The sequence below is a fragment of the Malania oleifera genome, chromosome 3 (genome assembly GCF_029873635.1).
Source record: "Malania oleifera isolate guangnan ecotype guangnan chromosome 3, ASM2987363v1, whole genome shotgun sequence".
NCBI lineage: Eukaryota > Viridiplantae > Streptophyta > Magnoliopsida > Santalales > Ximeniaceae > Malania > Malania oleifera.
This window is the reverse complement of record NC_080419.1, coordinates 38287759-38359847: the sequence shown is the minus strand read 5'-3', so window position 1 is coordinate 38359847 and position 72089 is coordinate 38287759. Positions and strand designations below refer to the sequence as shown.

At 38.1% G+C, this 72089-nt stretch overlaps 2 protein-coding genes across 11 annotated transcripts; one reads left to right on the top strand and one right to left on the bottom strand.

Annotated features, from left to right (window-relative positions):
- Positions 1–30292: 30292 nt before the first annotated feature.
- LOC131150528 (nuclear transport factor 2-like) lies at positions 30293–37041 on the top strand. 5 transcript variants are annotated; one of them, XM_058101295.1, is made up of 10 exons: positions 30293–30568; positions 30693–30833; positions 30920–31054; positions 33727–34030; positions 34813–35084; positions 35188–35395; positions 35514–35635; positions 35735–35800; positions 36075–36156; positions 36417–37041. In XM_058101295.1, exons 2-10 carry the CDS (start codon positions 30795–30797, stop codon positions 36629–36631), a joined length of 1443 nt encoding a protein of 480 aa, XP_057957278.1. In that variant the 5' UTR covers positions 30293–30568; positions 30693–30794; the 3' UTR covers positions 36632–37041. The 5 variants fall into 5 exon arrangements, with proteins under 5 accessions (XP_057957278.1, XP_057957276.1, XP_057957277.1 ...); XM_058101293.1 differs by having other exon boundaries at positions 30338–30568; positions 34810–35084; XM_058101294.1 differs by having other exon boundaries at positions 30389–30833.
- Positions 37042–37869: 828 nt separating this feature from the next.
- LOC131150527 (uncharacterized) lies at positions 37870–44571 on the bottom strand. Of its 6 annotated transcripts, none has more exons than XR_009135554.1 (7): positions 43443–44555; positions 42069–42241; positions 41742–41823; positions 41383–41646; positions 39293–39465; positions 38332–38572; positions 37870–38193 (listed from the first exon to the last, which is right to left on the bottom strand). XR_009135554.1 is itself a non-coding variant. In XM_058101288.1 (6 exons), exons 1-6 carry the CDS (start codon positions 44280–44282, stop codon positions 38464–38466), a joined length of 1641 nt encoding a protein of 546 aa, XP_057957271.1. In that variant the 5' UTR covers positions 44283–44571; the 3' UTR covers positions 38253–38463. The 6 variants fall into 6 exon arrangements, 3 of the variants coding, with proteins under 3 accessions (XP_057957271.1, XP_057957273.1, XP_057957274.1); XR_009135555.1 differs by having other exon boundaries at positions 41383–41640; XR_009135556.1 differs by lacking the exon at positions 39293–39465.
- Between the last annotated feature and the right edge of the window lie 27518 nt (positions 44572–72089).

Sequence of the window (72089 nt, the reverse complement as noted above, 5' to 3'; positions counted from 1 at the left end):
GGGTTGTACGTCCTAAAGGCGGGACTTAGCATCAAGTCGGTTGACCAGTGCTAAGTCAATATAGTCATGTCTGTCAGTACGATTAGCCTACCCTATCCTAGAAAATCCTTCAGGAGGGGTCCCCTGGAATGCCCTTCAAGAGGAGCTCTACTCAAGCCTAATCGACCATTCCATACCAACACCCTATCTGAGCAGTGTGGTTGCACTGACACATCATAGTAGCAACAGTACCGTGCTCTCAATCTAAATCATATCTGGTCCATCGGGGTTTTGATAACATATAGTATATTTCATATATTCAAGCTGTAACTTTATCACATTTTTCATAAATTTGTATAAAATTTGTCATTTCATAATTTTCATAAAACCATTATATCATAATCAACACACATCCATTTATCATCGGCACACAGTTATTTATCATCGGCACATAGCCATTTAGAATTGGCACACAATATATATATATATATATATATATATATATATATATATATATATATAAAATTTTTACCACATTTCCTGAAAATCATCGCCAAATCGTACCCATTATATATATATATATATATATATATATATATATAATTTTTACCACATTTCCTGAAAATCATCACCAAATCGTACCCATTATGTTTATTCAGAAAATAATCTAACATGCTGATTTATGTAATAAAAATGATCATACTCGTGCCACATAGTTTAAATAATAAACTATAATATACAACTTCGTAGGAAAAATATATTATATTCACCTATTAATTTAATTTCATTATATCCCAAAAATTCTAATATAATCAATTCCTTCCAGTTTGACTTAATTCCAAAATATTCCCAAAAATATAATTTAATCAAATACTGGCAGTTTAACTTAATTCCGAAATATTATCAAAAATCCAATTTAATCAAATACCTGCAATTTAACTTAATTCCAAAATATTCCCAAAAATCTAATTTAATCAAATACCTGCAGTTTAACTTAATTTCAAAATATTTCCAAAAATCTAATTTAGTCAAATACTACAATTTAATCGGTTAGTTTTTCTGAAAATAACTGACATAAACTATTCCCCTTACCTTAACCTTGGAGTGGTGCTTAGGATCTCCAAATGACAATTCCACTCCGGTTAACTTGTTAAGGATTGTCACTAGGACCACGTAGTGGTGTTCATTTTCTGATTTGGCTTACGAATGGAGGACAAATCTAGAGAGAGTGAGAGAGATGGGTGGAGGGGAGAGAGAGAGAGAGTGTGTGTGTAATTCGCCTCGCCTCTGGGGGAGGGAAAATTTTGATTTCTGAAGGTTCAAGTTACATCCTGAACCTTCAAGTAACCTATATATATAATATATATAATATTATTTTATTTTATTATATTATATTAATATATTCTTATATTATATTATTTAATTAATAATAATTGTTATTTAATTATTTTAATTAATTAATTAATCAAATTTTTTTTTATCCTTCCATACATATTATTTTTGAGGTCGTTACAGTGAATATTTTGTTTGAATAGATAATATGTGGATGAATGTGGGGTAAAGGGATTAGGATAAAATTGGAGAAATTCACACACTCTCGCATGCTCTATACCCGGACTTTCCTTGATAGGATTAGAAATGAGTGTAAGTGTACTAGTCCCCACGTGGCAAGGCTTGTGAGGGCCCGCGAACCACTCCACTTAGTTTGAACTTTGTCCGAACCCTTTTGGGGGAAGGTGGAGCTCAGATTGGGGACCTTTTTGTCGATAGGAGTTAGAGTCTAACCACACATGTTTTATCCTGAATCCTTTGCCTAGGATAGAGCCTCGAAAAATCTCGTGTATATACAAACCTCCCCTAGGGTCGGGACAGAAGCTCCATCCTTCTCCATGTGGTTTCACGCTTGTGCATATTGTCTTAAATCGTATGATATTATTACTGACATGTTGCATCCACATAGGCATCCCATTTACTTTACCAAGGTTCTGGAAAAGATCTGATTCATCCATGGAGGGCATTGTGATCCATCGAGAGACAAAATTAGAAATCTAGCTATATTTTGAGAATTAGTAGGGGAAGTGGGGTGACAATGTGAGCAAAGAGTCTGTGATCAAGGTACTAGACCGAGTTAACATAAATACTCGATCCAATTCTTTGGGGGAACTAAAAAAACATCTGGAAAAGGTGGACACCTCTGTGCTGCTTAAGGTTTTCTTAGTTGTATGGGCATATTGGCTTCTTATTGCATGTACCGATAAACCCCCATGTGATCGAAGTACTGGTGGAATTTTGGGATCTATCGTACTGTGGCTTTAACATGGATGGGGTGGATCTGGCTCCAACCATTGAGGAGTATGCCTCGCTATTGCATCTAGCCAATCTTCCAACACCCTACAAAACATATGTACACGCCAAAACATCCTTCACTAAGGAACTACACAATGTCATCGAGGTTAAAATCTAGAAGATAGAAGATACAAAAATCACCTAGCAACATTTAAAGAAACTAATGGAAAAGGAAGATAGGGAAAAGGTCCAGCTGTATATGCTAGCCCTGGCCATCTATGGCCTGGTCATATTTCCAAAGGAGCTGGGGACCATCAATCACGCAACTGTTTCTTTTGTGGCACGGGTGAAAGAGGGAACCCATCCGGTCCATGGAATTCGGCTAAAACCTTCCGACCTCTCCATAAATGTCAGATTAGGAGGCATGCTCGGTTGACGTGTTGCGTACCATTGTTGTATATCTAAATAATGAGTCACTTACCATGCATTTAGAGATCCTTTCGCTCTACCTTCTCAACTCTCAAAATTCCTCTGGCTAAATTTGGGACTATCCAGTGGGAAGAACACACTAATAAGTCTGAATGGAAGGCAAGGTTGCACCACATGGTCAGCAAAGGGCTCGTCTGGCAAGCACCATGGATGGATCGATCTAATATTGTATACAGATGCAGAAATTTACCATGGGTACCATTGCTAGGTCCTTAGGGAGGCATAGCTTACGCACCTCTCATGTTTAGAAGGCAAGTGGGAGCAATTCAGTTCACACCGATGACACACGGACTGGCAAGTGCTTAATTCACATATGAAGCAAGTGTTGACCAAAAGCAAGTTTGAGAATTTGTAGTGTCCTAGAAGCGTGTGTACTTGGTAGAATCAAATAGTCACAGCCTGGGCGTCCAAAGAAATTATAAACTACGGTCGGCCAACAGAGTGAATCCGCGGGTCAGACCAACACTGAAAGTCCTCACAGCTCAAACTAAAGCACCAATGGCAAATGTGCACCCGATGGAGGAAGCCATGGGGGTAATAACAGAGGATCAATAGACAGAGCAAAGGGAGGAGGATTTGGTTGCCTACTATCACAAAGAGGTCAAGCAACAGAGAACTCAGTACATGCAATTAGAGGAAGAGGTAGTGGCTTTTAGAAAAGAAAGACGAGCACTTCAAGCACCCCTCAACAAAAAATCCCGGATGATAGAAGACGCCAAAGCTAAAATTGAAGAAAAAACCCTCTACATATAGGAGCTATAAAACTAGTGGGATAAACAGAGAGACAAATACAACCAAGTGCTATACAAGTTGGAGCCATGTGTGACGAAGGCAAGCTATTAGGAAGCCAAGTACCAAGCCTTGCGATAGAAATATGGCTAGTATTGTGCCTCAACATCCAAAGTTAGCTCAGGAAGGCGCGAGCAACTCAATCAGAAGCAAGCCAGGGAACTTGAATTCCAGATCTGCTGAAATCATTTAGAGTTTTTTTTATCTTACGAAATATTGTATGAAGGCGCCTTTTCTGGAAAGATTTGTAGTGAAATTATGATGATCTTTCTCATGAACCTTGGTTGAAGTATAGTAGGTTGCATGAATAGTTGTGTTTTTGATTGTATACTTCCATGGACTAATTTCATCCTTATATAAGCATCCATTGCATATCATGCCCATATATCATTGTTCTGAAGAAGAGATTTTTTCTACACAGAAGGAATCAAGGAGAAAAGCCAAACTGCAACAATTGAGACCTCCATCCACCCCTATAATACTCGGAGGAAGACAAAAGTTATGGCTAAGCAAGTGGAAAACAGGATTATGGACCTTGAATAAGGACAGAAGGAGTTGAATGAAAAAATGAGTAGGATCCAGGATTTATTATTAAATAAGGGAAAAGCGGTGCAAATACCAGAGGAAGAGGAAAATTCAGATCCCACCAATCCTCAAGGGTTCACCCCAATTCATGGGCAAACGTTCAGGTAGCCGCCAGTTGTCACGGAAGGTCCACCACCAAATATGGCCACATTCATTTCAGCTGCACCATTCCCAGAGTTTCCAACGGTTGGAGTACCCCCGATGGTGGTTGCAAATATGGGAGTAGAAAAATTTGAAACCAAGCATCATTGTGATGTACTTGAAGAGTGCCTGAGAGCCATTGAGGGGACCAATGCATCCAGTTCCATTGATCTGGCATACCTATGCCTAGTGCCAAAAATAGTATTACAGCCAAAATTCAAAACCTCGGATTTCGAGAAGTTCAATGGAACCTGGTGTCGTCGAACCCATTTACGGTTATACTATCAAGCAATGGCAGCATATTCAGATGATGAAAAGCTAATGATGGATTATTTTCAAAGTAGTTTAATTTTTGTGGCCATTAGATGGTACATCCAGCAGGATAGAGCACAAATTCGCACCTGGAGAGATTTGGCCAATGCCTTTATAGACCAATACCACTATGTGATGGAAATGGCATTGGACCGGATGACTCTGCAAGTGATGGAGAAGAAATGTATAGAAACATTCAGGGAATATGCCTATAGATGGAGAGATATGGCCATCCAAGTGAACCCTTCGGTAGATGACCAGGAAGCTATCTCCTTGTTTGTAAGCACGTTAAATGACCCCTACCGTGAGCACCTTCTAGGAGAAACTCTCCATGATTTCATGGATGTTGTCGCCACCGAAGAGAGGATTGAGGCCACCATCAAGATAGGCCAGGCCAAAAGCAATAGCACCAAGACTAGTCTAAGAAAAAAGTGGACCAACAAGAAAAAGGAAGAAGAAGCCCAAACGATCCAAGGGCAGTCTAATAAGAGGAACCGATATTCAAGAGGCCGGAGCCAATGGCCTAAAAGAAATTTCATAGTTGAATTTGTAGTGAATCAAGCGATGCATAAGGGTGCAAGGCCCCAATTCATGGCCCCTGGGCCCATACTAGCCCGCTAGAACATGCAAACCCATGACAGAAGTATCCCAAGAACTTCTGCAAGATAGAGCCCATTTCCATGACTTATGTCTAATTGTTTCCCCAATTGCGGGAAAGAGGAATGGTGTTAGTAGTACCAGTGATTCTCATCTCCAACCCTCCCCACCCGTTGTGAATATCACGCAAACTCTCCTGATCATGTCATTGACCAGTGTTGGGCATTTAAGCACAAGGTGCAAGATCTAAGGGACGCAGGCTGGCTGGCATTTGATGACAAGTAGCCAGGAATACAAGGAAATCCTCTGCCAATTCACAGGGGTAACAACGTTGGGATAATTGAAGAAAGAGCTGAGGGGATCTTAGGGGAAGAATTTGATCAAATGACATTAAATTGGGTATACAATGTGCTCGTAGTAGCAGGCCAGATAAAACAACAGGTTATTTTTCCAAATGACACACTTTATGCATGCCAAAATGAAGAAAGATCGATTCAGCACTATGCGACGTTTAGAGCATTCTTGTAGGGACTTGTAGATAGCAAGTGCATAAAGCTTGGCCATGATTAGAAAGGCAATAAAGTGTCAATTGTTGGGGAGAATCGATCAAAACACCCATTCCTGCTATGAAAAGGACATTGCATGTCCCTAAAGCACCAACCCATTTGGTAATATCTGCTCCCAGATCATTTCCTTATCAAAGTAACTAGGCAATGTCATGGAGATACAATTGTGAAGCACATGTTGAAGGGGATACCAACAATGTGGCCAGAGTAAAGGGGATTACCCAGAGCGGAAGGGTATATACACCAGAACACATGGAAAAGATAAGCTCAGGAAAGGCAGTGGAACAGAACAGAAATGTAAAAAAATCAGTTCAACCTCAGGAGGTAGAAGAATTCTTAAAAATAATCAAGCATAGTGAATACAGTATTGTCGATCAACTAAAGAAAATGCCTGCGCACATATCCATCCTATCACTACTACTGAATTCAAAAACCCACCAAGAAGCTTTGCTGAAAATCCTTAACCAAGCCTATATCCCTTAGGAAATTAGCATTGATAACTTCAAACATGTGATTGGGGGCCTCACAACCACCAATTATGTCACATTTGCTAACGAGGAAATCCTGGCAAAAGGCTAAGGGCACAACCAAGAACTGCACATTTCTATTAAATGTCGATACCACATGATCGCAAGAGTACTGATAGATAATGGGTCATCTCTAAACGTCATGTCGATGACAACCCACATTGCCCATTGATCTTTCCTACATGAGACAAAACAACTTGATCGTGTGAGCTTTCGATGGAACCCGTAGGGAATCGACGGGGTCTATTGAAATTCCCCTGCAAATCAGCCCTTTTGATATAACTTTTCAAGTTATGGCCATTACGCCATCTTACAGTTTTCTATTGGGAAGGCCGTGGATACACAATACCGGGGCAATTCCATCATCCTTACATCACCAGGTAAAGTTCTTTATGGAAGGAAAAATGGTATGTGTGTATTAGGAGATAGATCTGATGGTGATCAAACCCTCTTCTACCCCCTATGTGGAGGCCGCTAAAGAAGCTCTTGAAGATTCATTTTGGGTGTTCGAGGTTATCAATGCCACTATGGTGATGGAGGGTCCTCTCATTCTTAAGCCCCAAATATCTTCTATGGTGCATAGGGTGACCTCAGAAATGATCAGATTGGGATTCTGCCTAGGCAAGGGATTAGGAAAACACCTTCAAGGAATTCCGACTCCTTTGCTGCTAGAAGGGGTGAAAGATCAGTATAGTCTCGGGTACACTCCTACCTTCGCAGACCGAAAAAAGAAGGCAACAGAAAAGAAAGAGCAAAGAATGGAAAGGCTCACGAGGAATGTAAATGCCAAGTGGGGAACTGAAATCCCACCGATCAGCCAAACTTTTAGAAAGATTAGTCAGGCCAACCTTGAAGCGGAGATGAGACAATTGAACATATTAGCAATAAACTCAAAAGGCTCTATGAATGCCTTAGGTGAATGGGTTCGCCAACTACCCTTAGGAGAGGAACTTCAGAACTGGAGCATTTTCGGCTATCCCATTTATTTCATGTAATGATTTTATTTTTCTTTGAGTTTTTCTTTCTTGTTTGTAATCTACGGGCAATATAGTCCTAAATAGTTTTTTTTTTCTTATTAATGAAATGGACTATGCATTCCTTGACATCATTTTCTTCTTTAGTTCAATTGTCAAATGGTTGTTTGCTTTGATTCATGCAAGAATAAAGAAAACCATAACACCAGCACCTATGAATCAGAAATTGATGTTAATCTTGAAAACATAATCCATGAAGTAGAAATTGAAGAAGATGAAACTAACTTATCCCCCAAATGGAAAGAATGCTAAAGTCAAACGAAAAGCCAACTGTAACCAGTAGTGACCCCACGATAATGATAAATCTAGGAACAAACGAAGAACCAAAACAAGTGAAAATTGAGGCATTGTTAAGGGGCGAGGAAAAAGACAAAATAATTAACCTTCTGAAAGAATATAAAGATGTTTTTGCTTGGTCTTATCAAGACATGCCAGGTTTGGACATAGACTTGGTGACTCATAAGATACCCACCTACCCCGATTCCAAGTCGGTAAAGCAAAAGTTGAGGAGAATGTAGCCAAAAATGTTAATCAAGATAAAGGAGGAAGTGCAAAAACAATTCGAGGTCAGGTTTTTAGAATTAGCCCAATATCCCGAATGGATGGCCAATGTGGTCCCGATAATGAAAAAGAATGGGAGAGTTCGAGTTTGTGTTGATTATCAAGACCTAAATAAAGCTAGCCCAAAAGATTGATTCCCACTCCCCCACATAGATGTGTTGGTGGACAATATAGTAGGGTACACTTCATTCTCATTTATGGACAAATTTTTGGGATATAATCAGATTAAGATGGCTCCAGAAGACAAAGAAAAGACCACCTTTATCACCTTGTGGGGAACATTTTGCTATAAGTTTATGCCATTTGGTTTAAAGAATGTGGGGGCCACTTACCAGAGGACTATGGTAACCTTGTTCCATGACTGGATGCATAAAGAGATAGAGGTATATGTGGATGACATGATTGTCAAGTCTCGAGATGGGGCTAGCCATATGGCGAACTTGGAGAAGTTGTTCAAAAGACTACGAAAGTGCCAACTAAAATTGAACCCGGAAAAATTTACTTTTGGTGCTATGTTAAGGAAGTTGTTGGGGTTCATAGTAAGTGAAAAAGGGGATCAAGGTGGACCCGGACAAGATAAAGGCTATTCTAGAAATGCTTAGCCCCAAGACTGAGAAAGAAGTCCGGAGTTTCCTAAGCAGGCTCAACTACATAGCCCGGTTCATATCCCAGTTGACCACCACTTGTGAACCCTTCTTTAAGCTGCTAAGAAAGAATAACCCAGAAAATTGGAATGAAGAATGTCAAGAAGCGTTTGAAAGGATAAAAGAGTATCTATTGAACCCTCTATTTTTTGTGCCCCCAATTCTTGGGAGGCCACTCATACTCTATTTGGCAATATTAAAAAATTCTATGGGTTGCGTGTTGGGGCAATATGATGAGTCTGGAAGAAAAGAGTGGGTCATCTATTACCTAAGCAATAAGTTCACAGAGTGCGAGTCTAAGTACTCTGATTTGGAAAAGATCTATTGTGCTTTGGTATGGGTAGTCAACAGGCTAAGACAGTATACGTTGTATTACTTAACATGGTTGATCTCTAAGATGGACCCGATTAACTATGTTGTTGAAAATTTGGTAGTGATAGGTCGGGTGGCCCAGTGGTAGATGCTATTAACCAAGTATGATATCACTTATGTGACAAGAAAGACCATCAAGGGGAGTTCCATAGCCGAATTTTTGGCATACAGAACCGTGGAAGACTATCAACCCATGGAGTTTGATTTTCCAGATAAAGACATTATTCGATAAGCCAAGAAGAATGGGATCATAATGGATGGACAATGTTGTTCGACGGGGCGGTCAATGTATGGGGGTGTGGAATTGGAGTGGTGCTTATTTCACCAAAGGAAAAGCATTACCCAGTTTCAGCCAAACTTACCTTTCCTTGTACCAACAATATAGCAGAGTATGAAGCATGTATATTGGGTCTACTAGCTAGATAGGGGCATTAAAGAACTGACCATGAAAGGGGATTCAGCCTTAGTTATTGGTCAGTTGACTGGAGAATGGGAGACCCTAGATTCTAAGTTGGTACCCTATCAGGAGTACATCCAGGAGATAATTAAAGAGTTCGACTACATCATTTTTTCCCACCTACTAAGGGAAAATAATTTGATTCCTAATGCACTCGCCACACTGGCAGCCTTGTTTAAAGTGGAACCGGGAATGAAGATTGAGCCAATCCAAATCAGAATACAGTCAGAACCAGTATACTGCTCAGTGATAGAGGAAATCGATAGGAAACCCTGGTTCCATGATATCAAAACCTACATACAAAAGAACTAGTATCCCGAGGGGGCTTCTAATAATGACCGAAAAACAATCAGAAGGTTGGCTATGGATTTCTTCCTGGACAGAGAGGTGTTGTACAAAAAGAAACCATGACATGACTCTCCTACGAGGCGTGGAGATGCAAGAAGCAAGGTAGGTCATGCAGGAAGTTCATGAGGGTATTTGTGGTACCCACACTAGAGGACACTCGTTGGCTCGAAAAATCCTTAGGAGCGGCTATTACTGGTTGACTATGGAGAAAGACTATATAGATAATGCTCTGAAATGTCACAAGTGTCAAATCTATGGGGATTGCACACAAGTCCCATTGGCTCAACTCCAAGTCTTGTCCGCACCTTGGCCTTTCTCAACCTAGGGCATGAATGTGATTGGGCCAATAACCCCAAAGGCTAGCAATGGACATCGGTTCATCTTCGTGGCCATTGATTATTTCACCAAGTGGGTAGAGGCAACATCATACTCCAGTGTCACCCGAAATGTAATCTACCATTTCATAAAGAGAGATTTGATCTGCAGATATGGGATCCCAGAAAGAATAATCTCAGATAATGCCAAGAATCTAAACAATGAGGTAATGACAAAGTTATGTAGACAGTTCAAGGTTAGACATTATAACTCAGCTCCTTACAGATCGTAGATGAATGGGGCAGTTGAAGCAGCCAACAAGAACATCAAAAGCATCCTAGAGAAGATGACAGAGACCTACAAAGGTTGGCATGACAAGCTTCCCTTTTCCTTGCTAGCCTATAGAACTACAGTGCAAACTTCCACGGGGCTACCCCTTTCTCTTTGGTGTACGGGATGGAGGCTGTGGTGCTAATAGAAGTGGAAATTCCCTCCTTGTGAGTTCTAAAAGAGGTAGAGCTGACTGAGGTAGAATGGGTGCAATCCCGGTATGACTAGCTAAACTTGATTGAAGAAAATAGAATGGTCTTCATAGCTCACGGATAGCTATACCAAAAGAAAATGATGAGGGCTTTCAACAAAAAGGTCTAGCCCCGATAATTCTGAGAAGGAGACTTGGTGTTGAAGAAGATTTTTCCAATTCATACCGACCCACGCAGAAAATGGACTCCCAATTATGAAGAGCCTTATGTGGTGAATAAAGCATTTTCAGGAGGCGCCCTGTTACTGGCAGACATGCATGGAACCGACCTCTTGCACCATATCAAAGGTCAGATGGCCCTTCTTGGCCGACCAGTTGTCCCTTTAAAAGAATCCAACATTAGTTTACCACTTGTTAAACCCGTTGAGCTAGAATAATAAACCATTTTTTTCAAGAAAGTTAGTTTTCCAAAGATTTAACTGGGTTTGGGATTGACAGGAGTCTAACAAATCATATGAGTCGATAGTCAGCTACCAAAAGGATGGCGGGCCTTTTTTTTTCTATCAAGAAAGAAAAGGAAAACCCCTCGTTAGCCCTTTTGAGCTTGGAAAGTTCATTTCTTAATCAACCAGGCAAAAGACCACACCCAACACTAGGACAGTTTCAAAAGCATTTCGTCTCAAAAGAGTTGCAAATAAAAAATATCAACAAGACAGTCACAAAAAAAAAAAAAAGCAAAAGTACTGCAAAGGAAAGAAGGAAAAAGTAAGAAAGATGAGGAAGAAAAAGGGACCTAATTCATATGTGATCTTTGACCCATTTACCCTTGACACAATTGATGATTTTGAAGCCTTGTACCTTTCTTATTTTGACCTATACCTGGCAGCCTACATTGCGGTCCAAACGAAAGTCTTGACCAGATTGGTACACATTGTTGTCCTTAATGATTTGTCAGACTCAAAAATTGAGGCTGAACTACGTGATGACCTAATCCTGAAAAGGTACGTAGGCAGCTTGTTCAAATAGACAAGTTCGGTCAATGTCTTGCAAAAGCACCAACCCCAAACTAGGGCAGAAAAATTAGTTGGGGACAATTTTTGAGCCTTAGTTTCCCTTTTCTTTTAAGAACCCGTAACATTGGGCCTACATTTCGTCCTGAGTCATAAAGACCATCTTGAGATCAAGACATGAGTTGAACATGGTTGAACCATGGACAAACAACCGAACAAGAAAATTTCTTTGGTTTAGCAGCAAAATAAAAAAGAAAAAAGAAACTAGGGGTTTGCTTCAAAGGAACTGGGGTAGTTTGTGAAAAGAGGGAAGTCAGCTCTTCAAAGGCTTCATTTGATAAATTAACATCAATATTATCAAATTCTGGGATACTGGTGTAGAATTTTCCCTTTACCAGAAATAGCATTTGAACATGGCAAAACGTCTATTTTGTACATGTTGACCTCTTGATGTAGTAAATCGATGTCATGAATGCATGGTCGTTTCCCAAAAACTCCTTTTCTTACTCTTCAAAGAATCCAAAAAGAGGATAGTCAAAGGGTTTCAGATTCATCGATACCTTCTCCCACAAGGTAGCACAAGAGGAACTAGTCATAGAGTAACCTAACTAGGGCAGATGTCTTACCAAGTTTTAGCAAAGCTAATTCAGAAACCTGTTTAGCTGGGTGGAGTTCAAAAGTTGGCCAAGACCAGTTGCAGATATAGTTAAATAGGGCAGATTATGTGGTGCCAATTCCAGAGCTTGTATTAAGTTCAGTTACAAATACGGTTGACTGGGGCAGATTTTGTGAAGCTAGTCCTAGAGCTTGGAATAGAAATGTGCCAAGATCAGTTACAAATAAAGTCAATTGAGGTAGATTTGGTGAAAACCGTTCCAGAGCTCATATGTTAGAATAGAAATGTGTTAGGATTAGTTACAAATACAGTTAAATAGGGTAGATTTTAAGGAGCTAGCCTTAAAGCTTGGAACAGAAATGTGCCAAGATCAATTACTGATACAGTCAACTAGGGCAGATTTGGTGAAGTCAGTTCTAGAGCTCATATCAGAGTAGAAGTTGGCCAAGATCAGTTGCAAATACATTTAACAAGGGCAGAATTTGTGTTGAGTTTCAGTAGGACCCACTCAGGCGCCTTTGGAGTGTGAGAAGATGGCCAAGATCGAAGATCGATTTATTGACCACACCGGGAGAGAAGCTATAGGCACTATAATGCATTACATGCATCATGTAGCATGCCTTAGTATGCACGCATACATATAGCAACATATCCCTACATTCAGGCATTATAAGTAGCAACATGCATACACATGACAGATTGAGTACCATGCATACTTGTTTTGTCAAATAAAATTTTGAATGTTCATTTGGCATACTTGACTGAGCAATCCCCGTTCTTCCAATCTCTAGAAACTAAGGCAACTGACCCTATACGCACAATGATAAACCCAAAAAACTGAGACAACTGACCCCAAGCATAGATTGACACACTAGGAGACTGGGGCAACTGACCCCAGGCACAAATTGACACACTTGGAGACTGGGGCGACTAACCCCAGGCGAGGATGGACATACTTTAAAACTGGGGCAGCTGACCCCAGTTGCAAATGGACACTCTTTGAAACCGGGGCAACTGACCCTAGGCATAGATGGACACACTTGGAAACTAAGACAACTGACCCCAGGCACACGTTGATTTACTTTGAAACTGGGGCAGCTGACCCCAGACACTAATCTAGAAATTTACTTTGAAAACTAGGGCATTAAGCACCTTATTGGACTTCCCTAGTGGAGTAACCATTTTTCAAACACAGGATATCACACCTAAGTACTCGAGAGGTTGTTAAGGCTCGGATCATTGCATCCACTATGGCTTAGATTCTTACATTCACAGCAAGTCGTCATTAAGGCTTGGATCATCGTATTCGCCGGGGCCCGAATTCTTACATTCGCAGCAAGCCATCATTAAGGCTCGGATCATCTTATCCGCCATGGCTCAAATTCTTACATTCACAGTAAGCCTTCATTCAGGCTTAGATCGTTGTATTCGCCATGGCTCGAATTCTTACATTCACAGCAAGCTGTCATTAAGGCTCAAATCATCATATTCGTCGTGACTCAAATTCTTACATTCACCACAAGTCGTCATTAAGGCTCAGATCCTCGTATCTGTCATAGCTCGGATTCTTACATTCGCAATAAGCCATTATTAAGGCTCGAATCGTTGTATACGTCGTAGCTCAAATTCTTACATTTGCAACAAACCGTCATTAAGGCTCAAATCATCATATCCGCCATGGCTCAATTTATTATATTCGCAATAAGTCATCATTAAGGCTCAGATCATCATATCCGTCGTGGCTCAAATTCTTACATTTGAAGTAAGCCGTCATTAAGGTTCGGATCGTCGTATCCGTCATGGCTTGAATTCTTATATTCGCAGCAAACCATCATTAAGGCTCGGATCATCGTATCTGTCGTGGCTCGATTTCTTACATTCAAAGCAAGCCATCATTAAGGCTCAGATCATCATATCCGCCGTGGCTCAAATTCTTACATTCGCAGCAAGTCGTCATTAAGGCTTAGATCGTCATATCCGTGGTGGCTGGAATTCTTACATTCACAAGAAGCTGTCATTAAGGCTTGGATCATTGTATCCACCATGGCTCGAATTCTTACATTCGCAACAAGCTGTGATTAAGGCTCGAATCATCGTATCCATCATGGCTTGAACGCTTACATTCACAGCAAACCGTCATTAAGGCTCGGATCATCGTATCTGCCATGGCTCGAATTTTTACATTCACAACAAGCCGTCATTAAGGCTCAGATCATCGTATCTACCGTGGCTCGGATCATCATATCCACCGTGGCTCGAATTCTTACATTCGCAGCAAGTTGTCATTAAGGCTCGGATCATCGTATCCATCGTGGCTCGAATTCTTACATTCGCAGCAAGCTATCATTAAGGCTCGGATCATCGTATCTTCCATGGCTCGAATTCTTACATTAGCAGCAAAGTCGTAATTAAGGCTAGGATCATCGTATTCACCGTGGCTTGAATTCCTACATTCATGGCAAGCTATCATGGCGCTCAGATTCTCACATCTTAAGCACATCATCTCCTCATGCACACTAGCTCAGATTCTTACATCTAATATAAGCCATCTTCAACCCTTGTGATTTCATACTAACTACCGCTAACTCTTTATAAAAAAAGCCCCTAGCTTCATAAAGGATTGTGCAACATTCCCATTTTGCCCAGTTTGAATTTTCTTATCTCTGTTTGGAAAAATAGCGCCCGATTGACCAAAGTTGTGGCCTAGTTAAAATAAGTGTCTTTTATTTTTTGTAAGCTTATTGCTACAAGTAACGTAGGAAAGTTCCTACCATTACATTGAAACAACAAAGCTTACAAAGAGGGGCAATTGTAGACACCCCATTTTAACCAAGCCTGCTCAGGATAACATAGTGTAATATGACCTGGTTTTGAGTACTAAAAGAAACCCTTTTTCAAAATTAAGACCCTAAGTCCCCAATTGAGTTCTTTTGATTTCAGAAAGTCAGGTCCCTTGAAAATGTCAAAAAATTGGTTTTGAAATTGAGTCTTGTAAAATTTTAATTCAAGTCTTGAGTTTTCAAAATAGGGTTTCACAAGTTTCAAAACGGGTTGTTAGATCGAGTCCTATTGATTTTAGCCAAGTTCTTTTACTTACAAAATTAATCTCTAGTTGAATCCCCATAATTTCAAAGCCAATTTCCCTTAGGCAATGTATTATGGTTCGAGTCTTAAAAGCCTAAAAGTTGAGTCCTTTTAAACTAAGGTTCTTTAAATTTAGTTGATTTCAAAATTAGTATGCTTTTACTAGGTTTTCAAAATTCAGTCCCCATAATTAGGGTCTTCAGTTTTCCATTTCTTTAGTTTCATTCTAGGAGTTTTTTAAATGAAATCATTCGAATGTTTGAATTGAGTTTTTAGATTTTAAAATCAAAATTTTCAAATTCCCAAATAAAGAATAAGTCTATCAAATTTTTAAATTTTTAATCAGGTCTCAAAGCCATTTTTACCGAGATATTCCTTTGAAAAAAATGGTCAATTGTGAATTTGGATTGCCGGTCAAAATACAAACATGATGTCACATCTTATTGCAAAAAGGGAGGGGGACACGTCCCCAATTGAAGCGTCGGGTACACGCATGAAGTGCAACATACAAAAGAAATGTACAAAAAAAGGTTGCAGTACAAAGAGGGATGGGGGTACATCCAAATACAGGGGTTACAAATGAAATAAATACATAAGTTTGTACAAACAGTGGTTGCAGGAGGAATAACTCAGGGGTACATACATGCAAAAATAAACAAAAAATTAAATACAAGAAATGAAAATTCCATGCCCTCCACTCCCAAATTGACACTTGAATCTTCCAAGTTCACCTGTGCACAAAGAGAGAAGAAAACACATCAGCAAAAGGAATTTATAAAAGAAATGGAAATTCACATGTGCAACAGGATAAAGTTTGTTAAAAAGTAAATATTCCCTGCCAGAACAGGGAATTTGGTTGAGAGGGGGGCATTTTGGCACCAATTAAGACCCCCAGCCTCCCTATAAATAGGGAGGCTCGCACTGTAGCTGGAGGATTAGAGACAAAAGGGGGAAACTCTACAACAATTAAAGGGCAATAGAGAAGTTCTGTGGAATTTGAGAGAGAGGGAAAATTTGGGTGCATTCCGAGCAAGCTTTGCAAAGTTGAGAGCTAAGGGAGGGAGAGGAAGAAGTAGACAGACCACTTGAGAGGCACCCCTTGGTCCCTTCCGATTCAGAACTTGTAGCAAAAGCTTAGGAACTCCCACTCAGACGCCCAGACCAACACCCAAAGCAGACACCCCAAGTAGATACAGAGAAAAGAAGATGACCAGAGGTGAAAGGACTCGAGGTAAAACCCAATAACCCCCTCTTTTCATCATTTCCAGGTGCATTCTTCACTTAATTCTGAATGCAAGTACCCCCCCCCCTTCACTATTCAGGTTCTCACTTGAACCTAAACTTAGGCATGCTAAAGTTCAGACCCGAACCCGAGTTTGGGTTCGAATCCCTAGCTTAGATCGGATCTTCTGACCCAGACGATGACTCCTTAAAACCCCCGGCTCGAATCCTATTTCAAACCCTAGGTCCATCTCATTTTAAAAAAATATCAACTCCAAGGCCCATCAAATGTTTAAAACACTCAACCCCAAGCCCATTTTAATTTTCAAACCCCCGGGCCTTGTGTCAATTGCAAAGCCTCAAACCCATTCTAAATCCTAGCTTCAAACCCCATTTTTAATTCTTAACCCGAAGCCCATTTGGAAAGTTGTACCCAAAGCCCATTTCAAAAAATAAGCCCCCAACCCAACTTTAAAATCACCCGAAGTCCATGCGTTTTAAAACTGACCAAGCCCAATTTTAAAATCACTTGAAGCCTTTGTGTTTTAAAATTAAGCCCAGCTCATTTTTCACTTTTAACCCACAACTTATTTTTAACTTTTAACCCGAAGCCCATTAAAAAAAAAAAAAAAAAAACCCCAAGCCCAGTTTTAAAAGCTCTGACTCAGGCCCAACTTCAAAAAAAAAAAAAAAAAAAAGGAAAAAAAAAGAAGAAAAAACTTCCCAAGCCCATACTTGCACAACGTTGACCCGAGTCCATTTCTAAAAGACTGGAACACCTGACTCGTGTCATTTCCACACGTGTCTGAACCCAATCGGGTCCACTTGAGTTCTCCTATCACTCAGGATTGACTCATACGAGTCAACCCTTACCCAAAATCTCCGAGTTGAAGATGAGTTAACTCGTCTTCAACCTGAGACTTGCAACTAAACCCTAACCCTAACAGATTTGAACCCTAACTTCCCAAGTCAAAACCCTAGAACATAGCCAGTGTTTGAACAACCCTCAATCAAAATCATCATATAAACAAACATTTAAGTCATTCACAAATTCACATCCACACACCATACTCAAAAAAAAAAAAAAAAAAAAAACGAAGGCATCAAATAGGAAGGGATAGAAGTACTTAGCCTTTTGTTCATCTTTTGGCAACCTGGTTAGACCTCTCGGTCTTGGACTAAACCCATCTCCCGAGTCTTGCTTCTGGCTCTACCTATATGAACATCTTCGGGAGTCTGTATCGCAAACCAACTCGAACACTAGCCTCGTATAGGGAAAGGGAAGCCATGAAAAGGATTTCGTGCGAATGGAGAGTTTAGGGTTTTTGCAATGGTTTGCGAGGGTAAAAAGGGCATCCGAGAGTGAATCACTGAGAGAGAGTAGTTTTTAGGGGAAGTCTAGGTTTTCAAGTAAGCCTCATAAGGAGATCCAAAGCTCGAAGGGAGTTTAAAGCTTGAAGGAAGAAATGAAAATTGAGAGGGATTTAGGGTTTCAGATGGGCGGCTCACAGTGAGAAAGACATGGGGCAAAAGCTTCCTAAGTTGCAGAGGAAAAACGAGGTAGGGTCGAAGATTTAGGGCTTCAGTTGTAAGTTTGGGGAGCTTGAGATAGGGGATAAAGAAGGAGGAATAGAAACCCTAGGGTTTTTGTTCGCTGAATTGCAGAAAAGGAGAAAGAAAAGATGATGAGAGAAAGAAAGGTGTTCTGGAAATGAGAGATTGAAAAATGGGAAAACAAAATTCTTTTGGTTTAAGTATTAGCTACCTCGGGACCGTAAGATTCGAGCACATAGCGCTTAGCCACCCGTCCGATTGGAAAGCCACGTGGCTCTCTCAACACTGTCAAATTTATGCTCGCTGATTCACATTCCAGATGAAGCCATGTTAGCCATTCGTGTTTATCAAATCTCCACCGTTGGATCTCGCCTCCCAACAACGGTCAAGATCATCCCTGTCAGAAGTCATCATCGACGCATGCCCCTTGGTGACTGCTCCCCGATCCGATTAGCCAACACTTGGCATCCTGTCCCCCTCACCATTAATGCGTGAAACAACTCCCTCTCATCCATCGGATCTCCACCCACCATCAACGACCACGATTGAACCGTATCATAGGTCTCTTCAAAGCATACCTCACCCCCGATCACCGACACGTGGACTGTTTGCTCTCCACACACGCAGAGGAGTATGTGTCCTCCTTTGTATCGTCTGATCCTCACCGATTAACAGACGCTCAGGATGTTGCCACCTCAGCCGTCTTATCCCGCAATCGCCTCTCTACTCATGGCACAACGCGTGGCAACACTCGGACCATGGTCTTGACTCAGACCTTAAATTGGTTTCCCTCAGACCAGTCAAAGTTTGATCTGTCTTCCCCCTTAATTGATTTCCACCAATTCTTCTTATTTTATTTATTTTATTTGCTTTAATAATTCCAAAAATCCATAAAAAATCATAAAAATGTCAGAAAATCACAAAAATTCAGAAAATCATTAGAAAAATAAAAATATTTTTTTGATCTATTTGCCTCTTTATTTCCATATTTTGTACTTGATTTTGATTTAAGAAAATGTTAAAAAATCATAAAAATCAAGAAAAATGTCCAAAAATTCATAAAAAGTATTTTGGCAACCCAAAAATTGTTTTTTGTACTTAGAAAAATCACCGAAAAATATTTTCAAACTCAAGTCTCGTTGTTTTTTCCTTAATTCCATTTTTGTTATTTAATCACTTAAAAATTCAGAAAAATATTTAAAAAATCATGAAAATATGTTCTTGTACTTAGAAAAATCACAAAAAAATTCAGGAAAATTATAGAAAAAAATAAAACATACTTTTAAGGTTGAAAATCATTTTTGACACCCTTTTCATCGCGAATGAAGTCCCAAAGCTTCCGGAATATTATTTTTCATACTTAGAAAATTCTATAAAAATTTCAAAAATCCTGAGTGTATTTTTTCAAACTATTTTCTCAATTTTCTGATCTCGATGATTTAAAAGGGAGGCATAAGCTATTTGGAGTACGATATGCCCCAGTTCTAAGGGAATACTTATATAGTATTCATCTTATGCATTTTTTTCACAATTTTCGAAAGGGGGTAATTTCAAAGGCTTATTAAATTAATCTTAGGATAATTTTTGATTAATTAGGTACTATTTGTAGAACGAGTGTGTAGGGGGTGCTAATATCTTCCCCTTGCATCACCGAACTTCTGAACCCGAATTTGGTAACGCAGACCGATTTTACCCTTGATTGAGTAGTAATCAAGTGTTCTAACCACACTCCAAAAAGGTTAGTGGCGACTCCATTACACCATATTTTCCATGAAAATATCAATTTAAAACCACCTTTTACACCTCGTCTAGTTCGCGTCGAAGAACGTCACGACGCTAATGATGAGGTCCCATATTACGTGCTAGATCTCTAACCAAAAAAATGATTTTGGAAATCAAAATATCTATTAAAAGGTAAAAATTGATTTCAAAGTTCAAACTTGAAAAAAAAAAAAAAAAGAAGCATTTTTTTAGAGTTATTTGGACAAACATAATTTTTTATAATTATATGATATTCTAATTAGTGGGGGGCGAGAGGAGATGACCAAACGTTACTTTGAAATGTAAAAGGAATTTATGATTGGGAAAGATTTATGTACAAAAATTTAAAGATTTTTTGCAGCATAAAACTTTGTTATATTTTTCTCTATTTTTGAGTAATTAGATGAATTTCTCTATTGATATATATATTTTTTAGTTGCATTTGAAAAATCTAGTAGAGGAAAAGGCTCTCAAATGAATTGGTAGTAAATAATTCATGTAACCAACCCCACCTAATGGGACTTAAGTCTATTATTATTGTTGTAGGTGTTGTGGCATTTGAAGAATATTTTCCTTCAACTATGCAGAGATATGCTCCTTTTTTTGCAAGAAATAATTTTTTCATAATTTCCTTATTTTCGTAACTATTTACAAGTTGATAAAGAAATAAGAATAAAATAATAAAAAATAAGAAAAATCAAGAAAGTAAAAATATATTTAAAAAATAAATTATTATTAGAAAGTCAAAGTCAAAGTCAAAGTCAAATTTGGATGAGGTGACATTTTCAAAAAATTAAAAAATAATAAGATTAATAAAATAAAAATTCAAAACAAGTTCAAGGCCCACTTGCATAGTTTTTTTTTTTTTTTTTACATTTTCCCTAAATTCTTCACTAAATTTTCTTAGTAACTCTTACAACTTTGAGTTATTTACACTTCTATATTGTGTAGATACATGTTCCTTTTTTTATTTTTGCTAAATAGGAGTATTTTTTTTCATACTTTTCTTTTTTTTTTTAAATAATTATACGTAGATTCATAAATGAGAATAAAAATAAGAGAAAATGAGAAAATGAAGAACAAAATAAATGTATTTTCAAAAAAAAAATTTATATTATTACAAAGTCAAAATCATGCCTTTTCTCTTATGTTTGATAAATTTTAGACAAAATCTCATTTCCAATAAAAAAAAATGAAACAAATAATAAAAAAAATTAATCTAAAAACATGGAAATATATGGTGCATTGGATGTTCAAGTCCTACTCACATTGCTAATTTTTTTTTCTTTAAAAAAATTATTTTTCATGATTTCTAATATTTTTCCTAAATTCTTCACTGAATTTACCTAATAACTTTTACTATGAGTTATTTACCCTTTTGTAGCAAAAAAAAAAAAAAAAGATTTTTTAAATAAACATTTTCCCTTTTCTCTTTCCCTCCTTTTTGATTATAGATAAACCTGCAAGGGACATAATTTGAATTCCACTCTCTTACTATTTTTTTCATGTCTATCTACTTCACTCCCAATACCCTCTTACTCTTCCTAAAAGCGATGGAAAAAATGCAAGAGAGAGAGAGAAAAAAATGGTGAAGTGTGAGATAAAGAGAATTTATTCATACTTAAAATTATCATTCTCCAATCCTTCTTGTCAACACATGCAAACTTAGAGCTGATGTCTCAACAAGGATGGCTATCCAACAATGTGTTAATTGATCTTTATCTCAGCACTTTATAGAGCTGATGTCTCAACAAGGAGGCCGTCGACTTCATCGACGAAGGCTTAAGGGAATTTCGTCGACGAGCCCGTCCTTCGTCGACGAGTCCTTCAAAAATTTAATCGACGAAATTCAGTCGACTCAAAGACCCCTCTCGGTATTTTCTCCTTGAGGAGCCCCCTGTGTTCGTCGACGAATTCTCTTAAGCCTTCGTCGATGAAGTCGACGGCCTCCTTCTGTTTCCGGTCTCTATTTTCCTCTCTTTATTATTTAAATACCATTCTAAATTTGGGTCGTTACACCATGACTACAAACCCCCCCCCCCCCAAAGCCCACTCGTGACTTGGACATGTAACATAGCCCACGTGGCTCACTCGGGGTCACCCGAGTTCACGCAACCCACCCGGGTTGACTCGTGCGAGTCAACCCTGGTTTGCCTCACACTACTCACCCCAAGTTGACTCGCACGAGTCAACCCTGCACTCACCCACCTAGTCGAGGACGATCGAACTCGTCTTCACCATGGAAACATGCAACTCCACCCAAACACTAACCCTAATCCAAGTTTCACAGTATCAATAACATTCACTGTATTCAAATCATGGACTCTCACACAAGCACAATTCAGAAAGCAACCTAAGCATTCATATGACCAAAATAGAAATGGGGGAGGATAGGAAGTAATTATCTTTTTCTTCGTAACATCTAGAGCTTCATTTGGACTGTTAGCTTTACCGTGTCCCAAGAGGGGGGTGAATTGGTATTTTTAAAATTTAATCCCTAGGCCAATCTCCTAACACCAATATATTCACAACCCTATGGTCAATCTAGTGCAAATAAAGTAAATGTAGACCAGAAAGTAAATAAAATAATTTAATCAATCACACAAGCACCAGAAAGCAGTAAAGAGAGGTTGACACACATATATGTTATCAAGGTTCGGCCAATTGCCTACGTCCTTGCCTTGGCTAACAAGCACAAGGATTACCATTATAACTTGCTCACTTAAACGGGTGGAGCGGCACCTATACAAACCGGGTCAATTCAAGGGTTGACCTCAACTGTTACAACAATCCTTACCGAACTGGATTACTGCCCCCTCAGGCCACGCTTGGAATCACTCATATTTACAATCAATAGGCACAATGAAATAGTGCTTTCACATAAAGCAGATTTGTACCTAAATAATACGCTCAATCAAATACGCATCAATAGCATGAATATAGTGTAAGCTCAGTGATGTAAGATGTATTCAACCAACACTCAACACAGTATAGTCAATATGAAGCTCAAGAGTGTTTGATGCAATACAATCAGTATGATGCTCAAGAATAATCAACACAAGCAATGACTTGGAATCTAAATAGAATATTTCAATCAACACATAAATATTCCAAGTATACTAGATAGATAATCAAACTAGTTTCAAAATGATTTTCTTCAATGAAATAAGAACAGAGTTAGTTTGAAAGGATTGTTTGCTTGTTTGAAAAATTCTTTACACACCAAAAACGAAGCTCTTGGACACTTGCAATGAAATGCAAATATCCTAAACTTTCTTGGTTTAATCCCACACAAGATTTATAATGAGCAAATATGCGGAACAAACCTAAGCTATGCTCCCAAAAATTAAATATCAAGTAAGCACAACAAAGGGAGGAATAACTCTAAGCAATAATCAAACAAACACGAATGAAACTCTCACAATCTTGAATTTTATCAAGAGGATGCAGGTTTGAGAGTATTAAGGCAAAGAAAGAATTTTTAGGAAAGAGAGAATTTTTGTTAATCACTTTTCTAATTATTTTTTAATTAAGGAAATGAAGGCCTATTTATAGGCAGATAAAAATTTATAACCGTTCGGGACACAATGGGAATAATTAAGAAAGTCTTGAATGATTAAAATCCACTTAGCCCGTATAAACCCAATTTTATCGCGATTAAATTAATTTTAACCATCCGAGGTTCGGGTGGTTGAACCTTGGTTCGGTCGCCCAAACACACACAGTCATAAAAGTTTTCAAATGAGATTTTGTCGCCCGTATAGAGGTTCGGAAGCCCGAATCAAAGTCAGTAGCAAAGCTACGTAACTTCGGGTGCTTGGTCCTGGGTTCGGGTGCCTGAACACATGTGTTTGGTCGCCTGGGGCTGATTTGAACTGAAATTCTCAATCTCCTGAGTTGGTGAGCAGTCCCTTTCAAGGCGTTCGGGCGCCTGAGGGAGATAAGCACAATTTTGGTTCGATCGCCCGAGGGCAGGTCAACTTGTTGACCTTCAAGGTTAGGGCCCCCGAGGAGTTTTGTACTCTAGAACTTCAATCGCCCGACTCCTCTTAGCTTGCTTAGATATGATCAATTTTAGCACTGTTATTTCACACTCATATTTTATGCAATGTGTGTGTGAGTATTGGAGCCTACGGTCTTGTTAAGGTCTGGTTGAGCTTACACTATATCATATGTGCATGATGTACAAGTGATAAGCATACATCCACATGCCTAAGTTACTATTACAGATCCATCTAAATTACAATTACAATTACAAGTTACAAATCTTCGCAGTCTTCTTGTTTCCACAAGCGCCCTTCCTTGGGATATTAATTTGAACCTACACAAGCACTTATCGAACATCAAATATCAGTATTTTTCATTATCAAAACCGGTCGCAACCTATAAGATCAACATGGACCTTCCCTGATGTCTCACCTTCGATTTGTTTAATTTGGAACATCCTTGAGGGTTTGACTGATTGTCCGTGAACACACGAACAAAAGAATACCCGAACCAAGATTCAAATTGTTTGGGGAAGGGCAGCCGCTAGTTAAAGACCTTAGCATTGCAAACTTAACTTTAGGGAAGGAAACCTTGGGGTTTCATTTTCGGAGGATTGAAGGTGAGTGAACGAAATAGAGGTGGGGAACATAAGAACTGGGGTTTTTAAAAGAGGGAAAGAAGAAATGAGAGAAGAGAGAATGGTTGCAGAGAAGAGTTCTGGATTAAGGTTCGTAGGGAGCTAAGGAGGAAGCAGAACAGAGAGGGTGAGAGAAGAGAGAAGAACAGAGAGGGTGAGAGAAGAGAGAGAAAGGGCATTCGAGAGAATGGGAAAATGAAAAATGGAACAAAGTAAAAAAAAAAAAAGGGTTTAAGTATCTAAAGCCCTGGAGCCCCAGGATCACGCCACGTGGCAAGTTCATAGTTGTTCGATTAGAAAGCTACGTGTCATCTTTAAAACAGCACAATCAGTGTTTCCCTTGAACGCTCCGGATAAAGCCACGTCGATCACTGGTCTATCACCGTTCAATCTGGTTTAGCTTGGACAACCACGATCAATTCAATGTTAGCGTCTCTGGAATATTTGACCACACCATTCGATCTGGATCCATCGAATGGCCATGATTCACTCTCGTTAGCAGCTCTGACATGCCCAACTACCACCGTCCGATCTCCGAAGTGGGTCAATGGTCCATAACGTTTGTCATAGGGGCCATTATGAGGGCCTGCATACTCCTTCACTCGCTCAACGACACGTGTCCACCTTGCTTCTCGGACAATCAATACTGGTGGGCGCCACTCTCCTCCACCGTTGGATCGTTGTTTTCATCAACAACTCAAATCATTACACATCAACACGTCAGCATCAAATGTCTGCGTCCCCTCCTCAACCGTTCGATCCTCACCATGCACCAAAGGTCAAGATTGCTTCATGTCAAAAGCATTATAAAGGGCGGCTCCTCCACCCGCCACGTGACACGTGGCACCTTCACTTCCACACACAGCAGCTGTGATACCCCGTGGAAGAAAGATTTAAAAAGATTGGATGTTACTACCCATATCAACAAAGGTGTACCTTTTTTTTCGGGAGCCTTCCCATAATAACTCCACGGTTAAGCCTGCTTGGCTTGGAGTAATCTTGGGATGGGTGACATTTTGGGAAGTTTTCTCAGAAAGTGTGTGAGTGAGGACAAAACACACTAAAAAAGGACATGTGTTGGTCTGTGGGGTTAGTCATTAGTTTGATAAGGCATGTCCCCCTATTGTCTGGTCCAGGTGGAGGAGGAGAGATGTAGTGCTCCCTGACAGACCCAGGTTGGGGCGTAACAAAATGGTATCAGGGCAATTACCCAATCGGAAGTGTGATGAGATTCACATCACCTGGGTTTGGAAATGTGGGTTTGCAACGAGGACGTTGTGTTCTATAAGTGGGGGAGAATGTGATACCCCATGTAAGAAAAATTTAAAAGGATTGGATGTTACTACCCATATCAACAAAGGTGCACATTTCTTTTCGGGAGCCTTCCTATAAGAACTCCATGGTTAGGCGTGCTTGGCTTGGAGTAATATTGGGATATGTGATCTTTTGGGAAGTTTTCTCAAAAAGTGTGTGAGTGTGGACAAAACATATTGAAAAAGGACATGTGTTGGTCTGTGGGGTCAGTCATTAGTCCGATAAGGCCCATCCCCTAATTGTCTGGGCCAAGTGGAGGAGAAGAGACATAGTGCTCCCTGACAGACCTAGGTTGGGGCGTGACAGCAGCTCGCAACGTGGCTCTTCCACTACCATCAGATCATCTTCCCAGATGGACAACCACGATCCGTCCACATCATCAATTTGGGCCAATCCTCTAGCTCCCACTTTCCAAATGACACATGGTGCCACTAACCCGACTTTAAACTGGTCTCCCCCACTTGTTGACTAGTTCCCAAGAATTGTTGACCTTAGATCGGTCATAATCCGAACCTTAAACTAGTCTCCCTTAGACCGGTTAAAGTTTGACCGGTCCGCCCTTTGAACCGAATCACTCCAGTTCTTCTTCCTTTTATTTTGACCGGTCCGCCCTTTGAACCAGATCACTCGGGTTCTTCTTCCCTTTTATTTTAAATAATTCCTCCTTTTTAATATATAAAATTCACAAAAATTCCAATAGAAAAACATAAAAATACCAGAAAAATCACAACAAATACAGAAAATTCTGAAAAAAAATTCTAAAAATATTTTTGACTTGATTTTCATAGTTTTTGCTCATTTACCTTTTTGTCATTTCAAGAATTTTGGGGAAAATTAGGAAAATTACTATAAGAATTCAAAAAAAATCTAAAAAATATTTTGAGTTAGAAAACTCATTTTCACACCCTTTCCATCCACAAATAAGTCCAAAACCTCTTGAAATATTATTTTTCATACTTAGAAAATTCTATAAAAATTCCAAAAATCCGAGGAGCGTATTTTCCTAACTATTTTCTCGATTTTCCAATCCTGATGATTTCAAATGGAGGCATGAGCTCTTCGAAGTACGATATGTCTTGGTTATGAGAGAATACCTATATAGTATTTTCATTTTTTTTTTTAATTTTTGGAAAGGAGTAATCTTAAAGATTTATTAAGTTTTGCTTAAGGGATAATTTTCTATTAATCTGATACCATTTGTGAAAACGGGTGTGTAGGAGGTGCTAATACCTTCCCTTCTTGTAACCGTACTTCCGATCCAGACTTTGGCAACGCAGACCGATTTTACCCTTAATTGGGTAGTAATCAAGTGTTCTAACCACACTTCAAAAGGTTAATGGTGACTCCATCACACCTTACTTTAATATTCTTTTCAAAATTCATCATTTTTCCCAATTGGCAGCCGCACCCATGCGTGTTTGGCGGGTCTAGGACGTCGCGACAAGTATGAAGACACCGGGTTCAAGAAATTCTGCTATGAGCACGATATCAGGATGGAAAGAATTGTACCAAGTATGCCCTAGCACGTAGTCGAGCAGATGAACCGAACGTTGATTGAAAGAGCCAGAAACATGCGCATACAGTTAGGCTTACCATTGCAATTCTGGGTAGAAGTAGTTGGCACAGCAACATACTTAATTAACAGGGGTCTATCAGTACCATTGGACCACCGTATACCAGAAGAGGTATGAAGCGGAAAAGAGGTGAGACTTTCACATTTGAAAGTTTTTTGTTGTGTTGCATATGTGCATATCAGTGATCATGCCAGAAACAAGCTTGATCCTAACTCCCGAAAATGTACCTTTGTCGGTTATGGTGAAGATAAATATGGGTATCACATTTGGGATGATGAAAACAAGAAGTTGATTAGAAGTAAAGACGTGATCTTGAACGAAAAGGTGATGTACAAGGACAGACACACAACAGAATCCACCGAACCAGTTCAGAGAGAATCAACCTATGTTGATATGGATGATGGCTCAGAAGGTGTCTTAACGTAACAACAGAATGACGAGAATCCTTAGGCACCACCACCTCTTACTCCAGCTCCAGAGCTTAGGAAATCTTCTTGGCCCCATGTACCAAATAGAAGGTATACAGATTATTTACTTTTTACAGATGGAGGAGAGCCTGAATGCTATGATGAAACATGTCAGGTGACAGATAGGGGCAAGTGGGAGCTTGTGATGAAGGACGAGATGAAGTCCTTAACCTCCAAAAAAATGTGGGAACTAGCTGGCTTGCCCAAAAGTAAGAAGACTCTTCACAACAAGTGAGTATACAAGATCAAAGAGGAGCAGGATGGCTCCAGAAGGTACAAGCCTTGGGTGGTAGTCAAAGGCTTCAAGAAGAAGGAAGGGATTGACTACACCGACATCTTTGCACTAGTTGTGAAGTTGACAACCATCAGATTAGTTTGTAGGAATCCAACAAACAGGAAGGTGGTGACTACTGAGAAGCACAAGCTCAACTTCAGCTGGTCTTCATACTTGAAGACATATATGAGCACATCATTTACCTATACACTGGTTGAGATGATGTCTTCATCTCCAAGTGGGAGATTGTTGAGCTATGCACAATATATGGAGACGGCAACACCACCCCCTGCAGCTTACGTTGAAATGAAGACCAGCAGCCCTCCACCAACCTTACCTACCATGGTTGACATTAAGCCACCAACCTTTGAATTTTACCCCCATCTTAAGCTATATAAATGTGATGGGTGCTATGTTGTAGTTGTGGGTGGAAGTGTGAGTAGAATAGCGTGTTTGTAAGAATTGTGTTGTGAGTGGGGCAAGATGTAGAGTTGTGTATTGAAGCTGTGCGTAGTGTGTGAGGCAAAGGGGAAGTGTAGAGCTATGTGCTATGTGCGTTGTGAGAGAGAGAGAGAGAGAGAGAGAGAGAGAGAGAGAGAGAGAGAGAGAGAGAGAGAGAGAGAGAGTTGAGTTGAAGGCATTAGCATCCTCCTCCTTTTATTATTCTCCCGGTTATAATGAATTGGTGTGTACTCCATGGATGTAGATCGATACGGCCGAACCACATAAATATGGTGTTCCATTCTTGTTTGTGTATTTTTACCCGTGTGTGATTGTTGCTCATAAATCCACCCCAACAAATTGAAAATTGAAAGAAAATAAGTTGCATTTATCTTTATCATGCAATATCATGTGTGGTTTATGTTCAATAGTTTTTAGGGCTTATGGAAGCTAGTGATTCTAATGCCATAACATAATATTTTGACACATAATATTATTGTCCAAGTAAACCTTTACCAAGTTACATGCATTGAATAGGCAAAATTTCAATTGTAGATTAATTGTCCATATAGCAATAATAATTACATTCTAGGTCCTAAACTGCAACAATTGAAATCTAATTTTTAATTGCAATTTTTAGAAGATTTTAAGGTTTTTCTTTTTTGTAATTAGACTTTTTAAAAAAAAAAAATTATGAGTAACGTTTTGTTAATGTATTCAATGAGCAGAAGTAAATATGACATAATCTAGCATGTGAAATTTTTCAATAAGCATTGTCTCCAATTTTTCCCACCAAATGACCAAATGTTGGCAAAAGAAGAACAAACTTGATTATGTTCTCCAAAAGAATTATGTTGGGCTACAATTCATGCTTCAAACTAAAGTAAGGTTTTTAGCGACTTAGCATTTTACTTACATGATCGCCTAAGTGTATGCTTTGACTAATTCCAATGAGAAAAAAAATGTCTAATTAGTAAAAAGATTGGACAAGTTATGAATAAACTTCTCGTGTAGGAGATGAGCTTGCTTGAACTACTGTTAATTGTAAGAAGGGAAATGGGTGACAAATTGATGATGAAACTAAAATGAATCAGTTCAACATGTGTTGGGAAAAAAAAAGAAAAGAATTGTTACGATAATTAATTATATCTATTTTCAGGAATCAACCTCAAACATAGACCGTCATAAGGAAAAATTAAATACAATTTTACCTTGATCTAGCAATATCTAAGGTTTGTGTGAAAAGTTTTCATAAATTATTCTTGTTAGTGCTTAAGACGCATACACCTCTACTATTAGAAAGGAGATTACCCCTTTCTTGACTTGATTTTTAAGATCTCAAAATTATCTCATAACAATTCAAAAATATTCAAATATTTATATAACTACTCATAATTACTCTAAAATAATATTTTTCTTTAAATTAATAGTTTTTTTAAAAGTATATTATTTTTGAAAAAAATATTTATTTTATTCCATTGTATTTATAAAAAAAACACTTAAAAGTTATAAAACACATGTACCGACTGAGAGCTAATTTATAAAAAAATATTGTTGTAAGCAATCACATTTATATAAAGGATGACAATCTTAAGTTTATTAAAATTGAAATAAATTGAATTATTATGTTAAGCTATCAACCCTAATCATGTCAAAAATTTAGTTCTGATTAAATTTATAATTTAAAGATTTAGAAAAAAAAATTCTAATGACATAAATAGCCGAAAATTTTGAGGCAAAAATTTCCCCAATTACTCCAATAATTCATCAGCCGCCGTCCATCCATCCATATGGACGGCCTCAATTGCATGCCACCAACGCTTACATTGCGGAACCCAATAAATGGGTTCTACTCTATCGAACCCTAGAATTCAAAAACCGCATGTTGCGGCCCAAAACCTCAAGCGCAGGTTAGTGGAAATGTGGAGATCGAGAAGGGAAAGGGCGTTTGCCACTAAAGTGCGCCCCTATTTATATACACAATAGCCGTAACGGCGCACGATTACAGCCGTAAGCATAAACGCAACTGATAAAAAAAAAAAAAAGCAGTGGCGAAAAGCGAAACGAGATCTTTGATTCGTGGCTTCGAATCTATCCTCAGTTCTTCACTTTTTCCCTCTGCATCTTCCTTCTCCCTCTCAAAGGGTTTTTTTCTTTCCTTCTTCTTCTTTCTCGTTTTATATATAAGCTTTTTCAGCTTTAACTTTTTACTTAAATTCCAGATTTTTTCTACGTTTAAAGTGCTTGATTCTCTCTTTTCTCTCTCTAGATTGTTAGATTTTTCTTTCTACAACTCGAATCCTCAGACATTTGCAGATCTAGGGTTTGATTGGAGATTTAGGGTTTAAGTTTGAGTTTTCTGTTGGCGAGAATGGCGGCTGCGTTTCACTTGCCCGTCACCGCTGCTCAGGCAATCTCTCTCTCTCTCTCTCTCTCTCTCTGGTTGTTGTTTCCTTTCTGTTTTGCTTATGTGAATCTTCGAGTGTGTTGCCACAGGTGGGAGCGTACTTCGTGGGGCAGTACTACCATGTGTTGCAGCAACAGCCGGACTTCGTGCACCAATTCTACACTGATGCGAGCACAATGTTTCGTGTAGATGGAAGCTCCAGAGAGACTGCGACGTCAATGCTGGTAATTTTTTCCCCGTCTCTAACTCATCAATTTTTGGGATTGAAGGTGGAATGTTGAACTTTAAATTATTTAAAGGAGTTTGGTGATGCGGCTGGATGTTTCTTGTCGACTGTCTTGGTTGTGAATTTGATTGGTCTTGGTCTTTTTTTTTTTTTCCCCACCCTTAAATGGAGAATTGGAGATCTAATGTGCATTTGTGAAGAAAATGTAGACAAGTAGACTATTCATTAAACATGAGAGGTTAAATTACACAGGTAGTTCCTGAAAGGTTACTAGATTGCACACTGTATAGCATGTTCTCATCGAACATTGTAAGGCACACAGGAAATATTAACGTGGTTAGGCCAATTGTCTTTGCATTAGCTAAGGTTTATCAACTGCAAGTTTTCCCCATGAAGAACAATGTTTTTTTTAATGGAGTGATTATTCTTCCTAAGTGGGCAATGATTGTGCTTTCTTAGTGTTTACACTTCCCTTGTTTGCATTGCATGTTTTTATCAACTTCAGTTTACATATTTGTTTGATTCTTGAGTTCATCAACTCTATTAATCCTAGACTCTTATATCGTTTGGTTTGCGGCTTGGAATGTGGCGCTATTAGAATGTAAATTTAAATGGAGAATATGAAAGAATCGAGTGGTAAATTCAATTGCATTCCAGGTTATTTGATTCCCTTCCGATATACCAAACATGTAGTTATAGTGTATTGAAATTTTTAGGCCGCTGCTGGAGTTGTATTGCTTTCTCCCCCCTTTTTATTTTTGAATCAGTTAATCTCTTTCATGGTTTTACTGCTATAGTTAAAATAGTTTATAGCTACTCTTCTGTCAGAAAAACTAAAGCAGTTCTAGATGTCTGGGATGGTTAGAAAAGTGCAATTATTTTTTGCTGCAGCTGCAGATATAACTGTTCATATTTTAGAAAATAAATTTTCAATATACTTTCTATACTGTTATGCTTTCTATTTCACGTAAGAATAGTTATGGTTGGTTATATGCAATGTTTTAAAAGGAGAAGGTATAAGGCGAGGTGTTTTAACTCTTAAGAAGCGAGGGGTAAGCAGTAAGCCTTAAGGCATTGGGGCATAAGCCTTTTGAGAATTTTATTTATAGATAAGAATTTGTAGATAAATTATATATTTTTAAAAGAAAGAAATAATTAAGAAATTCACAAATGTAGTGTAAAAAAAAATAGATATACTTTGCAAACTACTTGTTGGCTGTTCAAAAATTTCTAACTTGAATTCATAACATAAATCATAACAAGAGATAGCTATACTATAGTTCAAACTATTTTCATGATCTAAGATGCAACTAAGTTATTTTGGAAAGGTTGAAGTACAAGAGTTTTAGAAGTAAACTCATATTATGACATTCCTTTCGTAGAAACTACAAACATGCAGTTAAAATTTTTCTAGCCAATTCTTGCTTGAGAATCACACACCTAAAATATGTAAGCCTCAACAAAAAATGTGCCAAAGGTGTGCCTTATATACAAAAGCGTAAGCCTCATCATGTACTGTGTTAGCCTTTTTGGAATTTGGTATTTTAGATTGAGCCTCAAGGAATTTTAGGCATGCTTTGCCTTGAGGCAAGCCTTGGTTGAGCCTTTTAAAACACTGGTTACACATGAATTTTTCATAGTTATGATATATTTTAACTTGAAATATAATGGTTGTTTTAACCCTTTAGCCAATTTCGTAAACAAACTAAAACCAAGGAAGTTATGGAAGAGACAGTTATATTCTTACTGCAGCTACAAATATAGCTCTCCAAATTTTAGAAAACAAAATTTAAACATCACTTTTTCTCTTATAAATAAACAGAAGTTTGAGTTTTTTGACCTTTCTGCTTTCTATGTTGTTATGTTATTTCTTTCACTTTAGTAAAATCAATTGCCCTTTCACTAATAGAATTGGTGGTTCCATGTGAAAATTTCATGTTTATGTCAAATTTTTAACTTGAAAGTTTGTGCTTGATTTATCCCTTTGCCCTCCATTGTGAGCAAGATGGAAATGGAGGAAGTTATGGATTTAGACATCAACAAACAAGGAGAATGAGGGAATATTAATTAGAGAAGCTACATGCTAAATTGAGCTGTGTTTAACATGCATCCGTGTTTGAATTTAGTCAATCACTTTATATAATCAATAAGAGCACAAGCACTTGTCTTAGTCATATGATGTTGTATAATTATTTGAGCCATGGATAGCCAATTATTAGAAGAAATATAAAATGGAACTGTAATTATGTATCTACCACATTAAAAAGAATTTAATCGTTAATGAATGCTGTGAATCTCAGGTTTTCTTTGAATATTTCTGACTGGTACTCTTCCAAAGCATGCGTGCACATATTAATGGGTTTATAGTGATCATTTCAATGTCAGGTTAATCATTCACAAGGATCAGATTGTATACTATCACTTGATGCCTTATTTGAAGTCAGAAACTCATGATACCAAAAAAAATTAATTTGACTTTAACCTGTGAGCAGGATTAATACTTCATGATGGAATCAGTGGTTCTAACTTCTAAATGGTTTCCATCTTAAGTGGCTATTGTTCTGGTTCTATTTTTTGTAATTCTAGCAGTTATATTGTTTGTGTATGTGCTTGTTAATCTTTTCTGTGCTCATTTTGTCTATCATTTATCATCTTTTTTTCTTCTGGCAGCAAATCCACACACTTATCATGTCTCTTAATTTTACTGGAATCGAACTCAAAACAGTACAATCCTTGGAGTCTTGGAGTGGGGGTGTTCTTGTGATGGTCACTGGATCTGTGCAAATGGACACTGGGAACAGGAGGAAGTTTGTGCAAACATTTTTCCTTGCACCTCAAGAGAAAGGATACTTTGTTCTCAATGATATTTTTCACTTTATAGATGAGGACTCAATTCCCCAGCATCCAGAAGCTTTGATGGCACAGAATAATTTTGATTCAGAACTAAATTCTTCTACAGCTATTCCAGAGCTAGGTATAGTGATTGAGCTTGAATCCTCTACAATTAGAAATTTTTTGTCACTAGGCTTGGGAGAAACAATTTTGTGGTTCTGCAAAAGGGAAAGAAAGAAGCTTAATTGGAATAAAGAAATTTAAATTAAAAAATATTTTAATTAAGCTTGCCCACTGTAAATCTAGTGTATATTCTTGCATCCAATGGCATGGTCCTTGTTGAATTAAAAAAAATAATTTGTCTTTGATAAACAGTCCAACAAAATATATCCATTCCATATGAATAATCAGAACTCTAAAATAAGCAAGGATTGTTCTATAGTGCTTGAACATATTACTTGTAATTTTTTTGATAAGAGTTACAGGTCATGACTTGTCACTGGTATTGGGCCTATTTGGTATTGGCATTGTGGTTGATGGTTGTTGCTATTTGAACCTGCTGTTTTTGCAGTTGACAGTTGTTTAGAGTGCATTTGCAGTTGCTGTTGAGAGTTTTGGGGGGAAAAGCTACAGCTTGAAGCTTTTTCCAACAACTGATTTTTGAGATTTTATTTGCTTTTGCCACCATCAACTGCAAAAAAAATTAGACCATTAAAAGGCACAAGTTAGCTTTGCTTGCCATTAAGGATTACCAAACACTCCAATTGTGAAAATGTTGACTGCAACCTTCAAAAACTTTTTAAATCCCTAAATCAAACAAACATGAAAAACAAAATTTTGATAGTCTAAAATCTAGTTTCTTTGGAAATTGGAAGTTATATAAAATATATGTATTTCTTTAAAAGTAATTGATGGTTTTAGCAGTGCCAAAGTACATGGTGGCTGAAGAAATCCAGGCGAAAGAGTTTGTATCTCCCAACGATGTTGAAGAAAATGGTCAAGTTGATAAGTACAGTTTCCCAGTACCAGAGCAGCAGTTGCACCAAATGCCTGAGACCGAAGACATTCTGGAGGACAATTCTGCAGAAGAAGCAAATGGTTCACTTCAAAATACAATGAATAATGCACATGAGCCGCTTCCAGCTCCTGTTGAGGAACCTGTTGGGGAGCCTCAGAAGCACACTTATGCATCTATTGTATGCTTAACACCTTTTTAAGTTAATTATAACATTCCCAACATGTAATTAACAGAATTATATGTCTATCTGGGATTTATTTTTCTGCTTTCTTGTTTGGAAGTTGCGGGTGGCTAAAGGACAATCAGCACCTTTGGTAGCTCCTCCTCATTCCCTTAATAAGAATGCACTGCCTGCCTCCGAGTGGCATCAAATACAAGAACCCAATACTCAACAGCACCCCACCTGTCAGCAGCCCACTGTGTCTTCAGTTGCACATGAAGGGTCTGGTGCAGAGGCAACAGAGGAGGTTTTAACAACAGAAGATGTAGGTAAGATTCATAAATTTTTCATTTATTTTCTGTTCACTTCAGAACTGTCATATTTCTAAGTTTAATCGGTGATGTATTGTTGTCAATCCTTGGTTTCCCTTTATATGAATGCACACAGGGGAAATCAAATCCGTTTATGTCAGGAACTTGCCATCATCAGTATCTGCTTCCGAAATTGAGGAGGAATTTAAGAAGTTTGGTAAACTCAAGCCTGATGGTGTAGTCATTAGGAATCGGAAGGTTCATCCTCATTGCCTCCTTTCTGAATTATTTCCCTGCATTTTTTGAATTTCTCAAAACTGAACTCATCTTAGACAATGCCTTCACATTGATGTGCAGGATGTTGGTGTCTACTATGCATTTGTTGAATTTGAACATATCACTGCTGTTCAGAATGCAATCAAGGTGTGAATATCTTGATGAATTTACAACATTAAATTATGTGTTTTATGTTCTGTTTTGGGTACAATTCAAAGTTAGAGCTTTTGGATTGCGGACCCAATAGATTTATCCTGATCTTCCGTCAATTCTTCTTCCATTTCTCGACTTTGATGTTCATATATTCATTTTCAAGTTCGTATTATTTCATTTTTTTCCTGGTTGCATTTAATGACAGCTATTTTTTGCATTCCTGTTTTTTATACAAAGCTATCCTTATCTTCTTTATCTTTCATTGTAGGCATCCACGGTACAGATTGCTGGTCGACAAGTATTTATTGAGGAACGGAGAGCAAATAGCAACATTCCATCTCGAGGAGGAAGTATGTCAATAAAATCTTGAATTTAGTTGACTATGATATGGTTTAAATTTTATTTTATCTGATGTACCAGCTCTCATCTACACCTCATGATTAGTTGTATTCTGTTGATTTTCACCTGGCAAAGTGTGCCACTAGAATTGTTTGGCATTGGTTCTTCCCATTAATGCTTGTTTTAGGTGCTTTCATATTGAATCTATTTGTCATTTGAGAAGCACCTTCTGTCTATTATAAATTTGACATGCTTGAATTTCATTGAACAGGAAGGGGTAGAGGTAGGGGCAGCTACCAATCTGAGGCATCAAGGTCACGTTATGGTTCTAGGAGTTTTGGCAGGGTAAACATACAAGATGGAGGTGACCGGGACTACAACGGACCCAGAGGAAATGGTTTCTATCGTCAGAGTTCTCGGCATGGGGGCTTTTCAGGAAACCAAGCATCAAGAAATGGACACAGCCCATCAGATTCGTCAAGCTAGTTTTAAACGGAGGATGATGGCTTTTGAATTTTTTCAGCTGAGAATGTTCTCCTTTCTGTTGGTCTCAAAGACAAGGAATTTACATATATCAGTAGACTTTGAATTAGATAGATGCACTGTAAAGATGCATCACCTTTTTTTTTTTTTTGGGAGGGGGCGGTGGTTCATCTGCATTTATTTATTTTTTTTATTTTCCCTTGAGTTTTCTAATTGGAGAGGTATCATTTTTTCTTCTTTTTGCCAATTTTGTGTTCATTCTCGTAAGAGATTTCGTGTTGCCCATTTATCCATTGAATTTGGTTTAGTTGCGTCGTTGTCATTTATAATTTTAAGTTTTTCCCCCTTGGAGCAGCAATGTATTTGCGGCGATACAATGGCGAACAATAATATAATTCAAAGTTGGCATTTAATTTGCAGTGTTCAGATTCTGTTTATGTCAAGAATTTCCATTATAGTAATGTTTACATATATATATATATATATATATATATATATATAATCTTTTAGTCCTTTTGGATAAAAATATTTATATTTTAGGAATTTTCATTTCATTTGTTTGGTAAGCACTTTAGAAAATAGGCAATATTTTTTCCATTATGGAACTTATTTTATATTATGTTATCAATGTAAAATTAAAAATTATAAGGTACTCAACAACGCCTCACTCATGTTGTTCCATTAATACTATTGATTTTTTTTTTAATAAAAGCCTACTAATTTAATATATTTAACTTGAATGACACTATTTTACTTGGTATTTTCAATGTAACATATTTTATTATATTTGATAAAAGTTATATTGTGTCCTTTGTATGCATGTGTGTTTTATTATTATTATTATTATTATTATTATTATTATTATTTACTTTGCCTTAAAACAAGTTAAACCATCAAGCTAAACCAAACCATCCAATATTCAAGCCAACCCAAACCGATCAATGCCGCATCCTCAACGGCTCGACTTAAGATTGGCTTCTTCCAAAACCAACAAAATTAGATTGACTAGAATTTTAAGCTCAACCCACTCGCCTAACCTATGAATACTCCAACTTAATACCATGACCACTGCACTCACAAAGTTATAGCATAATACCAACTGCATCAGATGAAATTTCAAACAAAATGGTCAATTGTCTCGCCAGTGATCTTCAAGAGGTTTAAGGGATACTTAGTCTTATCATAGACATAGCATGGATTTTTGACCTGCAGATTTTTAGTTTGAGAAACTAGACATCTTCTGGAACATAATCTACTTCATGCATACAATCAAGGCCTCATGCTTGCTTTGAACAAGCTTTCAATAATCCAACATGGCTTATAGATTCAAAGTTCACATGCAATTTTAGATTGTGAATGTGATTGTTTTGGCAGCTGTTCAAAATAAGTACCTCTTGCCTTTCTATGAACTATGATCCCCTTGCCTTGCTTCCCATTAAGTTCTTGCCAATCAATAGGAAAAATTATCTCATCTAAATCGGTACCATATCATTGAACTGGAAACAATGCATCATTGCATTTCAGAAGAGCTGGAGCCAGAGTCCCTTGACCCAAAAGACTGCGAGCTGGCGGTGCAAAGCAATGCAAAGTATCATTAAATGAGCATTTAAAAATTCTGTTGATGTGGGAAATTCAAATATTTATTTAGAAACTTATGACCCTTATTGCTATTTAAGGTTTCTCCTTTAAAGAAAATATTCAACCTTTGATCCGTGCATTTGCTTAAACTGCTTATCCAAATTTGGTGGTGATGCATAAATATTTGGCACCTATGATGACACAGCAATACTGAATGAAACTCTGCATTGCAGGTTATGTTTAAGAGTTTGCAGAAGCTATGGATCCTCCATGGAAAAGAGGCATCTGGAAGTCATTTTCTGGGCATCATCTTCTTCCTCGTCCTGTGTCTCCCAGAGAAAACTGGCATATGCTGCAAGAACATGGCTGCAAAGGGAAAATTTGGTTCAAGAATTGGGCATGTCAGGCATAAAAGCATATAAGATCTATTGCTAAAAAATTATCCACCCCCTCATAGCCTCCTTTGTTTGGCAGTTTTCATTATGGTAATATAACATTCCACTACGTGGCATATCATATGTATGTTCGCCAGCAGCACTAGTTTGAACACTTATTTGCATCATTACTTATTTAAGTCAAAATGAGTGCAGGCAAATAAGTGTTGCCAAATAGGTCCTCAAACATGTCAAATAGGAGGTGCAGGAAACCTATCCTCTCAGATTCTACGAGCAGCTTGTGTTGCAAACCTCATAAAAGAGAAAGCCACCTAAGTTTGGACTTTGGACCACGGTAGTTGCTTTATGGAAGGCAGTTCCTGCTACTTTCTCGGATCATCCAATATTATTTCTTCTTCCCTCCCCACTTTTTAAAAATATTTTCAAGGCCCAAGATATTACTTCTTCCCTCCCCATTTTGTTTCAATACTTACCGGGCCCAAGCTATTCAAATCATAACATTGTTTGGCACTAGTGACTGAATTCTTGGGGCTTATCTAGTAACTGAATCATTTATCCTCACTATTTTAATGTCCCAGTGCCACACTTAAAATGCTAAATCAAGAACTATCTTAGGGGGCCTAAAGATAAACCTTCCTAGTTACATGTACATTTGGATATGGAGATGACGGGATTCAGCGAAAATTCACACCTATTTTGTGGAGCTGCTTGAACTGCACGCTCAAAGTAACACAAGGCTTTGTCTCGATCATGATGAAGATCCCAAACCAATCTTGCATATTGGGACATAATTTCACCATCTTCAGGAATGGTTAGCATGGCACGTAAGTAGCATTCCTCAGCCTGTTGAAAGTCTCCCTTGGACTGTCAGTAAAACGGGTGGGTTAAGCAACAAGAGAAACAAAAATTCATATTCAAGCAGACCAACCTGATTTAAGCTCAAATCCTGCAAATTGAATTACGACAGAAACCAAAGATACTGTAAGGAGTCCTCAATCTTCTCTATGCTTGTTCCCATTACTTTATCCTTTAGTGTTCCAAGGTCTAATGTTTTTAGTTTGTACCTGTTCATGGTCCTCTGTTTTATTCTCAATTCAGGGAGAGATAATATATGGAAATGTCAGAAATATAGCTTGTAGGGCTATGAAATGTCATATTGAGAGAAATTTTTAACCATATATTGAGTTGGCTTAGCAAATTTGGGAAATAAACCTGATTGACTCCAGTATCAGTTTTATTGGTTTGAGTTGGGTGACTGATTGGTTTGGGTGGGGGGTGGATTTACCAGGTTTGTATAATTTTATCTTGCCAGAACAGATAGTACCTAGATGGAAAAATGTAGGTAGTCTCTGCTGGCATGAGCAGCGGCTGACTTTTATCACTGCACCCAGGTCAGTGTGTGCTTCCTTTCTGAAAAAACATGTGCTGACTCCCCCTCCTAGTGCTGTAAAACGTGTTGTTATTCCCACAAAAGTATATAGAATAGTTTTTTCTTGGTTAAGTAATATTATAGGTCATATTATATCAGTATTCAGTAGATGTATGCCTAAAAAGGAAATGACAACGTACAGAAGAAGAACAAGAAGCAGCCATAGTTGAGTAGATCAGTGCTAGATGCTTGTAGAAAAAACGTGTGTACAGCGTACATATTTGCAGAGAAAATGAAGTGAAAAGAAGAAGATTAGAAGAATAGGAAGAGAAAGGAGAGAGGGTGGCTCTCTGTTATGTTTGGGTCCTCTCATGTTGCTGGGAAGGAGAATAACACAGTGGGGTCAGGTCAGTTTAACAATTTTTTTTTTAATAAGTCCAGGTCAGTTTAACATTAAGTTTTAGGTGTTCAACTAGTCACCTGAAACAACGCGATTAATATTTATGCAAACCACAACTGATGAAATTGAAGCAAAAAAAGACTCAAAATATGGACAGGTCAGCTTGGGTTGGTCGGGAGGTGGTGGAGGGGTTGGATTGCCATGATTTTTGCAGTTTCCTAATAGCATGGTTTCATGCTTTACCAAAGGATAGCATGGTTTCATGCTTTACCAAAGGATCATGAATTGAATTATTATTTCATGGCCATACCCAAACCTCTCCAAGTTGAACACATCCCTAAAAGTCAAAAGGTTTTTGCAGTGAGCTCACATACTTGACCTTGGATTGGAGTACTACAACACTTAAAGCTACTGTAATGCAAGACAAATGACATCTTTTAAATATAATAACAGACTTCCCATTTTCTTCAGATGTGAAATGATTCGCCATCTTATCTTTTGCACAGGCTAACAAACTTTGTTCCAACTCACCATCCTACTACTTATCGCAATATCAGTTGCAACAGATGTAGACACATAATGAGTAAGTTTATCACAGAACAAACTTGCTCAGATCTGTTTACTGGATTAACCCTCTTGCAGGAACTGCTAGTAGAGTGCACAATAGCTAGTCTTTCCATTACTCTTTAACATAATATTACCTTTCAATTTGCTCCTTCAGTCCTTGTACACATTTCTTTCATCCTAATATTGATGTTTTAAGATTGATGTTTGTTAGCTAACTTGTTTCGTTGCACATTGCTCACCACAAACACCTAACTGGAATATGAATCCTCAGAAATCTTAATCAATCCCCAGAGCAAGAAATACACAGTAGAGATATGCCTAGTGATTATGATATGGTTCTGTCTATATAAAAAATGGCATCATATTTTTTCTAAAACATTGAGAAGGACATGTGTGCATGTGTATGTGCGAGAAAGAGCGAGAGAGAGAGAGAGAGAGAGGTAACCTGACTCAAGAACTGAGCATAATTTCTCAGAAATAAAGGGTTGCAAGGACTTTCCTCAACCATTCTCTTATAATACTCTTCGACATTGCCACCCTCACCAGGTACAGCTGCAGAAAAGTCAACACCGCCAATGGCGTTATGAAATTCAATTTTGTCAATCCCTAGCCCTCCTGCCAGTTGTGAGGATGGGAAAACTGGTTCCTCTTCCTCCTCTCTTGAATTCAGATGTGGAACTTCTTTTAGACCATCCTCTTCAGCCTGTGACTGATTGGGAAAGGGTTACTTTAGTATCTTACAAACAATGAGTCTAATACATATATATTAAGCATCGACAAAGCCATGACTCCCTAGAATAGCACCTGAATTTGATCTTGTTGTGCACTATCTTCTTCGTTGTCCTCTGTCTCCCATAGGAATCTGGCATATGCAGCAAGAACATGGCTGCAAAATGGAAGTTCAACATTAGGATGCATTTTACACAATCCAAAGCCACTCTAGTTTAGATTACACTGCTAAAGGGGGCTGTAGTGGTTTTTCTTCTTTTCCCCTTTTTTCTATGCCATCAAAGGGATACATTGAACAAGCATACTTTTCTATGCCATCAAAGGATACATTGAACAAGCATACATATATCCTCTTCCAAATAGCCTATATGAATACAAGAATTTTAACAAGATAGCATGCACCTATCCTGTGGAGCAGCTTCAGCTGCACGTTTGAAGTAACTTGAGGCTCTGTCCTGATCATGATGGAGCTCCCACACCAAATTAGCATATTGCATCAAGATTTCACCATCTCCTGGTTCTGCCAGTGTAGCACGGAAGTAGTACTCCTCAGCTCCACTAAGATCGCCCTTGGACTGTCAGTTGAAAATCACGAAGAAGTACGTAAAAAAAAAAAAAAAACAAAATTTTTACAGTTAATAATCAATCCAATATATCTAACAAAATAACAAGAACAAAAACAAAAGCAGAACCATCCAAACGTTTTCCCTCCATTAAACCCAACAAGAGTATTGTTAACAACAAATTGTTTAGTTTGTGATTTTTCCTCCCATTTTCACTGCACTGACAGTCTGACATATTGTAGATTCAGTTTTTCTACTTTTTGTGAGATTAATATGAATTTTTATTAACAGCGAAGTTGTGAGGAATCCCCTAATCACTTTTTAGTTCTTACTCAAAGTCTACATAGGTTTCTACTAGATTATGTTTGGTAGGAGGGAAAGAGGGAATAAAAAAGGATATAAGTAAAAGTGAGAAGAAAATCCTTCTTCCCCATTTGGTAGGATAGAAAACACAAGAAAGAGAGAAACAGAAAAAGGATTAGAAATATGCATTCCTGCTCCTATCAAGATCAACCCCTTCAAAAGCAGGAGGAATATAATTGAATAAAGGCTTGCTCACTAATTTGAGCAGTGATCATTTTCTTTCGTTCTTGCAAGATAGTAAAACCTGTTGGTGTAAAAATCTAGAGTTTGAATATCAGGTGTTCTCATACTTGTAATTTATTAAAAACAAAAAAATAGCACAAGATAAATGGTGGGTCTATCTTTTGTGGGTTTTCAAGCCTAGTAAGTTTGAGCTTGAGGGAACAAACAATAGCATGTTAGATAGTAAACCTATTCTTTGTATTGGGTTTCACTTAACAGCTTAACCTTTGTAGGTTAAGTGATTTTCAAGAATTCCGTTTCCCATTACTTCACAACCAGAGGGAAAGAAAAGCACAATTTTCCCTTCTCATTTTTTCTCCCAGCATTTTTTTCTTCCTTCCATTTTCCTTCCTGCCGAACACAATGTTAATTCCAGATCAATGCTGTCACGCGGAATTTAATCAGTTAAATCAAAAGCTTAAAAAACCCACAAATTCCAAAATCGAGAGTAGAAAATGGGTGCCATTCCAGCTGGATATATATAAGAAGAGCAGTGGAAGGATCAAAACGTCATGGATTGATGGGCGTACAAGTAGGGTTTAGGGAATTCGGTAAAGGACAAAACAATTTCAACATCAACAGAAGCAGCAGAAGACAAATAAATAAGAATGGGATAAACAAAACTCACTTGCAAAACCTGAGCATAATTTCTTAGAAACAACGGGTGGCATGGAAACTGATCAACCATTTTCTTGTAATACTCCTCAACATTGCCGCCATTATCGAAATTTGCCCCAGTAAAATCAACGCCACTACCAAAACCAGTGACATCAATCCCAAGCCCTGTAGCCAGATACAGGGGAGGGCTAGCTGGTTTCCCTCCTTCTCTAGTACCCAACTTCTGAAACTCATTCAAACCTTCATCCTTCTCTTCTTCCTCTTCTTCCTTGATTAAACCCATACTGTTCTTCAAAAAACTGAAATCCCCACTACCTACAGCCTCTATACTTTCTCCAATAGTAACAGTCCTAGGCAGAGACCCATCGCCTTTCCTCAATCCCTCTCCGCCTAGATCTTCCAGCTCTTCTTCCTCTTTTCCATCAACAAACCCATCTGTTAAATTATTAAATATCGAAAAAGATGGAACCGAATTCAACATCGATTTATGTCTCTGCGAAGACCTCGTCCAAGCATTCGAATCACGAAAATCGTCTATATCGCAAGAACTAGAGATCAATTGCTCCAAATTGCCGTCAGATTGCGCTCTCCGAAGGCGAAAACTACTGGGTTTGCGATCAGATTCGGGTAACCCAGATGCCGGAGAAGAGTTGCCGGAAAAAGAGCTCAGTCGGCGGTGGTGCCTGCCCTGAGAGGATGAGAGTTTGGAGGCATTGTGGTCATGGAGTGCTGGCTGTTTGGAGCAGTTGCTGCTGTTGCTGTTGATATTGTCATGGTCTCTGTTAGGATTCTCTGAGAAGGGGTAGAGAAAAGTGGCAATAATAGGAGTCGAAGAGCTTCTCAGAAGCATTTTGTAGAAGATGGATCCAGGCACGACGGTTGCTTCAAGTTGAGAAAGAAGACGACGAGCTGTGAGCAGTGCTTCACGAGAAGGGGCAATAAAATAAAAGAAAAATATAACCACTATGGAAAAGAATCATTTTTAAATTCATGCCGCGAATTGGGGGCTCCGGCTCCGGTTGAAACTGCGTCGGATCACTCGTCGTCTACTTGCTCCAAGCCTAAATAAAAATAAAATGCGCAAAGAACACATAATTCCATATTTAGTATCATTGTTATTTCTGTCTTCTATTTCTGTTGCTCCGCGGCAAAGAAATAGATTATAAAAATATATTGTCAATTTCAATTTTTATTGTCGGTTTTCAGCTGTGTACAAAATTAGATTTTATGATTTTAAATTTTTTTGACAACTTGTTGTCGAAAATTTTAATGTCTATAATTTTTTTGGATTATTTTTTTTTATACACTTTTAAATTAATATCAAAATTAAATGATCATATCAATTTAAACATAAATTTTAAAAAATATAGTAATAAAGTCAATCACAAAATACTTTTACTATTTTCGATTGTCATGTCCAATAAAATTTTTATTATAAAGTAAAATTTGAAAATAAAACAATTAAATTAAAATAATTATTATAAATTTAATTTTTATTATAGTAATTTTTTTAATGTGTATTATTTGTAATTTTACTATGTTAATCATATTTTTAAAATATTATTTGATTTAAAGATGAAAATAAGATTTCTTTAATTATGTTTTTAATTTGTATTAATTTTATAAATGTTAACCAAATAGGTTGTTAGTTTATAGTTTTTTGTTTTTGTTTCTGGTTTTTTATTTTCATTTATGATATTCGTTTCTCTAATTTCTAAAAATAATACCAAACAATCCCTAAGTTTCTCTTTAATAATTTTAAAACTTCTCTTAATATTTAATTTAGAGACATTTATATTCCTTCTATCAATTTAACATAAATAGTAGAGTAAAGTTCAAAAAAAGTTAACTATTTTGTTCATCTTTTATTTCCCTCAACACACATAAAATGATATAAGTATTATTCAAATATCCAAAAAAGTTGTGTAATTTTCACCTTTTCCATTCCAAAAAGTGCAAAAGCTAAATCATTAGTGATGAATATTTTAAAAATTAAAAAATATATAATTTCTTGAGGTGGTGGTTAAGTCAACCACATAATTCATGCAATCACGAGCACCTCGTCAAAGGAGTTGGCCATATTAGTCACTTGCTAATTGTCGTGACGTCCTCTCGTGCGGGGTGGAAACACAACCAAGTGTGGTATTGCCCCGAGGTACGCGAACTGAAAGAGGTGTGAGGTGTGTGATTTTTGAAAATGATATTTTCGTGGAAAAATAAGGTGTGATGGATTCGCCACTAACCTTTTGAAGTGTGGTTAGAACACTTGATTACTACCAAATTAAGGGTAGAATCAGCTCGCGTCACCAGAGTTGGGTTCGAAAGTACGATTACATGAGGGGAATGTATTAGCACCCCCTACATGCCAGTTCTTAAGAATGGTACCAGATTAATTGAAAATTATCCCTTAAACCAAATTTAATAAGTCTTTAAGATCACTTCTTTCCAAAAATCAAAAAAATGAAAATACTATATAGGTATTCCCTTAGAATTGGGGCATATCGTAGTCCGAAGAGTTCATGCCTCCCTTTGAAATCATCCGGATTGGAAAATCAAGAAAGTAGGATACGAAATACACTTCCAGGGTTTTGAAATCTTTATAGAATTTTCTAAGTGAAAAGTAATATTTCGAGAGGCTTTTGGAATCTGTTCGGGATGGAAGTGATTTCCGGGGCCTAAAAATATTTTTGTGATTTTTTTTCTGAGTGTGAAAATATTTTGTGATTTTTGTGATCTTTTCAATATTTTTCCCGAACTTTAAAATAGCACAAATAAAATTAAGATGAAAACCGTGGAAATCAAAACTTGAAAATATTTTTTGGATTTTTTTGAAATTTTTGTGACTATGGTTTTTGTGGATTTTGGTGAATTTTGGAATTATTCAAGTAGTAATGACACAAACTGAACCGGCTTAGTCGCGGTTCGGAAGACTCGACTGATTCAGAGAGAAAGCCAGTCAATGGGGAAGTGTCAACCTGTTTAAGGTCTGGTCAAAACCAAGGGTGTCACGCCCCGAACCTGCAGGTGGGTCCTAGGTGTGAATTTGAGTAACCTAACCTATCTCTGTATCAATTTAAACGTACATGATACAATACAAATAGAGGGTTCGACCCCATGGGGTGAACAGATGCCCACATACATATATACAAACATCCATACTTATCCATAATACACAGTGGAATACGGTCTTTTATACATAAACAGTATCATACAAGAGCCTATACAAGTTAGGATATACATCCCCATAATACAAAACATACCCCAGGTGTCTACAAAACTATCCCGACAACCTGGATACCTAAACTCGTACCTAATAGGTACTAGCAGTAGCTACGACACCCTTGCTCCCAGACACTAAGATACTACTTATGGCTACCTAAAGGACCTGAAAAACATTGTACGTACATTCGGGGTGAGACACCTCTCAGTAAGGAAGAAAGCAGGTTATATCAGTGTGTGACATACCAGTGTTATTTTACATACTTCATAACACTATAAAATATGATACAATTCGAAACATTTCCATACAGTTTCATACAATTCCATACAGTTCCAGTATTTTCACAAAAACCATTCTAGTACAAATGATACCCAAAACATACGGTTAGTGTCATCACACTAGCTCACAACTACACAAGGTCACCTCGTCTCACAGCGATTAAATTGCTACATACGCAATTACGCTGCAACAACCGAGGCCCATAGTGATTACATTGCTCCATACGCAACTACACAAGGTCACCTAGTCTCATAATGATTACATTGCTACACACGCAACTACGCCACGACGACTCAGGCCCATAGTGATTACATTGCTACATATGGTGTAGAACACACCCTTCGTTGACCAGCTGGAACATACTGGTGATATTTCACACCTCGGATATAGAGCCGGCCACTCTCACCCATGGTAGTTAACCGATACATGGCTGTTTTACAAATCTCTGGAATCATTTTGGAACTCACGTTTCTATACATTTCAGCGTACGGTAATAAGCCGCCATATAGCTGTTTTACAAATACCTGGAACAAATACATACAATCATACATACCACACTTATTTGGTTTACGGAAAATCATATCGTTTACAAATTCAAGTATACAGTTTATGCAAATATGGATTATGGTCACCTCGATAATACAGTTTCAACGTAACTAATAGTTTTCCAAACCAAGTAGAGATGATACCCGAAATCCCCAATTATCCTGAAAATTGTAACTCGAAAATCTTGCATTTTTACTCGATAGATTTCCCCAAATAAGTTGCCAAAACATACATACGATTGTAGCCTACAAGCTTACCGATGATTTCGAAAATAAACTGATATAAATAGAATCCCTTTACCTTAACCCGAATTCCAACTACGAACTCTACGGTCCTCGAAACTACGAACTGAGACTCAAAAACCTACAAACCACAACATAGTACATGCTTACAATCCGTACTACTACACATATACTGAATCAGAAACGAAAACCGAGCCTTACCTCGATTTTAGTCTGAAACCCGAAAACCTCCAAAACGAGATTCCGATCCGCTAGAAACGTAGAGAATCCTTTCCTGATCCTCGCAGCATCGTTGGATTTACGAACCAGGCAACGATCGGCAAAGAAAACTAAAGAGAGAGAGTGTAGGGAGAGTTCTAGGGAGAGAGAGAGAGAGAGAGAGAGAGAGAGTTTAGGGAAACTTAGTCCCAAAGCAACCCAAAATCTCATTTATAGCTCCTTTGACTCGAGTGGATTCGTTGACGAATTAGTGTCCTCGTTGACTAATTCTCCACTAGCCTCGTCGACGAGTCGGTGGCCTCATCGACGAGCTAGATATTTCAATTTTCCTAAACCTCTCGACATTCACTCGTCGACGAGTTTCTGAATTTTGTCGACGAGAAGCCTTCAACCTTCGTCGACGAATTATGGTCTCGTCGATGAATTCTGTACAAATTCCATTTTCACCCCTCTTTGCATAATAAGTCCATATATCACGGTTCGGGTTCTTACAAAGGGGTTCAGGATATGTGTGTGAACATATGCATGGATACTGGGTGCATAGGCGTGTGTGCATGTGCATGTGTTGTTTACGCGCATGAATGTGCATGTGTGTAGACTGCACAAACGTGTGCATGCATGAACATGCATGTGTGTGGGTGTGTGCATGCATATGCATGGATGAAGAGGGTGCACATATGTGGGTGTGTGCATGCACATGCATGGATGAAGGTGATGGTGTAAGTGTTGGAATGCATGTGTGTGGACATGCATGCATGAAAGTGTACGTGTGTGGGTGTGTGTGAATGAACATGCATGTGTGACGAAATTATTTTCAAAATAACTTAAAATATTTTTGGGATTTTTCCCTTATTTTTCTAGATTTTTTTTTGGCATTTTTCCTGAATTTTATGAGTTTTTTATAAATTATTTGAAGTTTAAAAGAAATTATTTAAACTAAAATAAAATAAAAACTAGTAAGAACTGGTTTGGGGAGGGGGCAAGACCAGTCCAAAGTCAACCGGTCCAAAAGAGACGGTTTAAGGCCGGTCAAGGCCATATGGACGTGGCAACATCCGAGCAGGGGATAAGATGCCGATGGGATCCACAACATAGCACCATCGCAAACGTTCATGAGGGGTGTAGATCCAACTGCCGAGAGAGTTGATGCTGCCACGTTATAGTGTAACGATCTGGGCCATGGATGACAACAACGATCCAACGGCTGAGGAGTGGCTTGCAACAAGCATTGATGGTGAGGGAGCGATGGTGGCCACATGTTGCGCGAAGAGTGGTTGATCTTGCATAGGTCTAGATTGCTAGCAAGAACGGATCATAGCCATTCACAGGGAGGAGGCTTAATGGCTAGGATGTGGTCACGTGGCGACAGGTGCGTGAAGGGACAAGCGCAATAATTGCCCTTGAACACAAATGATCGGGACCGTTGATTCTGCAAAGATTGGACGGTCTTGATAAGGGGCATTAAATGCCAAGAATTGTGTGGGCTCCAGGTGTTGAGAGCAGAAGTCGTGGCCAATGTTGGCCGTTAATGAAGGTTGAAGATCTACGACTGGGAGAAGAAGCGCCTCCCAGCATTAATGACGGTGGTGACAGGCTCGCCACGTGTTGCTCGAAAGGGCGGGTCGTGATTAATGCTTCTGATGAATGATTAGGACCGCTGAAGCTTTGCAGGGATCAAACGACAGTGATTGAACAGGTCAGAGATGCTGACATTGATGACATCATGGCCAGATAGAACGGTGGTGGAGCCATCATCAATACGACTTCATCCTGAGTGTTTATGAGGAAATGCTGATCATGCGGTTCCGAGGGTGACATATAGCTTCCTGATCGAACAGGCATGAACTTGCCACGTGGAGTGATCTTGGGGCTCAAGGCTTTAGATACTTAAGCCCCCCCCCCCTATTTTTTTTTACTTTGTATAATTTTCAAACCTACATTCTCGAATGCCCTCCCTCTCTCTTCTCTCTTCTCTCGTCTTCCTTTATTATCTCACCCTCTCTTCTCCTCTATGAAGCCCTAAAGTCCCAAACCTGACCACGCTGCAACCCACGCAGGCCCTTCACTCGACTCTCTCGAATACTCGGTTGTGAATGGACACCTTAAACCCTAGCCTTCTACAAAAACCTGCTTAGGTCTTTGTGGGCACATTCAAACGAATACAGGGCCTTTCGGTGAGACCATGGCATACTGCGAGCACCACGAAAGGCATTCCAAGTAAGATGATAGGCACGAATCCCTAAAAAACCCTTTTAGACGTCTCGTGAAGAAAGCTAAGTCTCTTGTTACTTTAATTTCTGATTTGAGATTGTAGTTTCGGATTATGTTCAGATCTGTATGAGTTTTGGTTAGAAAGATGATCAATGTGCTTCCTAATGTCCCGGTGTTTGTGTGTGCACTTTGGGGTCCTAGTTCTGCCAGGGTTTTTTAGGGCTGGTTCCAGGATCAGAAATGAAGACAAGTCAACTCGTCTTCGACTTAGTGAATAAGTGTCAAGGTTGACTCGTGCGAGTCAACCCGATGAGGGTGTCTGTGTTGACTCGGATGAACTCGGGTGAACTCGGTGAGCTAAACCAGGCAAGGTGGTTGGCACATGTCTAGGTCACATGTGGATCTTGGGACTTATAAGAATGGACTTAAGTGAATTGGGCCTAAATTTGATTTCGAAAAATGGGCTTGAATTTTTAAATGGGTCGGGTTTCCCTTTTTTAAAAATAGGGCCGACCCATCTCAGATACTAAAAACAAGGCCTGGGTTTCTTTAAAATGGGGCTAACCCACTTTAGATTTTGAAAACAAGGCCTGAGTTTCTTTAAAATAGGGCCAGCCCACTTCATATTTTAAAAACAAGGCCTGGGTTTCTTTAAAATGGGGCCGACCCACTTTAGGTTTTAAAAGCAAGGTTTGGGTTTCTTTAAAATGGGGCCAGCCCACTTCAGATTTTAAAAACAATGCCCGGGTTTCTTTAAAATGGGACCGGCCCTGGTTAGTGGGTTTAAAGGCAAGTGGGCTTGGGTTTAGAAGACTGGTGTTGGGCTTGCTTTGGTAAATAGGGACTAGGCTGGCTCTTTTAAAACAGGAATCGTGCAGGCCTAGGATAGACTACAGGTTCGGATCTGAAGGGGTGAGCTGGTACAGGTCTCGGGTTCCAAATGGAACTCGGGTCCAGGGGGTTTGGATTAGGTTCGGGTCTGAACCCGAATTTAGGTCATGGTTTGGGGGTCTGAGCTCATATTCAAAATCTGAGAGGGAGGGGTACATGTGTTCACACCGCACACACAATTCATAGCATGATTTAAACTAAACAGAAAAAAAAAAAAAAAAAGAACATTGAAATTTTACCTCAACCTCTCCTCTCCTTCTTCTTCACTTCCTCTTCTCTAGCTATCTATTCCGGAATCTAGTTCTGAATCAGCTCCAGAATTCGACCTTTCTACCTCCTACTTTCTGCAACTTGGATAGAGCTTCTCCTCTGTATCTTTCTCTTCTCAAACTTCTTTCTGCTTGTTGAATTTTGGCAGAGTGCCCTTACTCCCCTCAACTGTCTTTCTCTTCCAATTCTCGTAGGGTTTCTGTATGCTTTTTCTCTCTCTCAATTTTCATAGAGTAATTCTGTGCTCCCTGGGTCTACTGCTATAGTGCTGGGACTCCCTATTTATAAGGAGCCTGGGGTGGCCTTTGGCTCCAATTTCCCCATAACGGATTTTCAGAGAGGGAATATTGCTTTCCAAGTGTCCTCTCCTCCTTGCACACGTGAATTTCCATTTCCATTTTTGAAATTCCTTCTGACTAACTAATTCCTTTTTCTGCACATGTGGTTCAGGAGATCTAGGTGGCATTACAGGAGTGGCGGGCTTTCAGGGCTCTTCCATGTCGCCTTCAAGGATAGGAGGGCTTGGTATCTTTAATTTTGTTTTTGTATTTTCTTTTCTATTGCGAACTGATTTTATTCTTTCTTTTCTACGTAGGCGAATTGGATAATCCAGTTGGCAGTTGGAGATTGGAGAATTGGAGATTCCCCTTGTGTTTTATTGTATTTGTTTTTTTTATTTATTTTCTTTATGCACGTATTGTGATGTACCCTCAGGTTTTCTTTCATGCAACCTTTATTTGTACCAAACTTCCATTTCCTTGTATCTCTTTAAGTATGCAATGTCATTTAGTTTTGCACCCCTCTGTTGTATACTCCCATGTGTAAACTTGCACTTCACTTGCACATGCTCCCTTTGTTATAATAAAATGTGACCTTACATATTCTTTAGGGACCAATTTTGACCCAAAAACCAAAGTCCCACTTTGCCCCACGAAAACCAAGGTTAATAAAACCTGACTTTAATACCCAAACAAAACCTCGGTCAACATCAAAGACTGGATTCACAGGCTACAAATCTCAATTTATAATTTGGACATTTCAATTTAAAGGACTCTATTTAAATACGAAAACTCAATTCCAGAAGTTTAGATAATTCAAAATCCCTAGACTTGATTGAAAAAACTGGACTTTCAAAATGAGAGGACAAAATTCTAAAGCCTAAATAACTTGACTAGAAGTTTGGAGAATTTAATTATGAGGACTCAATTTTGAAAGCCTAATACAAGAAAACCTAGTTTTAAAAAGAAAATTAATTTTGAAATTAAACAAAGTTGAAGAAACTTAGTTCAAAAGGGCTTAATTTTTGGGTTTTTAAGACTTGAGGCATAATACCTAACCTAAGGGAAGCAAAGATTAACTTTGCAACTAGAAAAACCTAATTAATCAAAAAGGACTCGTCCTAACAACCTGAAAATCAAAACTCGGATAAAAAATCTTCAAGACTCAATTTCAAACTGATTTTCTGATATTTGCAAGAGACATGACTACCTGGAATCAAAAGGACTTCAATTGGGGGAATTAGGGTGTTGATTTTGATAGAGGGCCTGTTTAGGACTCAAAGTTAAGTTTTGTTGTGCCGAGTTTTCCTAGGGTGGCATGGTTAAAATTGGGGTGTTTACACTAAATACTTAGCTAAGAGCGTCTATGCAATGAGATTATGTTAAGTTAGTTACATGCTGATCATATGAACAAAATCACCTTTTCAATGGGTGCAAGTCAAGTTAGCCATGTGTTGAACATGTAACTAGGAGTGCCTTCCAAAGAAGGGTACGAAAAATCAACTTCCTATTGGCAATATGAGTAATAGATCTTTTCAAAGTGGGTAGGTTAGGTTTACCACACCGAGAAAGTTGTCCCACTCTCGGATGTGTAAGGTTAGAGATCATCCAACCAAAATTGTCCATATGGTCCACGGGTAATGGAAGTAGTGATTCCTATTGCCAAAACAACACGAGAAGAATTCTTTGTGGTTCAAAGGGTGTTGATTACCTATGGAAAAAAAAAAATATAAGATTACAGACATATGAGAGCCAATTAACTAACATATGGTGCATGCCATAATTTTTTCACTCACAGCTGGTAAAGGAGGAGGGTTGTGTTAGGTAGCTGACAGCCAGCGTAAAATTTGTTAGATCACTATGATATGAATCCTTACGAATATTTGCTGGGGTGTCCCCTAGGAGCAACATGTTGCACTTGAACCACTTCGGTGTAGCGAAAAGTGGGCGAGGGTGGGCTAGGTCATCACCCAGAAGTGACGCATCGTGTCAGCGCCCGGGTACGTTGTCAAATATGTGAGGGTTCTTGCATCATTCTGGATGTGGGCAGGAAAGATGTTACTTTAGGAAACTAGGATTAGATTAGCAACTTGGAATATAGGGACACTTTTGAGTAAAAGCATGGAAATTGTGGATACAATGATTAGAAGAAGAATTAATATAATTTGCCTTCAAGAAACCAAGTGGGTGGGGGAGAAAGCTAGAGAAATCGATAAATCAGGATTTAAACTTTGGTACACTGGAAAAGAAAAACATAAGAATGGATTAGGTATTATTATAGACAAAAACTTAAAAGATAGCGTTGTGGATGTAACTAGAGTAAGAGATAGAATTATAAAAATCAAGATGGTGTTAGGACAAGAGATAATAAATATCATTAGTGCTTATGCTCCTCAAGTTGGCTTAGTGTTAGCTTTGGTGCGATTCCAAGAAGGGGGGGGGGGAGTGAATTGGAGATTTAAAAATTCTTCTTAGGATTATCTGGTCCAACAACAGTATAACTTAACCTAGGGTCGTCTAAGCATTCCTCAATAACGCAGATAAATAATTGAGCAAATATTTAAACAATTAATACAATATCAGTATTTCCCAAGCATTCATAGAATTTGAAATATAAACAAAAAACTGCAGAAAATTAAATAATGCAAGGAAAGAGAATGACATAGGATATGTTATCAGGGTTCGGCCAACTACGTCCCCGCCTCTAGCTCGCAAGCCCGAGAATTCCACTAAAGCTCACTTAACGGGTGGAGCGGCACCGATTACAATCAGGTCAAATTCACAGGGTTGAACTCAACCTTTACACATTCTCCTTGCGGGGTGGAGAAGGCCCTAACAACTGATCCTTACGGGCTAGATTAATACCCCCTTAGGCCACGCCTGGAATACAATAGATTTCACAATAAAGTTTGCGTACAGATTATATGCTTCTCAATCAAGCAAATTTGCACCAATACAATCAACACACTACAAAATGATAAGATTTGATAAACTCAATGTAGTCTTAATGTCTACTCTCAAAAATTTATGCAAATATGACAATCAGTACATGAGAGTGTAAGTGTTATAATCTTTGTATTAAGATAATAATATCAACCACAATATTCAACAACAAAGATCTTCACAACACAAGCAAATATCCCAAAAGCATTTTTCTAAAAAATAAGCACAAGGGATATTTGAAAACGGTTTGCAAAAGACAATTTATTTCACAAACAAAAAGCAATACGAAATCTTGAGTATTGCAATGATGATGCAAAACTCACAAGCCCTACGAAGTTTTTCTACGGAAGACTTATTAATGAAATCTCTTAGAAAAACTCAAGCTTACTCCCGGATAAAAATATATCTTAACTAACTAGAACTAACGAGAGTGTAAGCTTAACTAGAAACTCATAATAACACTCTTACTTAGCAAGGTTTGTAATGAGAATGAGTAAGAATGAAGGAATGAAGCTTGAACGTGAGAAATAGAGCTTTGGAAAATCAGAGAAAATTTGCTAATTGTTTTTGCTAATCTTGCACTAATCTTTGCAAATGAGAGAGTGTATATAGAATTCCCCAGAATTATAACCGTTCAGGACATATTGGTCAATTTAGAAAAAGTTTAAGTGAGGTTAATAAAATTTAACAGTGTTTTAACCTTGGTGAAATTTGCCAACCTGAGAGCACTGGTTGATTGTACTCAAGGTTCGGTTGATTGAGGGTCTCAGTTCAGTCGACTAGGAGTATTTTGAACTGAAAAGATGGTTGACCAAGTGGAAGGCAATTTTCTGATCCGTGTAGTTCGGTCAATTGTGCTTAGTTTGGTTGACTAAACTGGTCGAACTTTGGTTGACCAAGATATTTTGAACTTAAGGGTTTGGTCAACTAGGCGGTTGGAATTTCCCATGTGGGGGTTCGGTCGACTAGGGCGTTGCCTATATGTTTCTGGTTGGTCAACCGAAAGGTCAACATGTTGACCTAAGGAGGTTCGGTTGACCAAACTTCCTAGTGTATCAAGGTTTGGTCGACCGAACATGCCAATTTGGGCATTTTCGGTCCTTTTCTCTTTATAATGTTGTCCCTATTCATATAATGTTTAACTTAATTTTAATAGGGCACTCTTTTATGCATGCATGAGGGACCTAAGGTCAGTCTAGGTCTTTTTGAGCTTATCTATCTAATCATGCATGTAATGCATTGATTATTATAGACCATTTCCTATTTACTATTATAGACTAGAATAAAAACTGAATTGAAATACAACATAATATAATCTTCAGGGTCTTTAGGCTTTACTTCATGTGCCATTAATTTAATTTGCTAATATATCATGCGCACAAACTTGAAAGACATTAAATACCAAAGTATTTGTCATAATCAAAATAGGGTATGACCCATAGGGTCAACACTTAGCAGAAAATCTTAAGAGATAATTTTGGGAAGATATGAATAGTATTATACAAGGAATACCTGGGACTGAGAAAATTTTTATTGGAGGAGATCTGAATGGACACGTTGGAAGAGATAATACAAATTATGAGAGGATACATAAAGGATATGGATATGGAGACAAAAAAGAGTCTGGGGAGATGATCTTAGACTTTGCTATGTCATATGATTTTAGTATAATGGATACTTACTTTAAGAAGAGAGAAGAACACTCAATAACCTTTAAAAGTGGACAAAATAGAAGTCAAATAGATTTTTTTTTTTTTTTTTAACTAGGAGGGTAGATCGTTTATCATGCCAGGATTGTAAAGTTATTCTAGGTGAAAGCCTAATCACACAACATAGAGTCTTAGTGTTATATATATGTATTAAAAAATGGAAGAAAAAAGATAAAATAAACCAGTGTATGAGAACTTGATGGTGGAACCTAAAAGGAGAAAATATAATAAAATTTAAAGATAAAATGATCAAAGATGAGGATTGGACCATAGAGGATGGGATAGATACAAATACTCTTTGGAATAGATTAGCTAACTCTATTAAAAAATAGCAAAAGAGATTTTAAGTGAATTAAAGGGAAGATTCTCGAATAGCAAAGAGAGTTGGTGGTGGGATAAAGATGTACAAAAAATCATAAAGACAATAAAATTTGGTATAAAACATGGCAAAAATGTAGATATAGAGATAACTATGAAAAATATAAGGAGGCAAGAAAAGATGCAAAAAGGGCCATTAGTGAAGCTAAATATAGATCTTTTAATAGTTTTTATGATAGATTAGGTACAAAAGAAGGGAAAAGAGATATATTTAAATTTGCTAAAACTAGAGAAAGGAAGAGCAAGGACTTAAGAAATGTAAAATGTATAAAAAGTGAGGATGATATTGTCTTAGTTAAGGACGAAGATATTAAAGAAAGATGACAAAATTACTTTAATAAGTTGTTTAATGAAAACCAAATAGAAGGCTTAAACTTAGAATTGTCAAATGAGGAAAAGATTAAAAATATAAGATTTATCTGAAAAATTAGAGTTAACGAAGTTAAATTTGTACTAAAAAAGATGAAAAATGGGAAAACTATGGGACTAGATAACATCCCAATTGATGTTTGGAAATGCTTGGGTGATAACAGAATTATATGGTTAACTAATCTATTTAATACAATTGTAAAAACTAAGAAAATGTCAGATGAATGGAGGAAAATCACTTTAATACCTATATACAAAAATAAAGGAGATATTCAAAATTATAATAACTATAGTGGAATTAAACTTATGAGTCATACGATGAAACTATGGGAAAGGGTAGTTGAACAAAGATTAAGGTTAGAAACGAAGATCTTAGAAAATTAATTTGGTTTTATGCCTTGGAGATCTACCACATAAGCTACTTATCTTTTAAGAAGATTAATAGAAAAATTTAGGGAAAAAAAGAGGGACTTGCATATGATATTTATTGACCTTGAGAAAACATATGATAGGATACCTAGGGAAGTTCTATGGTGGGTTTTAGAAAAAAAAAGGTGTATGTTGTAGGTATATCGATGTCATTGAGGATACGTATGATGGAGTAATGACTAGTGTAAGGACTATTATGCAAGCTGAAGGAGAAATTGAAGATGATATAATGCATAGAGTTAAATGAGGTTGGGTAAAATAGAGAAGTGCTTCAAGTGGGTTATGTGATTATAGAATACCCTTAAAATTGAAAGGGAAGTTTTATAGGACAGCTATAAGACCAGTTATGCTATATGGATCGGAATGTTAGGCGACGAAGAAACATAATATCCAAAAAGTAAAAGTTACCGAGATGAGAATGTTGAGAGGGATGAGTGGTATAACATTGAAAGATAAATTAAGGAATGAACATATTCGTGGTAAGTTAGGTGTAACTCCTATAGAAAATAAGATAAGGGAGGGACAACTCAAATGGTATGGACACTTGCAATGTAGGCCACATAGTGCACCTGTGAGGAATAGTGACTTAGTTACTGTGGAGGGCAGTAGAAGGGGTAGGGGTAGACCTAAATAACTTGGGTGGAGATAGTGAGTAAGGATTTAATATTCTTAAATCTATCAAAAGAAATGGTCCAATGATCTCATAAATTGACGGAAAAGGATTCATATAACCAACCCCACTTAGTGGGACAAAGGCTTGGTTTTGTTGTTGTTGTTGTTGTTATGATGCATGCCATGCTCATTAGGGGGGGGGGGGTCCTCCTCTCACAATATTCTCCTTTTTTTTTTTGTTCGCTCTTATTGTAGTTTCCCTAAGACTAGTCTATTATTGGACATGTTCAAATTGCTTATGTTGTTGCAAGGAGCCCCAAATCCAAATACTGTGCCAATCTTCCACAACAATCTTAAAGAGCTAAGCTATATTATGCATGGTACTATATTTTGAACCTAGGTTAGTGAGGAGTTTAACTAAAATCAATTAGCCTTCCTTTTGCACCTATCTTGTTAGCAACCATATAACGATGAAAACATTGACCACTTTGATGAGAGTGATGCCCACTTTGACCAAACATGTTATCGTTCACCACACCAACAATCACCCGAGTCTAATACCAATAGTTATTCCCAAATAATAAGCACTTAGAAATCAATTGTTGGTGCCAAGTGTGCGCAGTGGAAGACCTCACATGAACTCTCACGAAAAAATTAATGGACCAAACAAGTAAGAATTCGATGATGAACTATACTAAACAAGCAATCACTCAACAATGAGAATCAATGAAAGCAATAACCAAAAGACATAAGAATTTACCTGGTTCAGCAATTTGCCTACGTCCATGGGAGCAGCGGCTGTTTTCACTATCTTAATGAAGCTTACAAAGCCCTTGAAGCTTACATCAAGCTTAATCAATTTAGGGTTACATAATAATGTTTATATAGTAATCTAACGCGTACAGAAGACCTCTAGTATATCTAAAACACTTTTGTAGCAATCCCCTGGATGAAATTCCTCCAAAACTCCCAATCTTATAATCTCCAATTCAACAATCCCTGACATCTGCGAGTGAAACCATCTACGGTTTGATGCCAAGAACAACACCTTTGTAGCATTGCCCGAAATTGTCGACAATTACCCCAAACCGTCGACAGTTTGCCCTTAAGGTTGCCATCCTGCATCTCTCTCTTGGTCCCTCACTTCACGGTGCTTTCCCTGATACATGAGTTCCACTCACAAATGAGCCATATCCCCAACAATCTCCACCTTGGCGAATATTCACCACTTAAGAGAAATCTGAAAGCATAATCTCGTTGCTCTACCTAGGCCAGTAGATTGGGACCTGCCGCTCCTCTAGCACCTGGAGATGTAAACCAAGTCCAAGCCACGCTTGAACTTGTCCGTGATAACATAATCTCCACCTAGCTGAACATCCAGCTCCTTGAAAAATTCTCTAAACTACAATGCAACCTTGGCAGCCTCAGCCACCCCCAAGAACTCCGATCCAGTTGTAACTAGTGCAACCTGAGACTGTACCTTGGACTTCAAACGATTAGGCCTTCACACAACATACCCATTTGTAGGCCTCCTGTCATCCAAGTGTTGGTGTATATGTGTGTAATACCCACCTCCCACGAGTTAATTGGCACACTTACCTGACGTATGGTTCAGATGAGGTTGAAGGTGTAGACCACAATGGTACTACCAAGATAGAAGACATTCCCCTCTAAGACACGGCGGTCCGAGGGTAGCACCCTCGGTGGGGGGTATGGGGGGCAACGCCCCCTGAGACGGTATGGCCTATCCAGTGTGAATAGTGGGCACGGTATGTCAAAGACGACCACTATTGTTAAATACGGCCACTAATGTCAAAGTCAGCCACTAATGTCAAAAACGACCACTAATGTCAAAGTAGGCCATGGTAGGTGAGCTACCACCACCCACCATGGTAGGTGAGCCACCCATGTGCTTCTTCCACGGACCAGAGGCTATAAGTAAGACCCCTCCCCCCCCCCCCCCACCGGAGCACAACACACATCTCAACTGTAAGATTGTGTCCTCTTTTGTTTTTCTATTTGTTGTCCTTTCTACATTGAAGCTCATTTAGTGAGTGCATGGTTGGACAAATTGTTGTAATCCGATTGTTGTAATAAAACTTTGTGTTATTTCTTCAATCGTTTTTTCAAAATAGATCTTGGTGTTGTTATTCTACATGGTATCAGAGCTAAAGGCTACTAAGAAGAAACAACTATAATTGTTGAAATGTTGCAATGGTAGGAACTTCATCTTCCGCCATCTCCACCAGCACTTCGGATACATCCACCAACATTCATAGAAGGAAGCTAGACGACAGGAACTACACTTTACGGAAGTTCAAGATGAGTGCTATTCTGGATTCATATGAACTACTTGATACAACTCAAGGTATGGATCCAAAACTGATTGGCACGCTTGATCCCACCAATCCTAAGGTAATCATCCCTCCAGATGCTGCCCTCGTCAAAGCATGGAAAAGGCGGAATGCAGATGCACTTTGTGCTATTGTTACAAGTGTATCCGATTCTGTACTTACATTGATCCAACATACATCCAAGGTTGCAGATGCTTGGAATGGTTTGAAGAATCAATATGAAACAAGGAACTAGACACGCATTCAGAACTTAGAGAATGAACTTGCTACAGAAAAGCTACATGACGGAGAATTGGCAAAAGTATTCATCACCAGAATCAAAAATCTGTGTGATCAGATGGCGGCAGTGGGGATAACAAAGACCAGTGAGGAGTTAGCTTGAAGATGTATTCGAGTACAATCATTAAAATATGACAGTCTGGTAACTGCTCTTAACACGCAGATTAGAACTCCTGCACTAATCTTTGAGGAATTCTATGCTTTACTACTAGACGAGGAGATTGGACTGAGAACCAGAGAAAATGAAAGCAGTAGTGCTTTCACTGTGCAGATCAAAGGCAAAAACAATAATGTTGAAAAGAAGACGGGAAAGAACAAGAAGAGATTTTTTGGTACGTGCTACTACTGCAACAAAAAGGGGCATACAACCAAGGATTGCAGAATACGTATCCACAATGAAAAGAACGAAACATTGAAGCCTACGTGGAATGTCAGACAGGTAGCAAATTGTGCTGAATCAAAATTAGATATTTTCATGGTTACAGAAGAAATGTGCTCAATTGCTCACACAGTACCAGGAGAATGCTTATGGGTACTTGATAGTGGAGCTTCCTGACACATGACCACCAAAAAGGACTGATATGGTTCCTTTAAGCCTCTATATGAACCTATGAATGTGATTGTCAGAAATAATGCAAAGCATCCAGTAGAGGGCACTGGATCCATTTCCTTAAAAACCACGAATGGCCAAGGTAAAACTCTTTCAGATGTCCTTTATATTCCTCAAATTAAAAGGAATCTTTTATCTGTAGCTGCTATCACTGACCGTGACTATAAAGTACGATTTATGAAAACAAAAGCTGAGATCATTGATAGCAATGGTAGCATTGTGGGTGAAGGTATTCAAGAGAATAACCTGTATGAGTTTGTGGCACTTGCAGCAACAACTAGAGATACAACAAGCAGACTTTGGCATGAAAGGTTTGGACACATCTCCTATGCAGTTTTGAAGGAGATGCAAAGAAAGGAAATGGTGGTTTATATGCCTGTAGTAGTTGATACTGTAGAGCCTTGTGAAGCTTGCATGTTGTGCAAGCAACATCGTATGCCATTTCCACACGAGAGCAACAACAAATCAAATCTTCCTCTAGAGTTGGTACATGCAGATCTCTGTGGTAAAATGACTACTCCTGCTCTAGGGGTATCTTTCTATTTTATGCTGTTAGTCGATGATTATAGTAGAAAGATGTGGGTGTACTTTCTTTATGATAAGGTTGAGACTTTTGTAAAATTCAAAGTGTGACATAAACTTGTTTAAAATGAGATAGGTTTGCAGTTAAAGAAACTTTGAACAAATCGAGGAGGCGAGTTCACATTAGGGGAGTTCAACAATTATTGCAGTGCATTTGGCATCAAGCACCAATTTTTAGCACCAAAAACTCCACAACAGAGTGGCATTGTGGAATGGAAAAATCACACTATGATGGAGATGGCCAGAGCAATGATGAAGGCACAAGAACTTCCAAAATCATTTTGGCCAGAAGCTGTTAAAACAATTGTGTATATCCTCAACCGATGCTCCACTAAAGCTTTGGGGAATAAAACACCTCACGAGGCTTACTCTGGTAAGAAACCCTCTGTTTCTCATCTTAGAACATTTGGTTGCAAATGTTTTGTGCATGTTCCAGATGATAGTCGAAGGAAGTTAGATGACAAGAGTCGCAAGTGCATCTTCTTGGGATATAGTATAGAATCGAAGGCATATCCTCTGTATGATGTAGAGGCAAAGGAAATCGTCACGAGTTGAGATGTGGTATTTGATGAAGAACCAAACTTAGTGGGAGATAGAGATCAACCCACTTTATCATCAACCAATAAAGTAACCCACCATGTGCCTCACTCAGAGCAGTAGATTGAGGTGAATGATGAAGAAATTCAAAACCAGCTTATTGTACCAGTAGCACTTGTTCAGATGCCACACCCCAGGTGGGTACAAAAACTCTTTGATGAAGGAAATCCATAACCTATGAATCAAAGTTCACAACCTGATGGACCTCGAAGGTAAAAAAGAATAGAGGAACAACAACGATCAGTTAAACACTTGGTAAATATGACCTTAATGGCTGATATAATCAATATAGTTAAGGAACCAAGTAGCCTAGATGAAGTGCTGGCTAATCCGAAGTGGAGAACGACTATGGAAGCTTTATATGAAAGTATCGTGAAAATGATACTTGGGAGATTGTGGATCATCCCCCTCATAGGAAGGTAATTGACATAAAGTGGATATGGAAGGTAAAATATGAAGCTGAAGGTACTTTAGAGAAGTACAAAACTCGCCTTGTAGCACAAAGATTTTCTCATGTGGAAGGTTTTGATGTTACTGAAACCTTTGCACCAATAGCCTGCATGGAAACAATTTGTCAGGTTTTGGCTACTACTACACACAGACGCTGGGTGCTATTTCAAATGAACGTGAAGTCTGCATTCCTCAATGGTCATCTTAAAGAGGAGGTTTATGTGATGCAACCACCAAGATTTGAATTGTCAAATTCAGACAATAAAGTGTGCAGGTTGAAGAAAGCCTTGTATGGGCTGAAACAAGCCCCCAAAGCTTGGTACTAGAGGATTGATTCTTTCTTCACCAATTATGGATTTTGTAAAAGTAGCTCTGATGCAAATTTATATGTATTGAAGGAGAATGGGATATATATAATAATTGTACTATGTGTAGATGATCTTGTGTTTACAGGTGACCACGAGGAGAAGATCAACAATATCTGTGAAGGCCTATGCACTTGAGTGGTTACCCCAATGGAAGTAAACATTAAGCTCTCCATTGAAGATCCCTCTCCACTTGTTGATACTAAAAGGTACAGAATCCTAATTAGGAGTTTGGTGTACCTGTGCAACACAAGGCCCGATATCAGTTTTGTAGTTGGTATTCCGACTATATATGCAAATAAGCCATAAGAAATTCACTAGAAGGTTGGAATGAGGGTCATCAAGTATATAAAAGGGACTCCTCATTTTGGCATCTCTTATACATCAAGGAATTCCCTAATTGGATATTGTGACTCTAATTGGGTAGGAGATATTGATCCCAGAAAGTTAGTTTCTGGATATTGTTTTCTATTTGGGAATAGAATCATCTCGTGGACAAATAAAAAACAACCAATAGTGTCACTATCATCCACAGAATCCGAGTACAAGTCAGCTTATCTCACCTCATGTGAAGCTGTTTGGATAAGAATACTTCTTACTGATATTGGGATAACGATAAATGCTACAACTCTAATTCAATATGACAATCAAAGTTGCATAGCTATTAGTAAGAACCCGATGTTCCATGCAAGAACCAAGCACATTGATATTCAATATCACTACATACGAGAACTCATTGAGGATGAGGTTGTTGAGATGGAGTATTTCCTAACAGAAGATAATCATGCAGATATCTTAACCAAAGCATTGGGTAGTTTCAAATTTTAGAAGCATCAGGATGCTCTTGGTATTGGTTCAAGAGCGTAGGTGGACATTGGGGGGGGGGGGGGTGTTGGTGTATATGTGTGTAATGCCCACTTCCCACGAGTTAATTGGAACACTTACCTAATGTATGGTTTAGATGAGGTCCAAGTGGTAGACCGTAATGATACTACGATGACAGAAGACGTTCCCCTCCGAGACACGAGGGTCCGAGGGTAGCACCCTCGGTGGACGGTATGGCCTATCCAGTGTGAACGGTGGGAACAATATGTCAAAGATGGCCACTAATATCAAAGAAAGCCACTAATGTCAAAGTCGGCCACTAATGTCAAAGACGACCACTAATGTCAAAGTTGGCCACTAATGTTAAAGTTGGCCATGGTAGGTGAGCTACTCCACCTACCATAGTAGGTGAGTCACCAATGTGCTTCTTCCACGGACTAGAGGCTATAGATAAGATCCCCCCGCACCGGAGCACAACACACATCTCGACTACAAGATTGTGTCCTCTTTTGTTTTTATATTTGTTGTCCTTACGCCGAAGCTTATTTAGTGAGTGCATGGTTTGACAGATTGTTGTAATCCAATTTTTGTATTAAAACTTTGTGTTATCTCTTCAATCATTTTTTCAAAACAGATCTTGGTGTTCTTATTCTACACCAAGTCCCCTACGTAGTCTGTATCCGCAAACCTCACAACTGATGGATCCCTTTGTTGCCCACCAAAGTACCCCCACCATACTGGTATAGGAAACCTTTGACACATCCTGAATATCACCGTCTGTATTTGAGTACTGAGCAGTAGACTGTTTACTTAGATTCACCAACGATGTACCTATGACCGATTTAACATTAACCATGCTAAACTTCTCTAACACCTAACTCACAAAACCACCTTGAGATAACCACAATCTCCATGTAGTTTTGTCTACACAACCACCCTAAGATAACACCAATCTCCTTGCAAGTATGACCACAAAATCACCCTTAGATAATCCTAATCTCCCTGTAACTTTATCCTTGCAAATCTTTAACCCAAGAACCCTCTTGGAAACACCTAAAACCTTCATGTCAAATTCCTTTATTAACAGAGTCCCTGACTGATTTACCTCAGTAAGAACCTTTCCAGCAATATGCATGTTGCTCACATAAAACAATAGAATAATTGCTCACTTGTATCCTATCTCCCTCTCCCTTTCTGGGAGCTCCACCAACCCCCATGTCTGATCTTATACAGTAACTTCATCTCCTCCACCATGGTACATATCCACCTACCCTTCTCTTGGTCGCGCACTTCCTTTTGAAAGATAGTAGGATCCTTTCTGGTAGTAATGGATGCATAAGACATTAAAACTTTATACCTGGGTGGTGGCCTGATAGTGCCTTTGAGCCCATTGTGATATTGCTGGTCTTATAAGCTTAAAATCCCTGCATTATGACCAACGTCATCTTTGCCCTGAGTTTGTAACTCCATTTGCATCAAAATATCCTTTTTGCTCTAATTTATCCTGTGATACTACAGGTCTTTTGAGCTAGAACTCCCTACACTTTTGCCCCGAGTCTCTAACTCCACTTGCACAACATGCGCATTGCTGCTACTGTAGCTTTCTGGCACCTATTTCTCTTCATCTACCTAAGTACATTGTCCTATGGCTTTAACACCAAAATTCACGTCTCCACCAATCGCCATCCTCTTTGCCATTGGATCACCTAGCTCGAACCCATCTTTTTTATGTACCAGAAATATGCAACGTCTGGACATCACACCAATCCTAGATCCCATCTCACTAGAAAGGTGCATAGTTGGACCTCCAAACCCTCTCAAACCAGAGGAGTCTATTGCATGACCTATCCAAGCCTCTCCTAAAACTCTCCCATCTAGTGATACCTTTGGCAATCGATTAACTGAGAAACACGCCATACTCACTAACTTCACCAAGAAGTCACTTGCAAGCCCTACATACACCATGCCCTGCTCACAAAACTCCTTGAATACTGGCATACTCAGCACCAATATCCAACTTGAGGAACCCTCTCTCGGTCTGGTACTCCACTTTAGCTACAAGTTACACCTGGCAAACATCTCCAACTTGTGCCGCATGAGATACCCCCAGACCTTTCACGAAAACCTCACGAAGTACCCATGTCCAACCCATGATGCTGCCCTCACCGGTGCCTAAACATTTATAACAATGTAGTTAAGACTACCCTCTATTTTATGTGTGGTTGTCTTACACAAAATGGTTTTATCTGACTTAGAACTCTCAGCCACAGCTCCACCTACAATTGTGTTACCCTACAGTGTATAGAGATTCCCTTCTATCCTCTGTCCCTTCATCACCATCAATACGCAATCACACACCATCATCCTCTCACCTTTAGACTTGTAGCTATACCCATTACAATCCAAAGTGCCCAATGATATCACATTCTTTTTTAGATTAGGTACATGCCTTACACCATATAACGTCCTTACCACACCATCATACATCTTGATCCTGATATCCCCCATTCTGATAACATTGTAGACCACATCGTTTCCCATCAGAATGGAATCATAACTCACCAATATGTAAGTGGTGAACTAGGATTTTTTAGACGTCATGTGAAAAGAACATTTCGAGTCTAGGATCCAAGAATCCATGAGGCATTCTAAACCTGATGATACATAATACATCTCACAATCATGGTCCCCGAGTCCCCTTCTTCAACTACATCAGCATATTTTGACAAACTCTCTTGAGATTTTGCCTTCCCCTTCTCCCACTCCATACATTTTGCTTTTATGTGCCCTAGCTTCCCACATTTAAAATAGTGAGCATCCTTCCTCCTCCTGGTCTGAATTTTATTACCACTCAATCCGCTCCAGGACTTGCCTCTCCTACGATCTTGATTACCTTTCGCCACGAACCCTTCACCATGTGAACCCTCATTGCTAGCCTTTTTCCTTTGATAGAACCCCAACAATCCACTCGTGATGTCCTCCAATTCCAGGGTTTCTTTCCCCCAAGTTAGCGTTGTAACCAGATTCTCGTATGTAAGTGACATAAGTAGGGAATTTAGCAGCATCAATGTTTTGTCCTCTTCCTTGAGCTTCACATCAACTCACCCCAGATCACTAATGATCTGATTAAAAGTGTTGATGTGCCAAGTCAAGTCCGAACCCTCTGCCATCTTAAGCCAATAAAGCTTTTGTTTAAGATACAACTTGTTCGTCAATGACTTGGACATGTAGTGGCGCTCTAGTAACTGTTGCCGACGATTCCTCATCCATGAGGTGATACGACACGTCATTGACAAAAAATAACCTAATAGTGGAAACAACTTTCGCTTCTTGATCCTTTCAACTTGTGTCGTCCATGCTTTTTGGGCCTCTTTCCGTATAGACCCTTCACCATCCCTTGTAGCACTAGTAAGTCCTTCACCCTCTTCTGCCAAAGCCTGAAATTCCCCGTTCCATCAAACTTACCAACCTTGAACCTCGCATAAGAAATCCTAGCCATTACGAACCAATAGCTCTGATACCAATTGTTATTCCCAAGCAATCAGCACTTATAAACCAATTGTCGATGCTGACTGTGTGTAGCGGAAGACCTCAAACAAACTTTCATGAAACAATCAATGGAACAAGCAAGCAAGCCCTCGATGATGAACTATACTAAACAAGAAATCGCTCAACAATGAGAATCAATGAAAGTAATAACCAAAAGACACAAGAATTTATGTGGTTCTACAATTTGCCTACGTCCATGGGAGCAGTGGTTGTTTTCACTATCTCAATGAAACTTACAAAACCCTTGATGCTTACACCAAGCTTAATCAATCTAGGGTTACATAATAATGATTATATATTAATCTAATGGGTACAGAAGACCTCTAGTATATCTAAACACTTCTTTAGTGATCCCTTGGAGGAAATTCCTCCAAAAACTCCTAATATATTGATCTCCAATTCGAAAATCAATAACGTATGTGAGTGAAACCATCAACGGTTTGATGATTTGAAGCTGAGAAGAACACCTCTACAACACTTTGAAACCGTCGATGGTTACCCTAAACCGTTAACTATTTGCCCTCAAGGCTGCCATCCTATAATTCTCTCTTGGTCCCTTGCTTCACGGTGCTTTCCCCGGTATATGCGTTGCACTCAAAATATGAGCCACATCCCCAACACATGTTTTAATTAGTCTATTTTAAATTTGTTAGAATCTATATAATGATAAAAATCTTGACCACTTTAATGAGATTGATTCCATTTTAACCAATACATGTTTTAATTAGTCTTTTTTTTTTTTTCCAAATTTGGGGACCACTATCTTAAGAGAGCATAAACTAGTTGTTTAGGCTAATTTTGGACTCTAATTTCCATTTTCAAGAGTTTAGCTCACTCGTTCATGGTTTACGAGGGCAATCTTAGTCCAATTTATTCATTTTGGACAAGTGTTGTGCCAAAAACACCCTTTAGAGGCTATTTGCTTTTAAGGGCATTTTTTTTAGAAAAAAATGGGTGTATAAAGGTGAACCACCTTATCCTTAAATCTTTATAAAAAAGTTTAGGGAGGAACGTTGAACAAGAAAAAGAAGAAGATGACTTTTACCTTGGAAGAGAAAGGTTTAAATCAAGGTTTCTATAGTTTTTTTTTTTTATCCCTTCTTGATGCTTTAATGGGTCTTAGGTAGTTTAGAGCAACTTGGGAATCACCACAAAAAGGTGAGATGTTTAATTAGGGTATTTCTTCTTTAAATTTTCTAGCCATCCAAAAATTTATTTTGAAAATTTGGATATTTTTCTTGTACATAAATAAATGTATTCATCCAAATAAAAGAATAAAAACTTTTCAAAGAAAGGACACATCACACGTACACTCATTCAATCATACCTGCACTCGAAAACAATGCTCACAAGTTTTGTGCATGTAACATATGTGTGGCATATGGTGTGCATTACTAAATATTAACAATGCATCACATGCACCTGTACATTTTGCAAGCATTGGCACATGGTATGCATTGCATGCACATGGACTGCATGCCTCTACATGTTTTTCACTTTTTGTCTTAGGCAACACTTTAATTTTTTTGGCCTACTTTTGTCCTTCTAGGCTTCTTTTTATGCTCCAGTATACTCTCTCTCCAACCTTATAAATACCGCTTTCCTATTCAAAGCCTCATTCAAATAAGAAAAACTCCAAAAACAAAACCAACTCTTGGAATAGAACCAATATATCCATAATTACACACACATTTAGGGAAAGGAAAGTCAAAGAAAATAAAAAAAGGAAAGAAGAGGAAGAAGAAAAAGGAAAGAAGAAGAAGAAGAAGAAGAAAGGGAATCTACCACTACTGTGCTCCATCCCCTTCCAAGTCCCTCTCTCTTTCTCACTCTCACTTTAGCATCATATTTCCAATTTAGTTACTACAACTCAAGCTACGTTGGCCCTTATTTTTATTCTATTTTTAATTTTTTAAGTTAAAAAAAGTCTTCAAAGGTCTTCTAAAAAGAAAAAAATTCATTAAAAATTTAAATGTTTATTAGTATTATAATTATTAATCTTAAGCTTTATTTATTATTAATTATTTGAATTATTTACACTATTATTCCTATCATTCTTATTATATTTAGTTTCTAATGTACATATTATTATTATTATTATTATTATTATTATTATTATTATTATTATTGTTGTTGTTGTTGTTGTTGCTGCTGTAGTTGTTGTTGTTGTTGTTGTTGCTGTTGTTATATCTAGCTTATTATTATTATTATTATTATTATTATTATTATTATTAACTAACACTATTACTTTTAGTTTTTTTTATGACATGGGAACTCCAGCCACCAACGAGTCCTTTGGATCCCCACAATACAGCACCAAACCCACGTGGGTGACGTGTTGCCACCCACCCATTGATGCACCTGTAATGCACCAAAAATACTCATAACATAATAACAATATTACATATATATTCCCATAATAGCTCTGATACCACCACTGTGGCGCCCCAAACTCGGTGGGCTCGGAGTGCCATGCTCCATACATATATCCCTGTTACCATAACCATAACGACCCAAACCCAAAGTGGGGTACCGTGTACATCTGTCCATAATTCCATTTTAAACAAGCAATGGAAATATATATACTATACCTCAAATACTATACTAGAGTTCTAATACCACCATAATTACACATGTATCCCCAAGCATTCATATTACACCCCAAATAACAATCAAATACTATACTAGAGTTCTATTACCACCATAATTACACATGTATTCCCAAGCGTTCATATTACACCCCAAACAACAAAACGTGTGTATATATATATGTAACAACCTACTATTTATTCAACATTTTTTTTTCTAAATATAATAAATGTCATCTATCTGAAATACTGAAAATAACATCCCAGACCCAAAGAGCATTGAGGAAACTCTGTCTGTCATACATATCTAAGTAGCGGTACACAAAACTCGGAACTACTATGTACAATACAACACCAAAAAACTATAGAATTCTGAAATATATTTACAATACAAAATACCCAATGAAGTCACTATAATATGAAAACTATCCCAAAACGCTATTATCTCAAAAGTACCTACCCTTCCCACAATGGCAGCTCAAGTCAACCTCTACCCGTGAACCTAATCTGCTTGCCTAGCTGGATCTCCTGAAAAATGATAAGTCACTGGGATGAGACAATGCTCAGTAAGTGGAAATATGCTATTACTAGTGTGTGGCGGCTGAGTTAAATATTTAAAATACTAAAATAATACTGTAACCCGAGAAAACTAATAAACTGTACATAATATATCTATCTATTATGTAATCTTTAAAATATGACTATGTATCTGAGTTTGCTATCTGAAGGTACTGCTAGTATAATAATATAAATTGCTGTTGTGTGATATATCTGTACATAGGAACTTCTGCTATACACTGAGATCTGTATATCATGATATATCCCCTCATGATAGGGTTGTGCGGCCCGTAGGCTGGACTTACACTGGTTGGCCTACCAGGCAAGTCAATCTATATCTGTACATCCGCCAATTTGTAATGATCTATGAAGATCCTAGCCCACTACAATCTCTTCGGCCTGTATCAAACCTCTATCATCGCCTAACCAGCTACCTCAACCCAGCGTGCTGGGGAGACTGCAATCTCTCCTAGTACGGCTAGACGGAATCCACATGCTATCTGAGTCATGTGGTTGCACGTGTCTGAAACTAGCAACGGTACCGCGCTTTGTTGTAAATATATCTGTTTGTAATTTCCACAGGGGTTTGTAACTGTGTAATACTGTATACATATATAAATATATAATAATCTTACTGCTTTTAACATGATTTCAAAAACAACCATAACACTATGATTCTGAACTGTATTATCTGAAATGTCTGACTGAAAATATATATATATATATATATATATGATATGTCTGTATTATTTGTGTTTTTTGTCTGAACTATTTGTAACATCTGTATGAAATATCTGAGTATCTATAATACTGAAAAATCTACATACTATACTGTAATAAACTTATGCCACACATTTGAATAAACGTAGTCTCATGCTCAATTTCTGTAATTCTGCTATAAAAATAAATATTCATAATTCTCTGGAAAATAATCTGATAAACATGCTTGTAAATACTCATTCATAATATTCTGTATACATATTAAAAATTGCTAGCATAACATATTTCCCTTACCTTAAATCTGAAAAGCCCCTATAAAATTCTGGCTCTATACCCTCAGGGTTCTTAGCTCAACATCCTGAAAACAATATTCCCCAGAATAAAACATTAGTATTTTCTTATCTACAACATTTCTTATAACTACAAGGAAGACATAATCTGAATAAAATACCTTACCCTGAATTTTGGATGAATTTCAAACCAACTTTTCCCACTATCTACTCTGATAGACTTGCAGAGAACTTCGCCAGGAGCGTCGTGGTAGCCTCAGATCTTCAATCCAGCGAGAAATGGGGCCAGGATTG

Coding starts and splice junctions, on each gene's coding strand:
- LOC131150527 (XM_058101288.1), bottom strand. CDS start 44,282: ATGCTTCTGAGAAGCTCTTCGACTCCTATTATTGCCACTTTTCTCTAC. Junction 42,242..43,442: donor ATTATGCTCAGGTTTTGCAA/GTGAGTTTTGTT, acceptor TTCAACTGACAG/TCCAAGGGCGATCTTAGTGG. Junction 41,824..42,068: donor GAAGCTGCTCCACAGGATAG/GTGCATGCTATC, acceptor TCCATTTTGCAG/CCATGTTCTTGCTGCATATG.
- LOC131150528 (XM_058101293.1), top strand. CDS start 30,795: ATGGCGGCTGCGTTTCACTTGCCCGTCACCGCTGCTCAG. Junction 35,396..35,513: donor TTTAACAACAGAAGATGTAG/GTAAGATTCATA, acceptor GAATGCACACAG/GGGAAATCAAATCCGTTTAT. Junction 35,801..36,074: donor CTGTTCAGAATGCAATCAAG/GTGTGAATATCT, acceptor CTTTCATTGTAG/GCATCCACGGTACAGATTGC.